This window comes from Pseudorasbora parva, chromosome 10 (assembly GCF_024679245.1).
Source record: "Pseudorasbora parva isolate DD20220531a chromosome 10, ASM2467924v1, whole genome shotgun sequence".
Classification (NCBI taxonomy): Eukaryota; Metazoa; Chordata; class Actinopteri; order Cypriniformes; family Gobionidae; genus Pseudorasbora; species Pseudorasbora parva.
In genome coordinates, this window is record NC_090181.1 from 27,327,318 (window position 1) to 27,399,406 (window position 72,089).

At 40.0% G+C, this 72,089-nt stretch overlaps 1 protein-coding gene across 3 annotated transcripts; it reads right to left on the reverse strand.

Annotated features, from left to right (window-relative positions):
* Positions 1-6,787: 6,787 nt before the first annotated feature.
* bcl11ba (BCL11 transcription factor B a) lies at positions 6,788-58,121 on the reverse strand. 3 transcript variants are annotated; one of them, XM_067455698.1, is made up of 4 exons: positions 57,016-58,116; positions 43,431-43,818; positions 10,002-11,857; positions 6,788-7,990 (listed from the first exon to the last, which is right to left on the reverse strand). In XM_067455698.1, exons 1-4 carry the CDS (start codon positions 57,071-57,073, stop codon positions 7,968-7,970), a joined length of 2,325 nt encoding a protein of 774 aa, XP_067311799.1. In that variant the 5' UTR covers positions 57,074-58,116; the 3' UTR covers positions 6,788-7,967. The 3 variants fall into 3 exon arrangements, with proteins under 3 accessions (XP_067311799.1, XP_067311798.1, XP_067311797.1); XM_067455697.1 differs by lacking the exon at positions 6,788-7,990 and having other exon boundaries at positions 9,770-11,857; positions 57,016-57,506; positions 57,592-58,121; XM_067455696.1 differs by lacking the exon at positions 6,788-7,990 and having other exon boundaries at positions 9,770-11,857; positions 57,016-58,121.
* Between the last annotated feature and the right edge of the window lie 13,968 nt (positions 58,122-72,089).

The window sequence follows — 72,089 nt, forward strand, 5'->3', positions numbered from 1 at the left end:
CATTTACTAAATATCTTCATGGAACATGATCAAATCCTAATGATTTTTGGCATAAAAGAAAAATCTTTTTGACCCATACAGTGTGTTGTTGGCTATACTGCCACAAATATACCCGTGCGACTTATGGCCCAGGGTCACATATGTGCTAATCGCTGCATCAAAGCTTTGACTTTTAGTTTTTTTTTCCTCATGCAGAACTACGGATGCATTTACTGTTTAAATGATGATATGGTTTTTTGTTTGTTTTACTATTTACATCAGATATTTAGTACATGTCAGTCAACATCATTGTTTCATTCATCATCACCAATTACAATAAAATATTCATAACTGATTTTCTTTTCATAGTATTATATCTTTACGTGCTGTTTTCTTGCCAAGCGCCGATGTGAATGCATCTGCTTCAATTCCATACGACTCTGACTTGAAATGCTACATTTGTTAAGCCTCAAATTGATTTAAACATATTTGATTAGTTTCCTTGTCATTTGTCATGCCGATCTGTCTGTCAGAGCGAGAGAAGAGGAGGAGAGAGCGACTGCTTTTGGAAACAGCCATGAAACAGCCATGCCAATCAATTGGACAAGGACAAGTTGGTTGAATAATAATATTAATAATTACAACACAAGTCTTGGGAATCCCTGATTTGCCATGACTCCCTCATTGAGCTATCTTCCACAGAGACTCCTCCGTTCCAATAATTAAGAGCACCATTCCACTTTTCCTTTTCATTTCCTGCAATTCCCCCTGGATCAGGTACAAGTCCAAAAAAAGAGTAAGTGAGAGAAAGAAAAAAGATTCCACACCTCACTCTGAGCTCTATTTAGCAGTTTGAATTTGCCCCCCTCCCCATCCGACAGTAAAATCTCGGGCCGTCACTTGAAGCCCGGTGGGGGATTTTGTGGGAAAGAATAGCCATGTTGATCTTGAAGTCTTAAGTCTCAGCGTACCTGTCAACACTCCGGCTCAGCAGCGAAGACTGTGGCTTAAGTCACTTGAAGTTGCCTTTTAATGAGAGGGGAGGTCTGTGCACGCTGTCAGACTGAGCCGAAATAATTCCATACCTTCTGAATAACCCAAGCGTGTCTTTTAATCCTGCTGCTGTTTATGTAATGGAAATAAGCAGGAACAGGTTAATGAGAGGGTGAGCTCTGGCCTGCGCGCACACACACACACACACACACACACACACACACACACACACACACACACACACACACACACAACACAGACTGGATCTGGTATGAAAGTGATATGTGTATGACAGACTGCTTCTTTCCCTTTAAACATATTCTAATCAAGATAATTATAATATAATGTTTGGCATGTTATTCAAACAGATGATGGCACTTCCTTTTCATGTAACTTACAGAGTAAGTCTTATGTCCAATTCAAACATAAAAAAATACATATTTATTATATATTATTTGGCACTTACACTTTATATTAAGGTGGCATTGTTGTTACAGTGTAATTATATATTTCAGTAATATTTTGTAACTAAATGTACTTACTATAGAGTTAGTGTAGGATTAAGGTTTGCTTGAGGGTTAGTTACAAGTAATTATGCATAATTTACTGTTATGTAACATATGTAACAAGGAAACTGTGTTACCTATTAGGCCTTTATATTATTCAGCATTTTCCCTAAAAAGGCAGATGTAAACTTTGGTGACAGTTACACAGTGTAGGAAGAAAGTAAATTATGGTTTGGGAAGAAAGGAATAGAACCATTAGATCTATTTCATATTTTTTAAATTATTATTATTATAGTATTTATTACTTGTTATTTATATTTATTTCCTAAATGACTACCATACTCAAACTTGCTTCGTCCATGTAAGCATCATATTGCTGATACTTTTCAAAGGGTTGTGTTTGGCTATGGATGACATATTTATTGTTTAAATGCTAAAAAAAAAATTACTTAGTATTTTTGTCTTGATTCCAGTCCAGATATATATATAAAAAAAACTTAAAGCTGTCATGAACTGGCTTTTTTATTTTTTTATGCTGTTGTCTGAGGTCAACTAATGACATTCGTGTGTTTGTACATTCAAAACATCATAACTAATAAGTAATAGGCTATTTTCTACACTGGTTTTTGAGGCTGTCTTCTGAACGCTGGGTTTTGATGGGTGTGCCACACTGGAGACTTGGAAGTAAACGCCCATGGCTAGGATTGGATAAGATTTGCATATTTAATGAGCTTCAGCTCAGCTGTCATATCTAGCCTCTGTCAGTTCACATGAGGGAGAGATTTTGAAAGCCGCAACTGCAAAGTTTCTCTCGACCACAAGGCTCGTAAATGTCTTTATCAAAGCATAATGATTTATTTCTCATCCGCCTGTGATTGATTGGAATATTATTTCTGTATTACCTGGCCTGCACGATTGGTTGATATGCGCGCCCGCATGCACACACACACACACGTGTGCAACCAGATCAAGAAAGAATTTCTGCTGACGGGCGTACGTTTTGATAGCCCGTCTGGAAAATACACAGCCCACGGACTACTACATATAAAAAAGACGTTTCATAAATTTGTTGCACTATTCCTGTCGGATCCAATATAGAAGGCACAACATTGTGTCTGCAAATCCAGCACTTGAGACTTGTTTACAAATGATTCCGCAGTGAAATGAAGCGATTGTGAACACACGTACGGTTTTCCCCACATGAGCTGTAATCACGTTAGTCTCACACATTCCTAATATTATGATCCGAAGGACGCTTATGCAGTGACTGTGTTCTTCCACAATTCTTGCTCTCTTCTTCCACATGTTTACTGCTGCTGGCTAGTGATTCGATCAGCTCCATGAGTCAGTGGGCGGGGCTACTGAATTACACGTTCTGTAGAGGCGGTGTTTCATCGCACGATGACGTAAGGATGAAGCTCACGATCGGTTTCTTGGCCTGGTGTCTATAAAAGCTTTTCTTTGACTAAAAAGGAAGTTTTCAGCTCTGAAACTTACAGGATAATCTTACATTATCATGACCTTTTAAAGCTCAAGGGAACGTTGATTTCACAATTCATCACCCCTTTAAACCAGGATGAATTAACTATAGTAAAATTCCATAATATATTATGTTTTGTTTTTTGCCAATTGGGTAAGAAAAATATCATTGTTTCAGTTTGAAAATAAGAAAAATTGTCTTACCCCATTGACAGATCTTTTTGCTTTTTTAAGCAACAACTCACTTAATTGTTTTATTATATTTCCCAATAAAGCAAGACATAATATCTTGTAATTTTACTCATTTAGTAAATGCATCTTAATTTGAGGTTTATATATATATATATATATATATATATATATATATATATATATATATATATATATATATATATATATATATATATATATATATATATATATATATACTGTAAAAACATTTACTTAATATTTTTGTCTTTTTTCCAAATATATATAAAATATATTTTCATTTATCTAATTATCTAATAATCTAATCTAATATATATATATATTAAATTAAGATGCTTTTACTAAATTAGAAAAATGAAAAGATTTTTATTTTTGGACTGGAAAAAGGAATTAAAAATACTAAGTAAGAATTATTACTATTATTTTTACAGTGAATCAAAATTATTCCACTTTTAAATCATTTTGGAAATTTAAAGGAATATGCAAGAGAAACTGATTTCTTCACAGCCATCCTCACTTCTTCCCTTCCATCTCTCATTCCGTCTGTATTTTTTTTTCTTCCCTGCTTTTTCCTCCCTCACTCCATCTCTTCTTTTCTTTCAGTGGGAATAATCCCCCCTACAGGAGACTTCAAAGAGTAGGCCAGGCAGGGACAGGCTTAATTACCCGCCTGCCTTAAAACTGATGCCAAATCAAAACTTGCTCTGGTCCATCCCTGTCCTGCCTTGGCAGGGCTAATTGTGGCCTTGGAATCTATTTTGGAGAGTTTTTTTTTTTTTTTTTTTTAAGAGAAAAAGTCACAATTAAATCAAAACAAGAAATATGTGGGCAGCACAACACACATCATCATGCAGGCTGCTTTATATATGCTAGTTCTGGAGGTCTTGTCTGATTTATGTGAATCTTATTTCAGGGTATGCTATATATAGCCTACTTGTTAGACTTTTACGTTAGTCATTTTATACAGTAGTATTTGCAGTAGGCCTAAGCCAAATAACACCTCGACACTCAAAGGTTCTGTCTGTGTATGCTATAGCCAAGTGTTATATTTGGTCAATCCAGAAAGTGGGATACTTCTATAATTTTTCCATGTTTTTAATCTTAGACAGGAGTAATTCAACCCCTTTTTAAGCGAGTGAAGTCTTAAACCCCTCCGGGATGTTTTGTTGGCTGGCCGAGGGAGAGAGTGCATTACGTCGGAGTTTTTAACACCGCGGAGAGTTGGATACGAGGGGGCTTAATGATGGCGTAGCAGTCGGGATGATCGCTAATTCACCGCCCAAGGCCCGCGACGGATGGGGCACCTGCAGAGCCAGCCATCAGTCAGCTTACCCACCCTCGACAGGTCCCGGGAGGGGCTCTGCAAGTCTGTATCCCTCCGACTCATGGAGCTCTGCCACTCTCCTCAAAATGGCCTCAAAATGACAGAGAAGTGCGTGAGGTAATCTGCATCTTTGTTTTTTTTCTTATCAATCTAACTGAATGTCACTTGTTAGCCTCTGAAATTTGTTTGCAAGTAAATAAACATCATAAGAGTTTTAAAAACAAATATGTTTATGTGCTCTAAAAAAAGATTTCCCACATGTTAAAAACATGCCCGGGAGCAAATTATGTTGAGATTGCAGTAGTGTCTTGCTTTATCTGTTTATATGGCATCCGAGCAAACAGAAGCGAAAATCAGTGCTGATTCAACATATTTTCAAGGTGGCTTATTCGTACGAATATGTACGACCTCATTTGTACCGTTTTTTTTTTTTTGTAGAATATCGTATGTAGGTAGCTATGTCGTATGCCCAATTCCTATACATCTGTATGACTGACCTGAGACCTCCCCCTAAAAAACGTACGATTTGGTTGTGAGATATCGTTGGAATATGCTACTGCCACCCCCCCCCCCCCCCACCCCACCCCATTGCCCCGCCTACTGGTGTTTTAATTTTAGTTGCATATAAAAGGTTTAAAATTTGATCTCAATGACAAATATAAACATGATGAATCGTGAAGTGTGAAATAAAGAGTAAACAGTGGTAAAAATCTTGTTTTTTTTTTATTCAAGACCTGCATACCAAAGTTGCCTCAGTCCAAACAAAGGGCATCAGCTTCTAATGCTTGGAAGAAACACGGGAGGGAAAAAAGACTAAAATATACACAGAAGGGCAGCTTTCCAAAACAACTAGTATAACACAAGTGAACATAATTGTCATGTTGAGATGAATTTACTGTATAAATGAGTGGATAACAGTCATACAGAGCTCGCTGACCCCCACAAAGTGCCACAGGTTTTTTTTTTTTTTTTTTTTTTAAAATGCAGATACCAGAGGTTAATACATTCTGGGAAAGGATTTGAAAGAATACATGGTGGGTCAGGCTGATTGATTTGTGTCCGTATAAGCGTGGTCAGTTTTAGTAGCTCTTCATGACTTTAATTGTAGCCTTTGGTCGGAGGCAAAATGCTTTGATGTGAATTGCACACATTTGAAGAGAAGATCATATACAACATGGTTTGGCTTGGCTATCCTGTTACCTACACATTTGAAAGTCCCCAGTGTCGATTATTTTAGACATAGACAGTATGAGCGAGCCTGTTTCCTGTGGGTGTGTGTATGTGTGTGTGCAGAAGAAGAGAGAGAGAGAGAGAGAGAGAGAGAGAGAGAGAGAGAGAGAGAGAGAGAGAGAGAGAGAGAGAGAGAGAGAGAGAGAGAGAGAGACCTTCCAAACTTTCCAGAAGTTTTTCTTTACTTCCTGATCAGAAAATGATGACACAATAATGACTGGACAAGTAAAACATTTTGTATTTGTGCTCTATTCTTCTCATGCTAAAAGACCTGAACTTCACAGGCCCCAGAAATCAGGTATTACGCCCCCAAATCAGAGGACAGTAGAGGCTTTGTTTAAATAAAGACAGACTGCTGCCAATGCTAGTCAGAACACACAAATAAAAATAAAAATAAAATGGGGGGGGGGGGGGTCAAGAAACAGAGAGAAAACTAAACAAAATCTGGGCAAGCATATAAAATTATTTACAACCAAGATAAGAGTGAACAAAACATTTACTGTTGTATATGTAGCTACAGTAAAAGGTCAGACAACCTCTTAAACTCATCTGTACATTTTTAATTTCAATTTTCACAATTGTATCCTGCCAAATGTGTGTACATATACAGTATTATATATATATATACACACACACACACACGCGCACACACACACACACACACATAAACACATCATAGTGCCTACACATGTATTTCATTCCAGCCATTAAGAAAATTCATTACTGAAGAAGAAACCAGAAAGATACACATGACAGGAACCTCAGTATTTTTCCTGTGATCATCTTTCCATACTTAAATGTCGCTGGCCCCATTGCAGTTCTCTTTTAATCAATTTAATCTTTATTTTCTTACACCCAAGGCAGAAAAGTTACTAAAACTCAAGACTTTTACAGTTACAGTGACAAAACATTTTAAAGACCCACAATTTAAATTGGACTGTAAAATTAATCTTTTTTTTTTTAAATAAAAAAAAAATAAAAAAGACGGAAAGAAATGATAATTGGGGAAAAAATGTTTTTTTTTTCTTTTCTTTTCTTTCCCTTTTTTTTTTTTTTTTTTTTTTTTGTAAATTGCCCAGGCATTCTCCAATATTACAAATACTGGTATACTTTTACAGTAAACAAGAGAAATGTCATATATATTTATATATATATATATATTTTATATATATATATATACTTAAAATCCCATCACCAAAAACCAATATACACACGCCACTATGGCATTCAGAGAAACGTTTTAAGCAAACTTGGAAAAAAAAGGAAACAAAATTGTCTGTTTAAAACACATACACAGAAATATCATTTTACCCTTGTACTTGTTTCAATACTGTAAACGTATTTTAAGACAGAGTGCACTAAACGTTTTACTTTTTTTTTTCTTTTTCTTTTTTAAAAAAGTTTCTGTAGTTCCTGATTTTTGTCCAGTCTCTTCTTTGACTATTTGTAGCAAAAGAATCATCCATTATTTTCAAGGGACGCAGTCCTGTCCTGAAGTGAAATTTTTTACATATATATATATTTGTCTATTGTGTGTGTTTTTGTGCAGTTATATGTACATATACATACATATATACACACATAGACACACGTTAGTATTGTGCTGGCTACTTCTCATTTTAGTTTAACTTCTTTAAATGGCCTATGTATCTGTTTTTATCATTATTCTTTTAGAAGCAGATTAAAACCACATGGACTTAATTTTTTTTCAATTCTTTGCATCACAAAAGTGTAGCATTTGTCTTATAAGACAATAAATAGGAAGATCAGTATTCAAGGCACACTCATGTCAAATTGAATGGCAGTACAAAAACTGTCCAAATAAATTAATTTCATTTTTATAGTGCCAGCATTGCGAAAGCCAAGCCTATCAACACTGGCACTTCAATCTCAGATGCTTCCTCTAGCAAGGCCTAATAAATCAGGTTTTTTAACATAATTTCTTGCTCAGAAGCCGTTTTCGCCATTGTTTTCAAATATGTAAATCAAAATAATAAAGTGCGGGTCAACTGCGAAGAGCTGTGTATGTTTACTGTTCTTTCTCTCTCTCTTTCTATTTCATTAGTTTGCCTTGCTCTTTTTTTTAAAACCATGATATTCCCTCGCTTCAATCGTTTGCGCTGGTTAGGGCATCTTGTTGAAAGAAGGCTGTTTAACTGCCAATAAATCAGTTGGATAGAAGAGAAAAGAAATGGGAAAATTCAGCTGTGCATTCTGTAAGCGTGTTGCTACTTCTGAGAATGCGTTCAACTACACATCACAGGAAGTCCTGAATGAGAGGAAAGAAAGAAAAAAATTGTCTTACTGTTTTAGCACACGCTCAACAGGTCATGACATACACTCTTTACTGTGCAATTGACTAATCTGCATACCTGCTGATGGCTTTGACACACGGGATATGACCAGATTAACCAGATAAGTTAATGTTTTTAACTATAATCAGATTTACTGTGCAGTATAAATTTGTTTCTCAAAATGATTGATAAATATATATATATATATATTTATATATGTACAAAAATGCATAGGGCTGTTTCAAGTGATTCAAGAAACATTGCAATAGAATGACAACATTGCTGAACGTATAATTGAATGAATTCTAATCTAATCTGGTTAAAGTGGTGACTCCCTCTAGAACCGAAGCCCCTAATACCCAAAAATGAAACAACAGAACTGAACACAAAATAACAATGTTTAGATTTAAATGCTAGTCAATGGAAACAGAACAGAGGTGCTGCCTTGCTTTTGACTAATGTGCTTTTAGGTTTACTAACCCGAATTGGACTGTATAGACCCTTCTCTCTTTCTCTTCCTGCATGTGTGCGTGTGTGTGTGTGTGTGTAACCTCCTAGTGTATAAAAACTGCTTTATCATCTGGCCTAGATGTCTGTCCCTTTAACTTAACAACAATGTAGTATGACAAGCCACTTTTATGTGAAAGATGGAGTTGATTCATGACATTTAGGGGTGGCCGGCAGTGTAATATGAAGTGTGTAGACGAGACTAGACGAGACGAGGGTTGTGAATGAGCTAAACCAGAGGACTGGACTGCTTTATCAGAGAAGACGGTTGAGATCAGATGGCAGACTTGGCAGAAGTAGCTATGCAGCTCACCCTGAGTTGTTTTAAAGCCGTCTACTTTCTATCATTATTGTGCTGTTCAGCAAAATCAAACATATTTGATTAAGTGCAGTGTCTATGGCAAGGGTGCTGGCGAATAAAATTCACTATTGAGACCTATAACACAATCCCATCCACCCTATGACTAGCGTTGTCTGGGTCGGTACTAGGTACCGATAAGCAGCTGCCCTCGCTTATTTTTGTCTGTTTTTATAGTCTCCTCTCCTTGATTTTGAGTACACAGGTTTTCAGCCCCACAGTCCTCTTTAGATTTACTGTTAAAACTGACATTCAGTGCTACATTCCCAATTAGATTGACATGCTTAAAATCAGTTCGTGCTACAAGGTCTAAGGATTGTTGTCCGCTCATTTTGTATGAATAATAAACAAAAAGGAAAACAAAAAGAAAGACATAGCTTTCTCAATTCAGCTTTTGAAATTTGAAGATTGAATGCGGCTTCTCTTCAAGAAATTACACGTGTAGGTTAAATAATCTACATCGTAAGCAGCGGCCTATGGATTTCTCAAACGATACTCTGTTTTCCTATAAACAAACGAACAAAAATCTCAGGATGTCTTTTGGGTTAAGAAAACAACAAAATCTCAGCATTTGAAAAAAAATAATAATAATAATGGAATAAAAAAATTATGAAATAAAAATGAACCTGCACATGCCAAAACATTTGTTAAAAATCCAATAAATACAGAAATTATTGCACAGTTAAAGGCTCCATTTAAAATATTGTCTAATGTATCCACTCATGGTTAGGCGGTTTATACCGGCTCCAAAATAAATTTCCCTCTTTTTTTGCATTTTCCTCTTCTTTAATGTCTTTTATCATTCTCAGATGGCAGTTTCTTAGGACAAACTAACTCAAAACCATTAACTAAAAAAAACAAAAAACAAACAAACAAACAAAAGACCAGACTAAAAAAAAAAGAAAAAAAGAAGAAAAAAAAAACAGAGTATCCAGCTACCCCTTTTATAATCAAGGAATTGTGAGGCAAAATAGGAAATCTGGCTTAGCTTCTCTCTGCTTGTTCAATTTTGACCTCATTTGTCATCAAATGTTCCCCATGCCACTTTTTCATGTGTTTCTCGAGCGTGCTGTAGACGCTGAAGGGCATTTGGCAAATGTCACAGCGGTACACTTCCTTACCGAGCTGGCCGTGTGTCTTCATGTGGCGGGTGAGCTTGCTGCTCTGGGCACAGGCGTAGTTGCAAAGCTCACACTTGTAGGGCCTCTCGCCTGTGTGGCTGCGTCTGTGCACTGTCAGATTGCTACAGTTCTTGAACACCTTCCCACAGTACTCACAGGTGTCACTCCTTCGGCTCTCTTTCGAGCTGGGCCGGCCCGGTCCCGGCCCCCCACCCAAGTGCGGGGTGCTGCCTCCGCTAGCGGTACCACTGCGGCCGGAGAGGCCCCCGTCCAGCAGGTCCCCTGGTGGCGTGGAGAATCGCAAGCTGCCGTTCTCAGAGGAGTGCTCCGAGGAGGTGGCGAATGGAGATTGTCTGGAATCAGTGAAGCCAAGAAAGGGATCTTTGATGAAGTGGCGGGATGTTGCATAGCCCACTAGCCACTGGGAGTAGACGTTTTCAGATGGGATTAGGGGGGCTGGGGGTATGTCCAAATCCTTTTCGATTTTGATCCTCTTGTTAGAGGAGTTGGAGAGGCTGGGACTGGTAATGGGAGTGGGCTTGCGGGGAAACAGGCCTGAGAAAGAGTCGCCCGAGCCACAGTTCCTTCCGTTCACAGTTGCCCGCTCCACTTGGTCAATTTCCCGTACTACTGAATCATCGTCACCCATGTCCCTCTGACCCTCTGAGAGCCTTTTGGAGAATGGAAGCCTTTTCCGATTGTCGACTATTAAGTTATTGTACTGCTGGATAGAGCTGAGCCCTACGTTTTCCACCATCTTCCCAAGGGAGAGGTTCTTCTCATCCGAAGGTGGCTTTGTGCCATTTTCTCTATTCCGACAGAACTCAGAGTCCATGCTGAAGTTTGACTCAGGCCTGCTCTCATTTTCCAACTCCTCCTCTTCTTCCTCTTCCTCCTCCTCTTCGTTGTCAGGGCCCATTCCCTCACCTCTGAAGTCGCCATCCCTATTCTTCATACCCTCCCCAGTGACGTCACTTGTGCCTGGCTCTGGCGAGCTGGTGGTGGACAGGCCATCGTCAGAGCGCCCCGTCATGGAGCCAGACTTGTGCATGTGGGTCTTCATGTGGCGTTTCAGTTTGCTAGCCTGAGAACAGGCATGATCACACAATTGGCACTTGTAGGGTTTCTCGCCTGTGTGGCTTCGCCGATGAACAACCAGATTACTCTGAAACTTGAAGGTCTTGCCACAGAACTCACAGGATTTCGATTTGCCCTGTGTCTGTGGTGGGGTGGTGCTGTTAGGGGGCATGGGAGGCAGTGGAGGAGTGCTCAGAAAGGGCGATTTCGGACTGGGCTGGAAGGGGTTGGGATTAATGAGACGATGCATAGGGTTGGCACGGCTCGGTGACAGCGGTGGAGTCGCATTGTTGTTTCCAGCAAGCTCTCGAAGTCGGCGGGAGAAATCCATGGACTGGGACTCCATTGCCATGGGTGTCATGCGCATCACTCTCTCAAAGGCACTGGGATGCTGGGAGATTAAACCCATTTCCTCTGCGCTAAGGCGTTCCAGGCGATGGGGATCTAAGTGATGGCGTGGAGGAGGGCTGACAAACGGAGGTGTATTGGGGAGGCGGTTTTCCACAAAGCCTGGTGGAGGCTCTCGGAGTAGGGGCCCAGTCATCCGTAGGAGGTGAAAGGGGTTGTTGTCCCCCAAAAAGTTGGTTAATGGGGACTGTGGTATGGATTCAGCACCAATGGGGGGAGGAATAGTGATCCGTGGAGTCAGGGAGGTATTCGAGGGGTGGGTCTCCAAGTAGATGCGGATCCCATGCGTGTTCTGAGCATGCTGCAGAAGGAACCAGGCGTTGGTAAAGGGCTGTTTGCACGTTGTGCATATGTAACTCGAAGGTTCATCTCTACCTGCAACCAAACAGAAAACAACAACAATTTTTATTTATGTCCCTCTGCATGTCATTTCACAACAATTGTGTCATAGTGGTAGACATTTTGTCCAGTTAAATAACCCACTAAAAGCAGCTCTGACTTGATGGAAAATGAGACATGGGGTCAAGAGTGATTACATGTTGCAAAGATCAAACTTTGAGATATCTGCCACCTCTTTAAATTTCCCTTGCACTTTGGGCAATGGGCCTTGTCATGTGGCCATCATGCTGTCACATGAACAGGGCAAACCATTCTTAACAGAGCTTTGACAAGTGCATTTTCATACTGCTCCACGAAGAGCTGGTGCTGTGGGAACATTGCATTCCCCATTTCAGCTTGTCTTTAATCTTCGCTTTTACAAATGGCTGACTCACTTTAGAAGCATAATGCAAGGCAAGAACACTCTAAACTGGGAAACCCTCCAAGCACCAAGACTGTCCTAGGATGCCGGAGTAATATGCCACCAAATTGGAAATGTACAATCTAAACTGTGATTTAGGGGACTCTCATCACTATAAAACAAATAAACTTAAGTTGTCTCCTCAAAGAAACAAAACAAAAAAACAAAAAAATGAGAGAGGAGGGTCTCAGTTGGGGGAGGGGGGAGCGCACATCAAGATAAATGGTTTCAAATAAAGAGTGAAAACACTGCCTGTGATTTAAGAGGCTGTGGGGGGAAAAAAGTGCACCGGTGTGAGCGTTAAAGTCTGTGGCATTTAAAACAGCTCAAGGGTATTATTTACTGTTCCATTAAGAATTTCTCAAGATTGTTTTTCTTACTTCCTCTCACGTTTTTATCTTATTCTATAGTTACACTTCCAGGAAAGCCCCCTTGCCATTAATGACATCATAGTGAATCATTGCTTCTCTGAAAGCAAGTTTGATTACAAAGAAAAAAACTAAATGGCTCACAAGTGGATTAATTGCACAATTTCTCTGATTTTATTCTGCATTCTGCAGTTTTAATTAAATACCAGCAATGTGTGAAGTATGCATACACTCTGGGTTCAGGTAAAGTGAGAACAGTATCAGTTCTCAGATCAGAGGATATGTTAAAAAGTGCGGTTTCTGTGCTTGGTGCGGCTCTGGAGCTTTAACTATACATGACTAATTGATGCTACAACTTCACCGTTACATCGGTTCCGCCATGCAAAGGGGACTCATTACCATGGCAGCACAAACAAGCCCAGTGTACTGAGTATACAGTGAAAAAGGATGCTAAACCATCTCTGCTGTACTCCTGGGGCACTGGTGTAAAAAAAAAAAAAAAAAAAAAAGGATCTACAAAGTCGAAATGGTAATTGTGCACTAGGAAATGAGTTTCATTTATTTATTAAATGAAAGCTTGCTGTTCTGACCTAATGCAGCAATTTAGGATATGCAGGAAAACATATGCTGCCGTAATTGTTCGGGTATTTGATTTCTGGCTGTGCTTTGTGTACCTTTATGAGTGTTTTCATGTATATGTATGTGTGCGACAGTGAGCGACTGGGGAGAGAACAATGGGGCGGCAGTCACACACAGGGCTCGGAGAAGCTGGGACTAGGAAGCCCTCATGGGTGTCTATTTCAATCATGGCCATTGTGAAGGATCAAAAAGAGCAGAGAGAATGAATGGTTAGTATCTGTTCTAGCATTCCTTTACATGCTGCCGAAAAGCAATGCTAAACAGGGGAGTGTGTTTTCATCTGAAAGAAACAGAGACAAGGGATTATATACAGCAATAGCCTGAAGCTTCATCTTATTGGTATACTGAAATGCAATATTTCATCAAGGCATTTGAATAGTAAGCATACAAAAATGTAAATTAGTAAACAAAAAAAAATGTGCTGTGATAATTTAAAAAATGTCAAAACTGCCACATTAACACAAAAAGAAAAAACACCTGTAAATTCTAAAACGTGACGTTTTCTTCTGTAGTAGTACCATAGCATCCTTCTGCACATAAATACCATCATCATTAGTTTAACCTTCATGTTCTGTTTGGGGTCTGAGACCCCAATGCCCTTTAATAAATGAAAATAAAACACATTTAGCATTTAAATATCATGTTGATTCTTAATGACTTTCCTAACCTTATAAAATCTCATTATAAAGACCTATTTTAAACATCTTCCATGAAAAATCTTCTTGATGAGTCTCTTTTAACCACAGGTATAAAATATGTTTAAAAATATATATATTTTCATATGACATCATCACTTTTTACTTTTTACACTCTTATATACTGTACAAATAAATACAAACACAATTTTGGTAAAATTAACAGAAACAAATTTAGTATATTCAATATCAGTGCATATTTACTTTGTGATAAGTTAAATCTGCAATATTATTTGCCTACTGGGCTTTGATTAACTTAACAATAATCATTTTGAGGGGTGGGATTTCAAAACTATTATTAAGGTCCTTACAGTAACCATTTGAGACCTCGAACATAAAGTATGAACAGTCACTCATAACAGAACATGAGGGTTAAAACAAAAAGCCAGATGATATGCGCTAGCTGATATATGACATGGGGAAATACATGTTCAATCAATGCCCTTTATCAATAACCTTTAAAAGAGAAACATTCGTAAGCACTTAAATGTATTTTAAATGTTTGCTTGGGGGTGTCTGTGGAGGGGGGGGGGGGGGTGTTATTATGTGGCTGATGTGCATTCATAAGAACATCTGTTTACCTCTACTCTTGTCCTGTAAAGCCTTTGACTTAATTACAGTGGACAGAGCATAAGCTCCAGCACAATGGCCATCTTCCCCCAGCCTCTCAAGGCCTACATATATGCATACACACATTAAACACACACACAATCCTCCAACCTCCTCTTGTTGTTTTATGGCAGATGCTTTCAAAGACTAATGCTCCATGTAAAAGAGGCCTAGAAAACAAGTAGCGTCTGTGTTTACCAGGCACTGTCCTTTTCCTCTGTGTGTGTGTATGTGTGAGAGAGAAAATAGGAGGGGGGTGAGAGAGAGAGAGAGAGAGAGAGAGAGAGAGAGAGAGAGAGAGAGAGAGAGAGAGAGAGAGAGAGAGAGAGAGAGAGAGAGAGCGAGAGAGAGAGAGAGAGAGCCTTTCTCTATGCTAACAACCGGGGCGTAAAACATAGGCTACTGTACTAGCTGATCCTTTCGCAGACAAACAGAAGTCATCAGGGGGCCGAATGTTCATTTCTGCCCCACAATTAAGACGAATCAATGGCCGCTGCCTGAAATGGTATTTGTGGCCGTGCTGAAGGGACTCGGGCGTGAGTTTATTGAGAAGTGTTCAGCGCCTGCACTCCCGAGGGGATTGGAGTCCGACGCAGATGGCAAATAAAGTATGCAGCCCGAGGCGAGAGCACATTATGCTAATTCTAATGTCAGCTGTACTTTAATATACAGCTCTATTTAATCACCCTATTATTTCACATTTCCATATGAAAAAAGGAAGAGAGAGGCAGAGAGGGGGGAAAGACAGGGAGAGAAAACCTGCAGTACTTCTCTTGCTACTAACACTATGAGCGTGCTCAGGTTTAGGTGGATGTATCCCGGGATTTTGTGTCGGCATGGGGCGCTGTAGCTATTCGCTATCGGGATCTTGTATCAACACACGTTTGCACACATTTATACATAAAATAAACCATAATGAATCATGTACACTTAACGATCACAAAACATTTATACAGGGAATATTTTACAAAATTATAAATGAATGATAAATGTATGTAATACTAGCTAATGCAATAACTAATAGTAAAGCGTTATCTTTGTAAACATGCGCATAAAAACACACCCGTGGATGCATAAAATACATTCATACATACAGAAATATGAATATATAACACGTTAGGCTACGGGATTATTTTGATTTTCATTAATTTAATTTAATTTTTAAAAAAAATATGACCTCAGTTATATCAGCAGAAAAGTATCACATATAATTATAAAAATATAAACACATATAATTAAAAATTAGTTAAAAAAAATAAAATAAAAGATTTCCGAATAGCATGTCATAATAATAAACCTAAAATCATTGAAATTATAGCAAGTTAAAAAAAAAAAAAGTGAAAATAAATAAATAAATCTGGGTGTCTTTAGTTACATGCATCAATATATACACATTTATCTTTACAAATACAAAAAAGCACCACAAAGACACTAGTCATGACCTATAATAAAGACTTTAACTGAAGGTTTTGTATTTTTTTTTTTTTTTTTTTGCATTGTTGCAATGAATTCTGACATCTCAGATTTCTCTGATTTCGAAATGAAAGGACCGAATAGCAGCCTGCCCATTCTCCTGATAAGTTTGGAGTGATTAGTTTCTCATGCTGAGCACTGGCTGATTCTATTTTCAATTAGATATTCCCAATGAAGCCCAGCTGCCGGGCGGGAGAGGAGAACGAGGACGGTATTGTGTGAAAGTGTGTGTCATCGGCAGTATCAGTCGTGCATGCAGACCCCAATTCAATTAAAGAGAAATTATCACTAATAACAATCGTGGCTCTCCGCACACATCGACTTAAATGGCATGCAAATGCCGGGCTTTAAGACACATTAACCGAAAAATAAAAAGATGACAGTTAATAGGTTTCAGCGTTGCACTGAGAGGTACAATGAGCCACTTTAGCTTTCATCCTGAAAATAAGGAGGAAAAAATATTCTTGCATGCATTCTCTGCGATTCCCCCATTTTATTTTAACAGTTCACAGTCAGTGTCACAAATTTACCATGACGATTATTTTGTGTTAGTGGTTAAAAGCAACAAGGCCTACGTTTGTTTCTAAATTTCACCTGAAGATGTGCTCGGTGAACGGATTGTCTTTTGTTGTTTGCACCATTAACGTGATTAAAAATAAAGCCTGAATAATTATATCATGTAATTTCAAATGCATAAAGAACAAGACAAAGATAGAGGGAAAAAAAGATGTTTGCTTCATTTGCCATGTTGTCACATAGTTTGTGTTATTTGCTTTGAAAGCGCAGGGTGAATATGTGTGTGTGTGTGTGTGTGTGTGTGTGTGTGTGTGTGTGTGTGTGTGTGTGTGTGTGTGTGTGTTAGTGAGCGAGACAACCAGATTGTCTTGCGAGGACAAAGAAGCAAAAATCTCCAGGAATTTGAGATTTTTGACACAATAAAGGAAGGTTATAAATTGACAGGGAGGGGAGAGAAAAGGGATATACCATCTTTTAATGAGGTGCTCATTTGCTGACAGTGGTTTTCACTATAGGGACTTCATTTAGGCTGTCATTAAGTTATTATCTAGCGTAAAGAATTTTGCCGTCCTGTAAGTAGCGTGTTGGGTCTGGAAGCTTTTCTCTCTCTATTAGTGGAAGCGTGCCGCGCTGGCCTGGACTGCTGCCTGTGTTTTGTTTGGCTGTGGTTCACACACAGCTTTGGCAGGGGGCTTCTTGGATGGCTTACAGAGGAAAGAGGGAAAAGCGCGCGCAAGAAAGAAAGGGAGAGCGAGAAACTAGCTCACTCGTGCACGGTAGCTTTTCTGGGCCCACGAGGGAGTCCGGTGTCCCATTTTCGGCATTTACAGTTACGCCATCCAAATTTCCAACAGAAACTACTGTCATAGTACAGTAAAGACAGATCCAGAGAGAGTCACGCCGCTAACCGAGACGCCTTTGAGACATAAGTGCTTCATCATTGCGTGTCTGGAAATGTTTTTCAGCTTGAAACCAAAATAAAATGAAGCTGCTGAAAAGTGAAAAATTACTGTAATTGTTAATAAGAACAGGTTAAGGGTACTTGTGTAGAAAAAGCATTTAAGAACACCGTGATGTGCTAAATTTGGCAGTTTGGAATTATGGGTAATTTTTGTGTAGAGTGTAACATTGAAATCACATCCTAGACTAAACAGAACTGTTTCTTCATCTTCCATACATTTCATTTAAAAAAAAAAACAGACTTCACTACATCAGATACAGGCAATTCTGTGGGTGCTCCAAAGCGAGACACCCTGGACTTATTACGGTTGTTTAGAGTAAGGCGCCAGGCTTATGCAGAGGCCCTCCCTCATGCGAACGTCTTCTGTGACCCCTCTAATAAGCTCCACCTTCATTTCTATCCACGGCATGTTCTCCTAGAATTTTTTTCTTTTTAATATTGATTAAGTGTAGTCTGGTCTTTAATGATAATTTAGAGGGACTAAACTCCACAGGCCTCGGGATGACTATTCCGTTGAACGATTATTAGTGTGGACACCCTGCTCGAAAATTAAGTTAGATTCTCCTCGGATAGATATGCAGAGCGACGCATGTCCCATTAATTAGGACTCAAGCTGCTGTTTTGCAGAGCAGAGACGGGTCTCGTGAAACATGGCGGCAGCCTCATTCAACCGCGGTGTCTGGCTGCAAAGCACCGCGCAGCTGAGTGTAAAGAATCGCCACACGTCTCTATTCAAGCAGATGAACGCATCAAACAGAGACGCAATTGTGAGGCAAAATAGTTGTCTATCTGAATCTACGGAGGGAGAGCGAGAGGGGAAAAGGAAGCAAATTGGAGTCCCTTGCGACAACAGGGAAATAATACATGGATACGTAAACGCCACAGCACGTCACCTGACGCTAACCGCTATACGGTAACAAAGCAAGACTCGTGAGATAAAAGAACAAAATGAGACTGTAAACATTGGTAGAACTAAGATGATGTTATGGCTGCAGGATTTCGACACTACGGCTAGCCTCCCTTTGAGGAAGGCGGGTGCGGGATAAGCCTGTAAATGAGGACCGCGCGCATACAGTAACGGCAGTCTCTCGTATGATGAATGCCATTGTACTGTAAGGAAGAGGTGGGTGGTGCAGACAGAGAGGGGAGAAAGAGAGAGAGAGAATGAGAGAGCCGCACGGCATTCTGGGTCTCCCCTGCTGTTCCTCCCTGGAGTACTGTGATGTGTGCTCTTCAAAAGGGCTCCTGTCACTGTCACTGCTTCATTTAAAGTCAGACTCCCCTGAATTTGCATCTTGCAACGTCTTACAGGACGTGCCATATGCCGTCCAAAAAAGACAATGCTCACAAATAAATTGGCAGCACCCCCCCCCCCCCCCCCAACCCCTTTCTCCGGCTCAGAAAAACAACATCTGAGGATGCGAGAGGATGTTGTTTTAAAGATGGCACACAACAAAATCCAGTCGCCGCGTCTGTAACAAACCAAACAACAAAACATCACCTCAGGTTCAGGGAGAAAATTTTAGGGTTTTTATAATGACAGTCTTTATATTTGTATGAGGTGTGAGCGAGAGAAGACGGTTAACACCGTTTTGCGGCACAGATCTGAGAAGAAATATTCGGCAGTGTTAATTTAGCTGGGTTTCCGTGTACCGGAATCCTCTCAGGAGCGTGCGCCGGCCCCGAAGCGGAGACTTCATACCTCACAGCCCAGTCGGAAAGTGCAATAACGAATAAAAATGCTCATTACCGAATGATTTCAGTTTTCTCTATGATTCAATTTGCAGTAATTACTGTGGCCTGCGCTAATAAAAACTGCTACAAAACGCGAAGGTCAACTACCAGTTAGGCGTGTTCATTTTCATCTCAATGTATTCATCCTCTGCGCCTAATGGCCCAATTTTCTCCCCTCGCTCTTCAATAAATATTGCTGGAATTACAGGTTAAATAGCTAAATTAAATCATGGCTATTATGGAAGGCTGCACCATTCGGTGAGGGAAACAGGTTTACCTCTAGATCTACAATTGCTGGGGAAGTGCCAATCACTAGACAGTTTACGATTAATGTCAACTGTGTCAAGGCCATCAAATTACAGTGTTCATTCCCTGCTTGGTGCCCTGTGCGCTGTGAAATAAGAGAAACGCATGCAAATTCCTTATTACGACACATTCAAAAGGTTATTTGTTATGCGCCGGAACAGATTAGGCTTTTAAACAAACTAGATGCAAGGGAACTTAGGTGAAAAGGGCCCAAACATCTGATCTGGTTTTTGAGGAGGATTTGTGTTAAGGTCAAGCTTTTAAATACTTCGCTCTAAGTTATTAGATTACTGGAAAAAAGAGGCCCAGACGATGATGGTTGAGATGCGCAGTGAAAAGTTTAATTGCCAGCCACTGGGTCTTGGAGGTGTTTTTTAATTGCTTGGGATGAATTTTGTTCCATCTGATTACCCAGCATACTCTAATGACCAGGGCTACTTATGACAACTGCAAGAGGTGCAGGCGGATATTGAGGCTGGGAGGTAATTTGTGTAATGACTGCAGAGACCGAGAGTGAAGAGCAACTGATTTGGTACCTTCACTCATTCCGGGCTTCCTGACTGGAGCACTAGGCAGTCTGTTTGTGAAGAGTCCCCTCATTATCCGTCCTCTCGCCCCTTAACGTTTAATTAATATCTTAACCTTTGGAGTTATTTTTGGGAGACTCTGTCTTTTCATGCTGGAGATGAGCGGAGGAAAAAAATTGGTCACATGGGACTGCAAATCCCACTTCAAAACTGGACATCCTGTTAACCAGGACTTACTCAGATAACCTTGGAATTTCCTGAGCGTTAGAAGTCTCCCTTTCTGAGCCAGAGTCGTCTCTCTTTGAACTGCCTGGAGTTTTTCACACACTGGAGTTCTTAAATTATTAAAGTCAAGATTATATTCCTTGTATTTCATGGTACCTGCAGACTAGGCGGATTGAGTTCCTGCTAACAGACTAACTCTCTCTAGCGCTTCGCTGCTTTTACGTCTTCCTGTGAGAGGACTGAAAAACAAGAAACTGAGACAGAAAACACAAAAACAACTACTCCGTGTTGCAGATCGATAGCTCCAAATGCCATGAAGTAGGCGGCGCAGGACGTGAGAGTCCGCCGCGTGAGCTAGAGTGGACCTGGGAGACTAAGCCAGACCTGACAGCCCGCTTCTGGGCCTGGGGTGTCGGAGCGCTCCACATTTGATAGAGTCAATGTCACGACAAACTGATTTGCATTTAGAACAAAGATGACATGAGCCCTAGGCACGGGGTGCCTCCCTCCCGTCCGCCCAGCTTGTGGAAAGTTTCCTGACATTTCTTGCATTATTAAGCCAGGGGCTTCATTACCATGTGTGTGATCTGGGAGTCTCCCAGGCCTCTAATTCCTCACCTTGAATTGCTAATGTCTTGTTTATGACTATCATGGCAAATCGGAGGCAACAATTACATGCAAATCAGTCCCGGCACATTGTGCTGCTGCGAACAATGCTGCGGAGAGCCAGTTCTGCGCCTGCCCCTGGTTTCGCATCGGTCGGAGGAACGATTCACGCTTTTGCGCATGTGACGTAAGCTACACCTGCTCCGAAAGCCTCAGAAAGGAGAGATACTAGCAGCGTAAAGAGCATCGGCGCCCTTATCCACAAAGTTACGCATCTCTGAGAGTGTTCAGTGGGGACAGCAACGTCTGCCACAAAGACAGTGGGCAGATCTGAGGGGGAGAGATAGCATTCAGCAGGGGAGAAGGGAATCATGTGTGATTTACTAAGTGTAAATGAGGCAAAGGAATCTAGAAGCAGCTGTTTTTTACAGTCTGCTTGACATACTAGTGCAGACCTGGACTGGACAGCGCACAGCCATTTCCCACAGCTAACATCTGCTTTACATTCTCTGCCTCCGATCTGCCAAATCCCCAACTGGACAGGTTGAGTTCAAGAGGATAAACACACTTCAGCAGTTTGGACAACACTACTTCAGTACTTTTTGGCCACTTTTCTCCCTGTTTTTCTTTCGTTCAGTCAATTGCATATCACATCTTGTCTTTATTTTATTTTTCCATTATCACCAATTTTATTTATAAGTAGATGTGAGAGACAGAACTGGAAATGATGGGGAGGAAGGGGATCACACGTCTTTTGAATCAGTAGTCATTGACTTGTTTTCAGATATTTGAACTGGAAGAGTACACAAATACATGTCAGGAATAGGTTTTTGTTGCTGCGCACTAGCCAGGTTCAATCTGGCATCTGCCACACAAACAACATTGCTCAAGTTTGTGCGTTACTGTAAGGCTACCTACACTCTTTTGTTGTTGTTGCAAGCACCGGATCTACTTATCAGCAAAAGGAAAATCAAGTTAGAGTTTGTAACTAAGAGAGTTCTCAAATATGTTCACCACAAGTGATTAGCCATTTCGACTTGTGCTTAAGGTGGAGCGTGGAGCCCTTACAAAATGCCAAAACCTCTACTCCCATAAACCAACACAAACGTCCATTATCCTGTCATAATTTCACGCAAAGGAAGTTATTTATATTCATCTCTGACAGGAAAAGTGTGTGACCGTGAGAACTGACATTTATATGACTGTCTGTGTTAAAGCTTTTCCCCTGACTGACAAAGACGTGCTCTCTTCTCCTTCTGCTGCACGGAGCGAAATCCGGGTGCATGTGGCAGCGCCGCGGCCCATCTCCTCACGTGAGATTAGGGGAGGCAGGGATTAGGCAGGTTGGGAGGGGGTACGGAGCTGAAGGGTTACTGGCATTATTTCTTATGAATTTAAACGAACGCTGAGCAGCTTAGTAAAATCAGAATGAATTAAATTCATTAACTCACTCAGTGACAGCAAAGTGGCAAGGCGGAGAGAAGAATTAGCAATTTTTCTCCAATGAGGTCATGTCATTCCAAAACAGGCCAGCGGTAGATAGGCGGGGAGCGTGTGCGAGTGTGGGTCAGAACTTTGAACATCATGTCAGGAAACCGTGGCACGCTGGGTCACTGTCAAGCAGAGGGAGCTAGAGGAGAACAGAAGGTCTCATCTCCCTTCATCCTCTCTGCGGACGGGGGAAAGGTGGATGTCAAACTGTCATTACCAGTCCACTGGATTTACTCCCTCTGGAGAACATCAGCTTTTAAATAAGGCTTTAAAATTACCATAAGTGTGCCCGCGTGGAAGTGCGGCCGTGTGTGTGCGACAGTGTGGAAAAAGGTAGATGCTTTCAGTAGTTTCTGGATGAGGAACCAGAGCTAATGCGGAAGGCCTATGTCAGCAGCTCTGTGTATGAAAGCCTGTGTCATGTTAACAAATTAAAAGGATTAGAGGTGAATGGGACAGACATGGCTTAACACCGGCATCAGGCTGGTCAGCACTGGGAAGAAGGGGGGAAGGAGGAAGTGGGCAGCTTTTAGATGAGATTGGGGGAGGGGGGGCAATCTAAAACCCCTAATCCGGCTACACAGGTCTTAAATAGCACCAGCCTCACCTGCTTGTACCTGCCTTGAAATGCAAGAGAGAACTTCTCAGAATTCCAAATGTTGCGAGTTTAAAACATAAGAATAGAATGACTAGAAATAGGTCATATCTCAAAGAAAATTAATGTAAAGCAGAATTCAGAATCAAAGAATGTCAATAAATGAGGTCAAATTTGATTTGCAGCTGACTGTACTGAATTACAGTTTTTAATAAAACACCCTGGTAAACAAAAAATGTATAAAACAAACACCAAATATATATTTCGGCCAGTCTATATCAAACTTTAAATTTAAAAAGGGGTTTACACTTTTTTTCTAAGCTCAATCAAGCTTTTGTCAAGCCAGCAATCAAACACTGTCTTGACAAAATTTATTTTCTAGTGTAGAAATTACAATTTTGACTGTCCTTCCTTGCTTTCAAATTGTAATTCTGCTTTCTGCTTTCCCCTTCAATTTCAGGAAATTAAATATTCTCAATTCCATTCTGAATGCTGCACAACTCTGGGCACTAAATCAAACAAAAACATCACAAGTGACTGGCAAGGTAATTACGGATAATCTCATCCATTTAATGAGTATTAACAATTTTAATAATTGTTAAATCATGGTCTAAACGTTTAAAGCGAGGATGTTTGTTTTGTTGTCATTCATGTCCTGTGTTTGTCTACCCGGACACGTACCATGTTTTTTTGCATCAGTGCCATGACTGGTGCTTCCACTGTGAACGCAGCATAAGCCTGATTTGCACGGGACTACAAACCAACAGATTTTTGGACAGCCTCTTCAGTCTGCCCCCATGCCAGAGTGAGAGGGTCCAAAGTGTACAGGCCCAAAAGGGAGCATCCCCACATGATATGCCTCTCTTATTGGCTCAACTTGCTCTATGATGTAACAAATCTCCAGTCTTTTGGAGCCCAGGCAGTGCCATTACATCTACACAGTAGCCTGTAAAAATAATCAATACATTTATTAATTAATAAAAGTAACTAATGCTTTTATCAAGTACTCTGTAAATGCAAAATTACGCTCTCGCTGATCAAAATAACTAAAATCAGAGAATGCAATATGACCTCAAACATCCACTTCAATTCTTTCAAAACCAAATGATCTGGCCTATGCAAATCTACTGTACAAGAACTATTGCTTAATTTTTGTTATTTTTCAGTTACTTTCTGACTGAAACTTGCAATTGTCAGAGTAATATATGAGGAACGTGACTCAAACATCTGCCTCACTGATCTGGTCTGTCTAAACACTACACTTGGCCTCTTTAGTGTATGTCTCCCACGGCAGAGCAAAAAATAGGTTTTGGCTTGTGGTTGTGCACCTTTATATAGCCATATAGCCAGCAGTTAGCAGAGATGCCAAATTTGGGGAAACTCAAGAGAGGTTTGAGAGTCATTTTGTGGCAACGATGAAGCCAGGTGATGCTTGCATCCTAAAAAATAAGCAAGATATCTTGTGAGGTATAGAACCAAATTCCTAGCCTGACAAGCCAGACCAACATCAAGATGTTGGGTCTGGGAACTCCCCATTGACAGGGCTCAATCCGAGGGGAGTCTATCAAACACAGTCTGCACACAATTGGATAGCGCTACAACCAACCAGAGGAATGTGACGTGGAGCTATTTGATAATTAAACTTTTGCCGTATCCGGTCTGCAAAACTCTGAACACATCTTCCCTTCTTAACAATGACTTCAGTGCTGTTCTTTGTTCTTTTCTCAAGGAAAAGCGTAGTCTTCCAGAGTCACGGCCATAGACGATTCGAAAGTTTCTTCTTTGTTTACAAGAATCACACAGAACCTCTGCAACTCTGCCGTCATTATGTTAAGCCAGCCCACCAACTCTATACATGATGTGATTGGCCTGACCAGGATTGGTTTTTTCCAGCTTGCAAGTCAATCGAGTTTTGCTAGACGACACTCGCTACAAATTAGATTATCTGCTGCTAGGGTGAATCTAGATTTCTAGGCCACCAAAATATTATTACCTTATACCTTCAAAAATACACAACTTGTTGTAAGCGTTTGTCTCACTACTGTTAATACACTTACTATCTTACTGTAGAAAAAATCTCACTTCATTATGATGATGATGTGTATTAGCAAAAAAGTAACTTAGTAAAAACAAAACAAAAACATAATAAAAGGGATTAAATAATATCTTATCTGAGAATATTAAAAAATGGCAAAAGTTTTAGAATACAAGTAGCTTGTATTAGAGTCAGTCTGGGATATCTAACTAAATACTTGATGTCAGAGATTTGTTTTTCACAGAATGGCGTACAGCAAATGTCCCTCTTATCTGACTGTAACATTTGATAGTCAAATCTTGTATTCAATCAGACAATTCTGAGGAACTTTCTGTCTGTCAATCATAAGTGTTTAATCTGTGGGCCTGATTTTGCACAGTTAGATGCATCCTTGGGTCAACATATTTTGTTGATCCTGGAACAACATTCCTGTATAAAATGTAATCCTAACCATATCCCTAAACTTAACCCTACCCTACCCATACGTTATCCCCTAAAATCAAAGGGAAATTAACACTGATGTAAAAGCACCTAATCCATTTTGTAACCCTAACGCCACATTCACTCGGGGCGTAGGCGTTAACGCTTCCCATTTACTTTGAATGGGTGACATCATCCGTTGCCGAACTGAATTGTGGGTTCCGTCGCGGCGCTTCACTCGCGTTGCAAGCGGCAGAAGTTGAAGAATTCTCAACTTTTCAAGCGCCAGCGCAGGCGTCATCCAATCAGATCGCCGTATGCAAATATCCTACAGCAGACGCTAGCCAATTGCGTTCATTACTGCTCCGTGAACCATCCAGACCATAGACCGTTAAAAATCCAGACGCAGCTCCTGGAACACTACGTGATATTCTTCCCGCTGTCGGCGCTTTTTCAGGATTTAATGTACTTAACAGCTTCGTGCACCTGTGCAGTGCGCTGACAACAACTACACGGGCAATCGCACTCGCACTCGCACATACAACCAAAAAAGGCGCTTTTTTGTGTTGTGTTTTGGTCCAAGCGGCAAGTTAATGTGATTGGCTGTTATCACTATGACGATCGCATCAGCACCCAGCTTCAGCCACGCCCTCCGTCAAGCGTTAACGCCTACGCCCCGTGTGAATGCGGCGTAACCGTGACAAACTGTAAACTTATCCCTCAAATCTGATTGGTTGATTTGAATGTTGTTTTAGAATCAAAAAGATGTTTATCCAGGAAAATGTTGCACTCGGTGAAATCAGGTTCTGCATCCAATTCAGCTAAGTGGTATAAGTACCAGAACGACTAACCTTTAGCAGTCAACGGGCCGCCCTCATAAGTATATGCGAACAAACCCATGAGTGTGTTTATGTGGTTTAGGAGGCAGCGTCCATGCGCTCTGGCCAAGGTCTCTGTGTTTACACTGCTCTTCCAGGACACAGAGAGCAGGTTCTCTCTGTCTTAGCAGATTCAGACCAGACATGGGTTAGAGTGGGAATCCAGAGGCTGGAGAAAGGGGGAGGATGTGTCCCCTCTATCATAAACGGCCCTTATAAGGGCCTGATCACACGCGAGCTGCACCTGATGGACTGCACGGAGACAGGGGCAGCCGAGACTGTTGGACCGCAGTAGTGGTGAAAACGCACACACACAGAAACACACATATGCACGAACACAAGCACATGACCTGTGAGAGAGGTGCTTCCTATCATCAGGCAGTCAGAAGTGTGAAAGGCTTGCTTTAACAAGCACCTGTAAAATGTAATCAGGCGTACCAAATGCACCCAATAATCGCGCCAGCCATTGTGCCCCGGCCCACTCCGTACTTCAGACCAGGGAGGAACGACTTGCAATAACGTACTAATTGCACAAGCACTTGATTTCCGTGGCACTCGGCAGCACTGCAACTGAATGTAAATGTTATTTTAGAGCAACACACACACACACAAAAAGACTGTAACTAAAGCCTTTCTGCAAACTGCATGAAATATTTAAATCGCTGAGCCAGACCAAACACGGAGGATGATGTAGCTGCAATTAGCAAACAAAACAGAGGTTTGTGTACTGACAGACCGGGAGTTTTTAAAACGCATGCTCGAAGGGGGGCAGGTCTGCCTTATCCAGGCAATGTTTGGTATCCCTGTCTGGAGAGCATTCAGCTAGACAAAATAATAAGAGAAATTGGGTGCTCCAGTTAGCATAAACAAAGTACCCCTCCCTGTCAGTACAAAGAAAACATTTTCTCACAGGATGATTATAACGGTGAGTCGAAGTTGCAAAATGGCCCTCATGTCAAAGAGATGATGATAATCACATGACTCTCAGCAGCATGAACACTGGCAGGCCCAGCGTGTCAAACCACGCACTCGAAAATGCTCTTTGTGAGTGTGATTTAACTCTTTGCGACCAATTTTTTTTCCCTGACAACAACAACAAAAAATGTCTCAAAATGGAAAGCGTGATCACAGGAGCCGTGAGCTGGTCTCCTTCTGTTTAATTCCCAAGTGAAAAGGGGGACTGGAAAAAAATGCTTAAAAAAAACTCAAGAAAAGAGCACAGCCGAAAGTAATGCTGGAAAAAACATGTCAGAGACTGTAAATGGAGGAAAGGGTGGTGGTAGTGGGGGGTATGGCATTCACACAGTACGCCTGTCTCCAGTATAACTGAAACCAGGCCCTCTCCCATAACCAGTCCAATCTGTTTTCATTTGCCAGAAACAGAGCTCCTTGAACGCCCCCTTCTCTCCTCCCCAAACCCGGTCTTCAACGAAGGAAGGACTTTAAATATCAAGACCTGGATTCTCACTGATCAACCATTAACACTAGCTCATTATCATTTTTTGAACTTAATTCCAGCGATATCATTTGTTTGGATATACCTGATAAACGTTCTAACAGTACTCTGAGACCTTGAGAAATCTAGTTAATTTGGTCAATCTTAAAGCTGCTGTCCGTAACTTTTTTTGTGTTCAAGATTTACAAAAAATATATAATGAGAATGTACAACATGAATCCATTTTCCAAACCGTGTTTTTGTCTTACCCTGAATCATTATGGTACACTTATAATAAGTATTTATATTGGGACTATTTCAGGCCAGACTGGTAGGTACCGCTGCGGAGGAGCACAGTCCCTGCGTGATCCGCCATAGACATAAACAGAGAGAAGTAGCTCTGGCTGCAATGTTCTTCCACAAGATGCATGCAGTTCTGTTTATTAACCACTAGAGTGCAAAAAGTTACGGACTGCAGCTTTAACTTGCAGCTTGACGTGTCATCATTTATTCGCCCTCGTGTCATTCTAAACCTGTATGACTTACTTTCTTCCGTGGAACACAGAAGAAGATATTTGAAAAATGTAGTATTGTACTTTAACTAACTAGAAAAAAATTATTGCAACATTTTTCACAAAGTCCACAGAAGAAAGAAAGTCATAACGGTATGAATCAACTTGAAAATTCTGTCATTATTTACTCACTCTCATGTTTGGATGAACTACCCCATTAATGATTAGCAAGACAACAATGTTTATTGTAAAATCTAGCTTAAGCTGGCATATGTGTTTTGGAACATGCTGGTAAGTTTGTAGACCAACTTGGACTAACAATAAAACAACCGTATGATGGTCAAGCTGGTTTTTGGAATATGTTTGTTGGTAAACCAGCCAATGGCCAGCTAGCATTTCGCAAAATATTGTTATCAGCCTAAGGATGACTTGTTGTATAGCTTTAACCAATACCCACCACTCTGTGTGCAAGTCAGATTAGCAGAGAAAAAGTAGAGTGTGGATTTAGCAAATGAGAAGGTAAACCCGCTGAAACATTTAACTAGGTTGCCCCAGCCATGCCATCAAGGAGAGCAGGAACAGAGGCAGTCTGACATTAGAAAACTGGAAAATGCTCACTGTCAGAGAGAGCAATGGTTCCTGGCACTGTCTCAACAGAGGGGAAAAATGGACTTCAAAAAACTGCATTAGCTGAGCTATTCATTTCATTTGAGAGAATTTACATCACTGCCTGGGAACAATGTCACAATAAGAGCCAAAATGGACCGTCTTCCCTTGATTCCAGCTCTGGTATGGTTGAGCTTGGTCCTGAAATAATGTCAAAGTGTCTCAAACACCCAAAGAGGGCTGTAAGAAAAGAGAGAGAAAAAAGGCATTGTGCAAACTGAAAGGATAATGATTCATTCTAGTTTAGTCCACATCAACCGGAAATTACTAAAAGCCAAGCGATTTCTGCCAGTGCAACCCTTGGATTTTAGAGGGGAATCCACATGCATGTTATTTCTCTGGCGGGTTATTGATTGTGAGCAGAGACTTGTGCGGTCCGCAGAGGAGTCCTTCAGAGGTGCAGAAGGAGCACAGAACGGAGGCCAGGCGGGTCTTGGGAGCCAAAGCAGCAAGGGAAGATGGGGGCCTGTGTGAGCGAATTAATTACACGTGCATTTTTAGATGGCGTATACCATAATGAGCCCCAGCTGGTCCAGGCATCCAGCTCCCTTTAAATGTAACTATAAAAAGCTGGGCATTCAACAATCCTTTCACAAAGAGAGCAGGGCACTATAAAAGGTCCCTGTGATGTGTGTGCAGAAATGTGCAGGGGGCAGGCAAGGCGTCGTGCCAGCTGGGATGGCCAGGCACACATTTTAGATGGCGAGAGTTGTAATTGCACGGATGACACCGGCTTGACAAGGAAACTCAAAATCATGGGTTAGGTGACGTGAGTTAAGGTGATGATGATCTGTGAATCAACACCAAAAACTGATTAACCAGGATATGTGAAAAAGTTAGCTAGCAGAACCTTCAATAAAAGAGTCGCTTAGTTTTACTGACCGACTTCACACCACTCATTTCGCACCTCAGGTTTAAACAGGGTTGATTGATATCACTACCATCTGAGGATGAGGCCGATTACCTTCCGCTTTATTTCAGCTTTGCTGATTAACTTTAATGATGCTCATTTAGCCTTGCGATTCTTATCTGATTTCTAGGCCCAACTGAGCAGAGAGAGAGAGAGAGAGAGAGAGAGAGAGAGAGAGAGAGAGAGAGAGAGAGAGAGAGAGAGAGAGAGAGAGAGAGAGAGAGAGAGAGAGAGAGAGAGAGAGGATATCGGTAAGTGCCATTAAGGGAAGTGATGTTTGGAATAGTGAAAAGAGAGAGAAAGTTGACTCTCCAGCCCCAATTAAACTGGGCGGATGCACTGGCCTCCGTTTAATTTAATTTCACATGCTACCTCTCACTTTCAAATTAGGCAGATGGCCAAAGTTCCGCCAGAGGCAAAATTCCACATGGCATCCTCTTCCAACAACAGGGGCCACAGACTGCGGACGGAGCGATGCTCCCAGCCGGGGGTCTACAGATCTCTCCCGACCAAGACGTGGCCACCTGGGACACAAGACAATTCTGCACATAAAGACATGGCATAAAGACTTGGAGGTAAATGAACAGGGTGGCCTAACACAACAACTGCCTAACTGCCCATGTGCAAATAATGCTTTTCAAAGAAAACTCTGGCCTAATTAAGAGGCTAGAGAGGGTAACTAAACAAAAGTGGCTCAATTACCTGAAAGATATGCCTTTCATCTTCATGTTTTCCTTCAAGTCGTGCCAGGTGCATTAACACCTTTCTATACAGACAACAGGGGTGCCATCTTAAAATAACAAGACTCTCTTCTCTACTCCACTCAACCGCCACAAGCAATTTAGCTGGATTAACCGGCGGGTTTCTCTGGTGGCTTTGAGTGCTGAAGAAAGTGATTTATTTTCCTGCTTCTAATCAGAAGGACGTGTATTAAGGCACAATAAGTGACTGCCGTTGGCTGAGGTCCAGCATTGTTTACAGCTAAAAGGTCCTTGAGCTAGCAAATGAATTAGCCTGCCAATGGGTGGTTTTGGCCTTCCAACAGGTTGCAACTACCGCGGCTTTTGTCAAAGATATGAAATTATCAGAAAGGCACAGCTATGTGCAGATTATTTTTGTTGTTCGAGTTCAAAAAGTAATCCAATTGATTCTAAGCAAGACAAACGCTACCGTAGTCAGACATATTGTTTTAATGGATTAGGGGGCTACTATTTTCATACCATATTGATGGGAATAATTTGGTGCTTTGTTGAGCTAATTGTGTTTTGATAAAGAGGTTGAATTAAATGCACAAGCCTGAGCCTCTGATGAGTAATCGGGGGGAACGTAGTGCTTTGTGAAACAGACACTTGCTCTAGTTTCACCACGCTGCCACCCAGACAGTCCTGCGTGTAGAGTAAATAGAAAAGTAACACCAAAATTCACCCGCAGAGGCACAAAATAAACTCTAGAAAGCGTCATGTGCCAAACTTAAACAGGATGGAAAGTTTGGAAACGGCTGCAGACACACCAAACGCCAATTGTTTCGTCATGGTGAAAGACGAGGGAAAGGGTTAACATGAGAGCGTCTCATGGGACGATCGAACGATGCCAGCGCGTGATCCCCTACTCCAGCCAGCACTTTGATAGAGCGCTTTCTCTAAACTCCACAGACGAGAGCAATTACTGTAAGAGAAGCATGATTATAGGTCTGCCATATCCACACAGGCCTGGCATTTTGCTGCTTTACATGCCGGGGGTTTCAAAAGAAGAAAGACAGAGGACAGTATAAAGCAAAGGGGAAGAAAGGCAGCAGGGGAAAGAGAGAGACCCTGGGGAACAAATATCAATATTGTAGGATGCATTTCAGCTTAAAGCAGCTAGAGCCATCACTCTGGCAGGGTGGAATGTCTAGGGCTTGCTCTGCGACCGTTAGCATGTGAAATTGGGTAGACTTAAAACCCCCTAAACAAGGGGATCAACACGCATTCGTCAAGCTGTGCCACCCGCCTGCGCACACCAGCGCACGCAATCTCCATAGAGCGCTCCGGTCCTTCCGAACGCACTCCGCCACGCTTCCTACCTTCAATAGCGACAAACAGCCCCTCCATAGACTGTCACCGGGCTTTAATTTCACTCTTAAAAGCTTCTCCCCCACCTCTCCGCATGATCCACAAACTTTGTATTATTCAACCGCTGGCCCCTAATCCTCCTGAGCTAACAGAGGGAAAAATTAGCTTTTGTTAAGTGGTGATTTCTCCTGCTAAATGGCAACACCCTTCTGTGCGAAATATTCCAGGCTTGAGAGGCTTCATTAGACGGTTCGGATTTAAACCGGCGAGATGGACTAATTCCCTCAGACGCGCCGTGTCAAAAAGCCTGAACGGCCCAGGAGAATGTGCAAACGCTGGGAGGAACCTGCGCTAACCTGGTAATCCCATCCTGTCCACTGCTTTCTACACCCACCCCATTGTTTGCGGCGCCAATCCACTTTTGCCAAAGCGGCTTTAGAGGGAGGTATACAGGGACTGCCATCTAGGCCTGCTTAGACCCTGCCTGAGGGGCTTACAATACGCTCTCGTCCCCAGCATCTCCCCCGCTTTACAAATTCAAATCTTCATGGAGACTAGTTCACAAAACAAACACTGTCAGTTTGATGGAGCCTCTGTAACGATATGCAAAAGGCGAGCCGGGAAGGTGCTCAGTTTTCCTGAATAGCGACACAGCTTTCAAACCTGCAGGAGGAGGACAGGGCTAAACAAATTAAGATAAATACGAAATACCACCATATACGTATTTGGTTTGGAGAAGTGGCTTCAACTCTGAAATCTTAAGAGGATTTAAAAGCTGTTAGTTACCTTGAATAATTCTGCATGAGCAATGCAGGAGAAATCTGTGTGGAGTGTACATCTCTGCTGACAATAAAAGAAACAGAAAAATAAATAAAACAAAGGACAGCATGAGGGCGAAAGCCACCAGCGTGTGCACAGCGCTTTGCCAGCGCTCACAGTCCAAATTAGTGACAAGTTTATTCCCTGCCTGTGGTCGGGAGAGACTAAAATCCCGCCATACGACAGCCACAAAGTGGCACAGGGACTGTTTGATGTCTTCATGTGGGATATAGTAACCTCTTAAAGCTTGTACACAGTCCAGAGCACACAAGCTTACACTCTCACAATTACAGTAGGAGGGCATTGTTTACTTCTTTACAGATCGCTGGGAAATCTGTCAGTCCCTTGCTTGTGCCAAAAATGGTAAATTGCAAATTAATTGCAATTAAAATGTACTGAGATTCATATAACTCTAAATTGCAACTAAGCTAACTTTTGTCAAGACAAACTTTGAATGTTGGCTTGACAAAAAAATTGTCCTTAAAGTTTTCAAAAAAGTTTAGAAAGCTTTCATAGATATCTGAATAACACCTATTGAAATTTGTATTTAGTTAATATGCTGCATTATATTTATTTGTTGACATTTGTGTACATATATTTTCCAGTTAAATTTACAATTCAGTTAATTCCTTATCCTCTCATCCTCCTGCAATTCAACTTCCTGTGGGGTGTGTCCAGATCAGTTCAAAATCCAACTGATAAATATGGCCCCACTTTGCTTCGCCAAATGAATAATTTTCGACTTATTTTTAACAATATATCTTTTGTGCAATTTTGTTCTTCTTTTTCAATCAAATCGCTTGCTATGACGTTAAAGGTCTCATTTGATGCGTGTAACACGAGTAGGATGATTGACTGGCTATGATTACGCTGCCCTTGAGGGTTTAGCTTCGTTGTAGGTTTTTCTCGGCCATTATCACAACACTGATGGCACACATGGCAGCATTTAGAAAGCGCCAGGCTTCAGGTATGCCAGAGCCGTCGCACACTCTGTGCTTTGCAGCATAGCACTCATATGCTGAGCGTCTGTTGGCTCAAAAACACATCTCTTTGTTTTGGATCCAGCCCCAGAATCCTCATGCTGGTAAAAGTTGTGTTTAATTCTGTCGCTATATCAAAATGACAAGGAGACCACCAGATTCTGAAAAAGAAAAGGAGAAAAAGAAACACAAATGCACACTTCTCAGTCTTGCAAGCAAAGGGCACACACACACACACACACACACACACACTCACACACACTCACACACACACACACACACACACACACACACACACACACACACACACACACACACACACACACACACACAACCGAACACAAACACATGCATGCGCACACGGTGTCGTGTGATGCCTTTGCCAAACCACAAGCAAGGGGCCAAAATTCCATAGGCAAATGCTTGAACCCAGCAGGGCTCTGACAAAGGGAAAAGAAAAATCAGTGGAAAGGTAACGTTAGTGAAAAGTGTACAAATTGATGTGCTTAAATTAAGGCAAATCCCTAAGGACTGAGTAAATGGAGCTCATTTCAAAGGTAAACGATTATTAAAGTTATTAAAACAACACACAAGTAAAAAGACACCGCATTTAGAAACATTTTATCTATTTCAAAGAGGAAAAGATCACACAAGCCAACGCTAAGTAAACCAAGAGAAGAAAGCGAATTGTAAACATGTTACTTAATTGCTTACTAGCAATAAGACGGATTAAACCAATCAGGTGTGAGACTCAAAGGGGGGAGGAAGAAAAGAGGAAGATCTGGAACCAAATTAAAAATTAAGAAGGTAAACGGTCACATTTTTGTTCCTATTCTCACAACGTCCTCCATTCAGATGGTAAAGACACCGAAGCCCTTTATTGCAGAGAACAGTCGTCTTGTTTAGAAATAAATAGGCCAAACAATAGATTTGAAATGCCTGTCTGCCGTTGAGGGGCTGTTTTCTTCTGCTTGCTTTATGACGTTTCATTACATAGAAAGCCGTTTAAATGACTGCTCTTTTTCTTAGACCAATTACAGGAGATATCTGAGACAACAGCAAGCGAGCGATGCAATAAAGAGGCCCGCACAAACACACAAATGTGCCATCTCCTCTTTCTCTCCGGTACATCCGATGCCATCTCCTTCTGAACCAACCCCCCCACACACAAATACGCAAACACACTCACTCATACACACGCACACACAAATCCCCACATCCACAAGCGCCACCGCCACCAATCACAGCCCTGACGCCAGGACATCAATTCTCGCAAGTCGCAGAAAATTACCATGCATGAATGCAAAAAAGCCTGATCAGGAGTAATTAACACGGCTTCATATGCAAATTTTATTAATGCAGAACTACAAAGTCATTATGCAAATGCAACTTTCGTCAAGCCTCTTGACAAATATTCAGAGCTCCAGCCAAAGAACAGGTTTCTCTCTCTCTCATTCTGTCTCTCTCTCTCTCTCTCTCCAACTCTGTACTTTTTTTCCAAGGCACAGAGAATGTATAACAAGTATGTTAAGTTATTTCGAACTTGGGAAATCTTTTTTTTATATTCTTATGGAAGTTTAAATCTTAGCAGTAAGGCGATGATGGCCAGGCATCCGCAATTAAAAAGCTGGCTCTTGGTAATGACTGTTTGGCTTTGGAGCGAGGTAATGAACCTGTAATTCTGGGGGAAGCGTGGGGGGGGGGGATGCGGATATGAATATGCATGAGGCTCACTGCCTTTGATGATTAAAGAAAATTTTAATATTTAAATGAGTGCATGCAAAGTGATTAACTGAAAAAAGCAACGAGGCAAAAATCTGAAAAGGATTTCAAGATGCTGAGAAGAACATGGATGCAGCTTTCCTTTTTTATGGTCTATTAATGACTAAAACTGTTTTCTCTCGTTCTTTCACTCTCTCTCTCTCTCTCTCTCTCTCTCTCTCTCTCTCTCTCTGTTTTCGGCTTCTCACTCCTCCTGGCTTTTCCTGTTCTTGCTGCTGCTGGACACAACCCAAATGCGAGGATTTGGAAGGCATTTCAAAAGCCAAGTAAAGGTAGCACTTTCCTGAATTTTGAAGTAGTGGATTAAACACACAGGAGGGAAGAAATTAAAGTCTGGTTCACCAAAGGCGATGGCTTTGGCAGCATGTAAGGCCATGTTATAACTACGGAGGATGGTTCGACATGCACCGCAGAGGGCCACGTAATCAACCGCAGATTAACGGAGATGTTGCTAAAACCAGACACTTTTCTTTACATGAAGGCCACAAAAATAATAGCTTTAAACATATCCTTAAATATATTTTTCAAGCTTGATTACATGTAACTCTAATGTAAAAACGCAACTTATTTACAATTTAAAGGCTTAGCATGCCGTTTAAGTCAGTAAACAAACTATTAGTGCACATTTCAAAGGTGCAATCCTAGTCTAAAAAAACCCCGAAAAAATCCATGCATGTTTGGTTGGACATCCCAAAAACCTCAACGCCACATTAAAGTGCCATTAACATGCGTCCAGGCTGCAAGTTTGAAGGGAAATAAAAAAAAAATCACTGCATTGTAAGTCTGAACTTAGCCAATGGCTAGTGTGGCTAATGCAGACATTAAAAAAGAGAGGGGTGAGAAAAAAAGATGGAGAAACTAGACAAAAGTGGGCAATTATCACTTCAAAACGGCCGCTTGGTTTGGCAATTCAGGCTTTATTGAAACAACTAAAAGGGAATAAAACAAGAAGACCAGCAAAAGAGCTGTGTCTGAAGCAGCATATAAAATCAAACACACATCTATCTGTGCACATTGATTCAGGCATAGCCCCTGCACCAGGGCAGGCCGTCCTCCTGCCAAGCTTTTGTGAATCTTAATTGAAAAAATGGCATGTGTGTCATATTATGGAAGCATGTTTTCGATATCTCTGCGCCTGTTGTGTCATTATTTATTGAAGAGCCCTCCCAGTGTATATGTTGATTCTGAGAGAGGGACATGTACTCTCAATTGAGATGTTCTGCGCAGCGAGGGAGGATCTGGATATCTGTTTATTCTGGATTGTGCATGTTCATCTCTGCTGGGCAGAAAATAAGAAAACTATACCATCTTCTGATTTACTCAAAATTCAGTCTGCTTCATAACAACGTTAAACATCATCTAATGGGCAGCGCATGTTCTCTCAATTCCGCTCAGTAAATATTGAATTTAGACATTACATCGGAGAAAATGTGAACTGCACATGCGAGATAGACTAAACCGTGCTAGTCGATGAAACCTGAATGAAGCCAGAACCCTAGTTACACTAATAACTATTAACAAACAAAGATGAAATCTAAATAAATGCTAACATTCAAAACAAAGCACATCATGCACAGTTTACAGAGCTGGCAAACCGTTCTGGCACCACACCACTGCAAGTGAAACTCCGAAACAAATCTTTCTGGGCAAAACCTCAAAAATAGGTAGGAAGTGAGGGCACGTAACAGGAACCGGCTGGCCAGGCTCAGTATCACTAAAGCCAGGACCGGATCGCTCTCTAGAGCATTAAAAGCTCTGTATCACAATCTCACTATTGAGATACAACAACCACATTTTCATTAAAATAAAACTTCAAGTACACCGAAAATAAATTACAGTGCACTCTCAATATAGAACATAATCTGTTTGCATATTTCAAGAATTAAAGATGCATTTTTTGCTGAAAAAATGTCAGTTACCAAAGCAGAAATGTGCAGAGTCAGCCATGATTAATTTATTCTATGAGCAAAGGTGTCCAATAAAATAATCTAATAATGTGACTCCTATTCAACTGCTCATGTGATCTCAACATGGTGGCTCCCATGAGGTGAATGTTAAATAATATTTATATTATACTACACTGTAAAAAAATATTTTTGGTTTAACTTAAAAAAGTAAGTAAAAAAGTAAGTGAGTTTATTGAAATTAAAAATTCGAGTTGATACAATGAAGGAAATTGGTTTAAAAAATAGAAACTTAAAATATTATTGTATCTGAACCACATAAAAAAAGTGATAAATCATGAAAATAGCACAATTTGGTTCACTGCGTCATCACAAATATAACACTCAATTACCGAATATGTTGTTAAAAAATATTTTTAATAATATTTGAATAAAGGTTGTCGATTCTCAAAAATGTTCATTGTATTAACTAATTTTTTTAAATTTCAATTATATAAAAATAATGGCAACCAGGGAACTTATTTTTAAAATATTTTTTACAGTATACTGATAAGACTGGGGTCTTTTTTACACACAATTTAGAATACTATTAATTCCTGTACATTTTGAAATATTTAATTACAGTGGTGGCCAAAATTATTAGAACACTTGGCATCTGGTAGTCGTCCTATTGGGCCTGGATTTATTTTCCAAAAAGACAATGACCCGAAACATTCTTTTATGAAACTACCTGCTGTGACTGAAGAAATATGTTGAGGAAAATATATTGACACTATGCCAGAGAGATGTGCTGCTGTATTTGCTGCAAAAGGTGGACAAACCAAATATTAAAGTTAAAAGTGGATAAAACAGTACGACTTACTTCATCTGATATTTGATGGTCATCTGCATATTTCTTGAACATTATGAAATGAAATCATGTTTTGGAGGCAAAAAAGGTAATATTTTCAGATCTGTGATGTGTTCTAATAATATTGGCCACTACTGTAAGTAAAAATTAAATAAACAAAAAAAATTACACACGCACATTTAATTACCATTCACAATGAATCTTGTATCATCAAATATGCTGATGTTGAGAGTGTAAGGCCCCAAACAAAGCGTTTTTGGCTCCTGATGAATTGATTTGCATAGCACCTACAAACGTTTCTGGCACTAGACTCAAGATGTCTTTAATGGCAGGTACGGGCTCCTAATCGACAGGGGCCTAGCATTGTGATCACTCTCAAGGAGAGGCAGGGTGAGTGAGGAAAGTGTTTGAGGTAAATTTCTTTATAAATATAGCATGTCTCATGAAATATTCACTGCGGCGATCTGGTGAGCCAAGGGTCAGAAATAACTCCCCCTGTCGCAGCACTTGTTAGACGTGTAAAGCTGTGTGAGTGTGCTTGGATGGTGTGAGTGGAAAGAGATCGAGAGAGGGAGAGAGAGTGAAACGCTGACAGAAACAGGGGCCCATCTCGGCAAAAGACATGTCCACCATCTCACCACGTGGTCCGCTGGCGTTCCTATAGTGATAGAATGCGAGCTAACCGATGCAGCCTGCTGTGAGGTTTTAACTGAGCACTAATGCCATTCTATGGCTTTTTTCCCAGTCACTTATAAAAACATATATTTACAGTGCTTGTAGTATTGATATTCCTTCCTCAGTACTGACATGTTTTAGTAGTAATCTTAGTATTAAAGTATTAGTATTATCTTTGCATTAAACTTAATTTAACCCAAATGGTTTAATATACATTAACATTAAATGATCAAATAATTAAATCAAATGATCTAAAATCTTTGCATTCAGAATCGACCGGCGTATTTGCATACTAAATTCCAATTAGCCTTCTTACATACACTTATTTGCATACTTGCGATTAGCCTAAACATACCTAAAAAATGTTTTACTAGTCTTGAATGGCAGTCAATATAATAAGCGCATAAATACACAAACCAAAAATAGTTATTTCCTAATGCTCTAAACTATGACATTAACAACCATTACTGCAACCAACTATATTTGTATTCCTTTTCCTATTTGCTCTTATTTGAATGCTGATATTTAAGCTAACCTCAAATGCGATGTTGGTTTTGAATGGTACATGGCTGCATCACCACACATTCAAACCAACAAGGGCTTGATTACAACCAACGCCAAATACTAAGCCTTTATTTACAAGCTTTATCTACACCCCATCTGAATCGGTTGAAAACCTAAAACACTGTTGAATTCTGTACAACACAAGTATGATAAACAAAGCTTGACAGTCTTTACTTTCACCATCACGTTTTTTATGCATATTTAAAATGTACAAACTTCCCATCTGATCACTTGTAAGTCAGTGACTGAGGATTCAAAAGCTTATTCAGAGAATTAAATATCAGCAGGCTAATAAGAGAGCTAACGTTTCCTAAAGAGTTTAGATTATTAGATTAGATTATTCAGATGTGATAACAGGACCACTTTAGACTGAGTCTACCTTAACCAAAAATACATATTCTAGGAATTTATGCACATCTCATCCCATAATCCTTTTGTTTCAGGTTCATGAGATCATATTATATTATTGCTCTTTAATTAAGGCACGCTCGCGGCGAACGGTTTCAGCACAATGCACTGAGGTTCATAGCACCTCTATCGGAGATCTATAATTAAATAACAAGTACCATTAAATGCCTGACCAGCTTTAGCAGGCTAAGCCATCTAGATGCATTAAGGGGTGGTAAATGTCTTATTTATTTGTTTATTTATGTATGCATTTCGCATTTGGACTGCTTAATGGTGCACAGTGGTAACAGCTAGCTATGTTGGCCATCTCAGAGTCCTATTTTTCAGTGCCACTGAACTGTTTTAACCTTGCTGTGCTACACGAGAGGGGCTCTAGTGGCTCGTGCACGCAAACCAAGCCCTCCCTTTGCCCCCAGCAGCAGTTCCTATTGCCTGAGGGTATGCAGAATGTCATATTTTATTTAATTAGGGCTATTAAATATAATTAAATTCCGCTGAAACTTAAGAAGGCTAAGTGGCAATACAATACAGTGCTGAGCAAGCCTGTGTCCTGCTGATATTTATGCGAGAAATATTGAATTCAACCCTCAAGTGGTTCCTCTTCAATGGCTGTCCCGTATTGTCATAGATAACGTTGATTTTTTTCATTCACACTAATAAAGAAAAAGCCACTGGGAGAATTATCGCTAAAAGCAATTTCAGTAATCAGAATACTTTATCACTAGGTCTTTTTCGACTGATTATAGGGTTTCGGGAGCAAAGCGCACAATGTTTAGTTATCATTACGGAGTCTCTAGAGGACGGTTACGTATGTGACTTAATGAAGTTGCCGTTCAGTATCTTCACTCAACCAAAAACAAAGAAACACTTGGATGATTTTCTTCCTAAAGGCCCATAATATGATGCAAGATATGAGGCGTGATATTGTGAAACGTTAACTTTAGGAAGTAAGGCCTGAAATGACGCTCTTCCCGTTGGACTATTGGTGAATCACATAAGAGAGGGCTGATGTGATGGAGGCTGACATGTGGGAATGAAGCGGTGGAGTTTAAGGCCTGTCACAACAGTGCTCGTGTGTCAAGGTTACACGGACGGAAAAAAAAAAAAGCTGGGAGGGTCTGGAAGTAAAGGGGAACTCTTGCGAAAATAATGTTGGTACGATCAGAGTTGGCTTTTGGAATCTTATTGATGGATCCAGAAGTGGTCTTCCTCATCCACATCTCTCTCTCTCTCTCTCCCACATCTCCCGCATTCTCATGCTCTCTCCCATTTCTCCACTTGAAGCTAGCAGATGGATATATTATAGGAGAAAAAAACAAATTCATGAAAAATGATCTGTGCTTTGCAGAGCAAGAGTGCCACTGCTATTTTCAAGGCGGAGTGGATGAGTGTTTTTTTGCGTGTCATTTTCTGTTTCACGTCGAGAACAAATGGAACGGGAAAGGTTTAGCATAAAAGAATACTTTAACCTGCTGGGAGGCAATTATGAATACAAGGCAGCCTGTGAGTGTTTAGCTGCATGCTCAAGCTGACATTCAAGCGTCTTAATCACTTTCAGAGGATGTTTCATCTGCCGTTATATTCTCCTCTGCGAACTGCCTCCCTCTCCAGCCCTGAATTAATGAAAGGTGTAAAATTTACTCTTGCTGATTTACAAAGGCAAATGTTCATCTTTCATTTTAATATCCCATTTTTCAAATTCTAAAGTTTAAATGAGATTAAAACTACTTTTCAATGTGGATCTTACCACAATGGTGACTCGAAATGAAGAGAGATTTAGTCATTTTGTATGGCTTTGACTGAAAAAAACATGAATTGGGTAATCAAATTTTTTTTTATTCACACTAGAAAATAAATAGCCTAGTGATCGTTTTCTTTGTATCCTTAAAAATACTAGCTAATGTTTTGTTTAACAGTTACAAAATTAGTATTTTGTTGAGAACAAAAATTCAGTATACACAGGAATAAGTCATTTAAAGGTATTTTTTTGTAGGATAAAGACGATACACCTGCCAAGTGTCAAATGTCACCTATAATAATTTACAGTCAAACCATAATAAAAAGTCCCTTTTATTGACGTAAGCAATGTATCATGACTGTCACTTTAATGAATAATTTATCAAAAAAAAAAATATATATATATATATATTTATATATATATATATATATATATATACATATATATATATATATATATATATATATATATATATATATATATATATATTTTTTTTTTTTTTTTTTTTTTTTTTTTTTTTTTTTGGGTGCTTGCATATCTTTTCCTCTAGAATGCCACAACACACACATAAACAAAATTAAGTCAATGTTTATTTAGAGAAAGGGGGAAAAAGTGTTATCCTCACATTTTGTTACTCTACTGTTTGTAGAGTAACCATTGTTTTTGCAAGATAACGGAATATAAAAGGTGACTAATCTCCTTATTTAGCAAATTGTGTGGTTAGCGAAGCACATGTTTACCAGTCAGTCTTTAGAAAGAATAAAAAAAAAAAACAGTGCTGATGAACTGTAGTGGAACAGTTTGCACGTAACTGTGTGGACACTTGCATCATATTTCACAACTGACGCCAACACTCTCTCTGTGCGAGCAGCCAGCCAGTCAGTCAGTCTGGGAGTGAAGTCTGCCTGCATCATGTGAGGTACTGAGTAATTTAGCAGCGGCCTCATTATTACAGACATTTAAATACACGAGGCATTGTGGTGGCACGGAATAAATTGTCTCCGATGCCGCGGGTAACTTTCGCAAATAAGGATTGCGAGGCATTAAAAAACGACGTTATTAAAAACCGAGGCAGTGTCATAAGCCGCTCCCCTGCGTTTCCCCCGGTAACTTTGTCCAACCTAGAATATTATTTTATGAGACCCATTTCCCAAGATCCCTCCGGCTTCTTTGTGAAGGACTTGACTGCGCTGTTTTGTAAGATAACTGGGAGAGTTCTCTCCCTACAGCTGGACTAAACTAAACTGCCTCTTTACCCCTATTCAATAGGAAACTCACTCTTTTAATCCTACTCTATTTCTTTCCTTCTCTCCTCTCCCTCTCTCTCTTTTTTTTGAGCATTTGAATTTTAATGAGCTTTTCACCTTTTAAGCAGATGGCTCAGGCTGGATTTCTCCATGAAAGTAGGGTGAGTTCTCTGTCACGTCTTGCACAATTTGTTTCAACTACCAGAGTCCTTCAGGGGGTTTTAGGGCTTTGAGTCAGTAATGTGATGTTTCACTTTGCACGGCGTAGGCTCCCCTAATGAAATCAGCTGAAGGAAAAACAATCTCTCTTGAGGCTCGCAGATGAGCGGTATCACAATCACTACAGGACGCCCAGAGTCCTACCGAGGTAAATGAGTGCGTGTCTCCCTTTGTCTGCAACTCTGCAGGCTGTAAGTGTACGTTTGCGCACATCAGTATTAGAAAACATGCTGGCGCGAGAGAACGTGCGAGTTCATTAGCGTCAGCTTCTTATGCCTGCTTGAAACTTTTCTGGAGAGAGTTTGACCTACCTGCCAGGCCACTTTCTTGCTTGGGGCAAATTCCTTTTAGGGGCGTCAACAGTCTCTCGTCCTCCTCTTCAGGTGTCACCTGGATTCCAATTTCGACCGGTTCCACCACTTTCCTCAGCTCGGCACGGGGCGGCGAGGGGCTATTGCGGTCCGCCATCTTGTCGTAGCAGCCGTGGCCAGTCGTCAGACCCTGGCATTGCTTTTTCTTGTGCTCGATGAAGAGCAGAATGTCCCCCAGTGGGAAGGTTAGTTGGCACTGGCCACAGGTGAGGAGGTCGTGGTCGCCCAAGCCCGGAGGCAGAGGCCCAGGCATGCTGGGATCCAGCAGAGGGTGAGAGTGGAGATCAGCCACGGCCAGTCCCGCATCCACATGCTCAGCTTCCGCTACGAGGAAGACCAAAAGAAAGATGTTTTGAGACAACATGAAATCTTAATAAAATCTCTGTGCAGTGGTCTAAACAAATAAAAAATGATTTCATCTTAATAACTTAGTCTACTTCGGAAATTACTTTCATTTCTGCTGATGTAACCGAGGCCATGCTGGTGAGGAAAAATATTATCCAATAACACCACGGAATAACACGTTTAATCCAATTTCACGATCCAATCAGATAGTGATAAATAAAATCAAGTTCCGCCCAAGATTATTTCCCACATAATATTCTGTTTCACATCCCTTCATCCAAATTAAATGCATTTACAATTAATCTTTAACTCATAATTTCCCTCTTCCAGATCCTTTAGCCTGCCTTCTTACACTCTTAAAAATAAAGGTTCTTAAATGGTTCTTTGGCAGGGGTATGGTTCCAAAAGAACCTTTAATATCCAAAGAACCTTTCCATTGCACAAAAAGGTTTTTTAGAATATGAAAGGGTTATAAAAAATGGTTCTTTAAAGAACCTTTCACAAAACGGTTCTTCGGGGAACCAAAAAGTGATTCTTCTATGGCGTCACTGTGAAAACTCATTTTTGGTTCTTCCTGGCACCTTTATTTTTAAGGGTGTAATCTAATTCAAAGAAAAAATCCCTGATTTAAATACACCAGTATGGGAATTCAACATAAAATACTGGCCACTTGGATGAGTAAAATTATTAACCAATAATAGTAAAACACATTTCTTGCTTAAAATTCTGTTTCATTCTAAAATGCGCCACTTTATGCTAAATAAATGAATAAATAAATATATTTACAAATGTTAATTGTTAATACTGTATCTATCCGTGCATTTTTCCTCTTCCAGATTCTTTCACCTGCCTTCATACACAAATGTGGGAGGAAAACTGAGATATATATCTATATATCAGAATGGGAAATTGAAATAAAATACTTGCCACTTGGAGGGTGACAAAAATTATTAACCAATAAAATATCATAGGAAAACATGTATGTAAATATGTATGCATGTATGTAAAAAAAATAATATGGCCTCACAATCCAATCAAATCACTCAGAAATGCAAACAAACACCTTTTACTAAACACCTTTTGCTAATTAAAGGAGTTGACAAACGTCAATTCATCTTTAACTCATAATATGCCTCTGAATCTACATCTACCCATACGTTTTCCCTCCAAAACTGCATCCCTAGTCACCTTCATACACTAATTCCTGAAACAAAAACCTGACTTGAACACATCAGTGCAGGAAACTGAAATAAAATACAAATGGTGTGGAACTTGAGACGCAATCACACATTTTCGGAGAGTTCAGGGTCAGGTCATTTAGCATTTTGTTATTTGGCAGCTTGTTAAAATAAAGGAAATGAATGTTGGGGCCCGTTTAAGCATTCACCTATGTCCCGTGACAGTCCCACTAAACTTTGAGAGCAGAAAATAAAGGCAGACTTCAATTTAATCATCCCAGCGGCCACACACGAGGCACCTCGCTCTCGTTTTCGGCGTGTTCTGTCCTGTAACCAGCCAACTCCTGATAAACATCCATATGTGAGGCCGAGACCCAAGAGCAAAGAACTGTTATTAATATACAATACAGTACTTGTGAGGCTGAGAATGAGACCGCCAGACCTGAAACAGAAAGAGAGCGAGTCTGAAGGGAGAAGAGAGAGAGAAAAAAAAGCAAGAAGGAAGGAGGGAGGGCTCCGTTTTTGGCTGTGAGAGATATTTGCACAGCATTGAGAGCAAGAGGCCCTGCAGATCTTCTGGTTGATTCTGTCACCTAGATAAACAGCGAGGAGCGACGGGCGCTGAAACCACAGAATACCCGGACAACCTCAGTCCCTCTGCCTCCATTTTGAAATTTCAGCCTCACCTTTCAGTATGCGGCCACAATCGGCCCTTTGTAGCCCAACGCCGAGTGCAAGAGCAGTTTTATCAAAGACAGTAGAGGCCCTTGACAAAGCCCCCTCGGGACCCCCTGACAGACAGCTCTGTTGATGTTACATTTGACAGCTTATCCTTGCGCCATACTAATCATAAGATCTAGACAAACACCTCTCTGACTGCCACTTTACACTCTTCAGCTTCCTGTCACTGCTTTCATGCTCTCTCTACTCAACACGCTGCATGATTTGGGTGAAAGCAGGAAAAAAGAAGAAAAATACTACCATAGCAACACTTAGAGCCACACAGTGAGCAGGTGCGGATTTTTGAAGTGCACATAAATCTGGAAGGAGAATGAAGGGAGGAATTCTCAAATTGTCAGAGCCAAAATGACAAATGTGAGATGCTTTTTTTAAAGCAACAACTACCTTGTGGAACTACTCACATGTTAGGATCTAATATATTAGATCGCTTTCATTTTTAACTGCGCTTTTCGCCAGCGCAAGGCCTAAAAGCATCTCTGAGGTCAGAGAAGCGAGTGAAACCGCGGAAACGCCACGAGAAGAGACAGGCGCCCAGCGAGACAAAGATGGAGGAACGGACCACTCCGCTCACACAACACAGGTAGCCCTGTTTACATCTCCCAGAGGAACTGCCTAACCACTAATTTTCGATGATAAATTACGAGCAGCCTGCGCATCCATCTGCAATTTGTCCACGGTCCAAATTATGAATGCGGACAGATTTGTAATGTCAAGCTTGGAATGCAGCTTTGAAAACGAAACCGCTAAACCCCCTCTTATCTCTATTTCAGAGGATGCGTACTACATTAGAGCGACTTTAGATCTGCATGCTGTTAAACAACAGCATCTGAACACGTTGCAAACGATATTAAGGAAGCATTTCAGTTAGCATTATGCATTCAAACATAACTTATTTCAGCACACGTATTCACTGGGTTCAGATTTTGCACCATGATGAAGGAAATAACTGAAGATGACTAAGGTACTTCAACCCCCCTCAAATCCAGCCCCCCCCCGACTCAGACATATAGGAGTGGAGCACAGACCTCCTCCGGGCAATATCAGACCATCTGTGCATTAGATTAGTCTGTATGTAAATAAAGAGAAAGGCTGCACAGACACCCATCAACTGATGTAATATACTTTGCACTGAAATTATGATTGACTACAAGCAGTGACATATTTCAAGTAAATTATTTTTTTATTAGTGCTGTCAAACGATTAATCGTGATTAATCACATCCAAAATAAAAGTTTGTGTTTACAATGATATGTGTGTACTGTGTAATTACTTTGTATATATTAATACACACATACACATATATATATATTTAAGATTTTTTTATATTTCTATATAATAAAATTATATTACATTATATATATATATATATATATATATATATATATATATATATATATATATATATATATATATATATATATATATATATGCAGATATTTTTTTAAATATATACATGTGTGTATTGAAATATATACAATAATATATATGTGTACACAGACACACACACAATAACTATAACCAATTATACTCACTGCATATATGGATATTAAGAAAATGTTATATATATATATTTTTTTATTAATTCAAATTAAATTAAATGTATTGTCATAATATAAAGTCTCAGACCTGTAGTAAAGAGGTTTCTATTTTGTATTCTAATGATCTTTTTCACATTAAAAAAAATGTATATTACCATATTATATATATATTTTTTAAAAATTGCATTAAAAATGCTGTATGAACTCCACACGTTTGTATAAATTCATTGTGGGGACTTTTGGACCCCACTGTATATACATTTCTCCATCACTGGGGGAGGTCTCAGAACAAAAACTGTTATACATATATCTGTAACTGTATTTGCACCTGTGAGCACATGCACAAAAAGGCATATGCATTTGAACCAATAAATGAAGATTGCTTGCAGGCATGTACATGAGCAATATGCGTGCATGTGCGCCTGTTTGTGTGTCACGCATTTGTGCATCCTGGGAAGCTGCACCAGCAGAGATGCACACACACACACACACACACACACACACACACACACACACACACACACACACACACACACACACACACACACACACACACACATGTTGGTCTATGTGGTTTACAGGGACTCTCCATAGGCGTAATGGTTTTTATACCGTACAAACCGTATTTTCTATCCCCTTACACTGCCCCTGCCCCTAAACCTACCCATCACAGGAAACATTCAGCATTTTTACTTTCTCAAAAAAACATAATTTAGTATGTTTTTAAGGCCATTTGAATTATGAGGACATTTGATATGTCCTCATAAACCACATTTATAGTGTAATAACAGTGTAATACCCATGTAGTTATACAAATTTGTGTCCTCATAAACCACATAAACAGGCTCACGCGCACGCGCACACACACACACACACACACACACACACACACACACACACACACACACACACACACACACACACACACACACACACACACACACACACACACACACAGGGACGACTAACCCTAACATATACACCACTACAGGAAGAGGTAATTTTCTATGATTTACAAGTTCAAAAAGACAACATGAAACAGTGCATATTTTTGACATTTGTAATAGACTCATATAAACAGCTATAATTCGCCAAACAGGTAATAAGTTGTAAAATAAAATCAAATTAAAACGTAATGAGCAGAGTGAAGTTCTCAGACTGCATAACAGGAGGTGAGAGTGAGATTGTAGCCTCTCTGTACTGTGGGAGAGAATTTAAGGTGCGCTAGTGGAAAGCGTTAGTTTAATGTGTCATAGGTCTAGCACAGACCTGAATCAAAGTGACAGCTGGAGAAAAAAACCAGAGTGGTAAAGAACGAGCGCAGCTGAAATTTTCTCTCTCCCTCTGTCCCCTTCTTTTTCTCAGTCTGTGCCAACCACAGGAAACACGCTGCTTGCAAGCAATGCCGCTAGTACGCACTTCAAAAGAAGGGACCCCCGTACACACAAACACATACATACACACACAGACACACCAGGTGTTGTAATCATGTAAACATACGGTACAGTCTTGGACTTGAATATAGTGGGTAAAACACCATAAATGTCATTAATTCACCCTCATGTCATTCAAAACCTGTATGGCACTTTTAGAATGTTTAAGCAGCTCTTTTCATAAAATATAATTTTAGCTGAAGACTCAGAATATACTATATGAACTATCGTTGTGCTTTTATGGAAAAGAGCAGCTCAGACATTCTTCCAAACATCTCCTTTTGCATTCCACAGAAGAAGAAAAAAAGAAAAGATAGTCATACAGGTTTGGCAAGACAAGCGGTTAAATAAATGACAGAATTTTCATTTTAAGGAGCTCTTGAAGGTAACTCTCTTCACGATACGAGATTGAACTACGCAGGCCTGATCCGACGGTTTGCGTTTCCTGCTCTAGGCAAACAGGTGAGAGTCTGCAATTCCTCACAGTCACACACACACACACTCACACTCTCTCACACACACTCTCATCCACCAGTGATAACAATGCTGTCACCAAGGTAACATTACAGCTCATGATTTTCTCTGATCCCTCAACAAATACTCCATATAATTCTATCAGGGCCACCGAAATGTCAAATGTTATTTGTCTTTATCAAGCACTCTCTGGCAGCCGGAGAGAAAGACAGTGAGGGACAGTGGAAGTAAGACAGTCTGAATAATATTTATAGGTGGCTAAAATAGGATGATATGAAATGTAATCTCGACTATGGATAAAATGCACTTACTATTTCACATCAATTTCTTTTTTGAATGAAAAAAGCACAGTAAATACAGTAGGCGATTTTTTTCATCCACATACGACCTAAATATCCTGCAATTAGTAAAACATGGAAATGTAAAAAACAAAAAGCCTTATTCACCTAAGAAAACGACATTTATATGAGTCAGAATGCACACTAATAGGATTTCTAGAAAACATAAAACTAAAAAAAAAAAAAGAGACAAAAATGAACACATCACAAGGCACGTCTTAACACAGTTCTGGATTTATCCTTTTCCATTCTGGATTTGTGCACCATTGTTCATGGACCCTCTGACTCATACTTACGAAGTCTTTTTGTTTGTGAGGAACCAAATTGCTGTTGACAGGTATTTGGCTGATCACGATACAGTCTGGCTTTCCCTCCAAAGCACACAAAGGTCTGCGTGTTACGTAACAGCGATTTAGCAGCCCAACGTTAGCGTACCTTTCATCCTCGGACTGTCACCCTGCAAACCTCACCATTAACGCTCAGCGCCGTTTGGCTCACGGTTGAGCTGCTGAGATTTTCCGCAGCGATATCAGGAGGAAACTTCTCAGACAAACAGGTTTTGGAAGGGTTTTTTTTGCCATTGCAACTGTTAGGGCCTAATTAGACAACACGCACACCATTTAACGGATTTCATATCGTTTTTTACTGGGTCTATAAATTTTCGTATTTAAATCATGAAAGACTTTATAATGCTGTCCAGATATAAAGATTTACCCTATGCCAATTAAAGCCATTCACAGAACTGTGCGCGCGAAGGGGAGAGCGTGCTGAAAATGAAAGCCAGGGAAAGGGTCTAATCAAACAATAAAAGCTCAGCTTTACTGTTTGTGCGTTATTTTCTTATGTTTCCCATCAGCCCAAGCTGCACAAGAGCAGAAGCAGTGGGTGGGGGCTTCGCTATTTGCGCTGCTATGTACACAAACCTCACCACACCAGCCCACAAAACTAAAATTCTGAAATACCCACTCTGAGCCACCCGCTACCCAAGCACATAACAGAGATGCAGGCTAGCTGAGTAGGACAGGCTGGATTTGGGTTGAGCCTTCCTCTCAGATGGCACGCAAACAAACAAACACACACACACACAAACAGATTGACAAAGAGGTAACGAGTCAACGGCAGCCATCTCTCTAGTCATTTCACGTTTGTCGCGCGTGCAAAAGGCCTGTGTAACACATGCACACGTATCAGCGGCGCTTACAGGAATTTATCAGGAATTAATTAGTCTGTCATTAATCTGTAACCTACAGTCAAGTGCACCAACGCTCAAACCGCAAACCTCCGCCTTGCGCTAGGCCTCTAGTTTTTCCTGTTTTCTCTCGCTTAAAAACTCCTCTGCGACCTGTTTGCTTAGCTAAATTTGTGTCAAAATGGGTTACATAAAACACCCTTCAATAAGTGACACCATCACGTTTTAGCTGTTTTAGGAGACTGTCAGTATGAAGGCCCTTTGCAAATCCTACAAAATAAAACACAAAGGACCACAATTGTTCAGGATTTTTAGCTTGCAGTGCGCTTCTGTGCAGATGCAAAGTGCCTCGGCGAGGTTTTAAAACACTAGTAAATGCGTGCGCGGTGGCGGCGTGCATGTGTGAGCGTAAAGCGTGGTGCATGTGCAAATGAAGCTGTTAACAAGAAGAGAACAGGGATCACCGTGGCACACGGCGGCGGTGGAATTTTAAAAGCGTGATCCTCGGCCGCGGCGGCGGCACTAGTCCATTGTTTAATTAAAAAAGGGGGTGAAAAAAAGAAAATGAGTTGTCTTGCAGGTAAAAAGAGATTAACATGATGATGTCCACTGGGAGCCCGTCTAAGCATCACTAACCCTTTATCTGCAAATCTCATCAGGGAGATATTACCTAATATTTTCACAAGGAAAGAAGATGGGAGGAATTATGAATAGCTAGAACGACTAAATATCACCTGAAGCTTAGCATCTCTCTTTTTTTCCCCTGCAAAGCTTTTGTTTTTTAATGAAATAACACTCAAAAAGACACGTATAGAACTAGTAACACATTCCCACACAACACTCTCATCTGGTGCTCATGAAGCGCAGCGCTTCCATGCTCGGAGCCGGTCAGAACTCAGCCAGCTGTGGGACGTCAAACACTCAAGCCGCTATTACGAGTGTCTGCGTCTCATAAATCAAGCCACGGAAAACTATGCCCACTTTTGATGCCGTCCTAAGGATTCAGCCACCTTGATGCATTTATACTGACGGACAGCCATAGACTTCTGTACATTTCATCAGAGAGGGCTTTCTGTTGCTCTCTCACACTCCCGCTCGTGGCGCAAACAAAAGGCACCTGAAACTGAAAGGAAGAGAGAATATGCAAGCATATTAATCAAACGTGCCAGGCGGACATTTTGCCCATTGTTATGTGGAGAGTGTAAGCTCTGTAGAGGCTACCATTTTTTATATCACAGACTCAAATTTATTTATTTAGATGGCAAGAACAATAGGTCCTCAGTCAGAGGGGCCCACAAGTTCCAGGGACACTTCATCATTCACTTTTAAGCACGCTTGGAAAAACGAGTGAGGTGACGTTCAACCTAAATTTGTTTGTTTTGGTGTCACGCTTGATGTCCTATCTATATTTAAAGCTACACCTATCAAATACTTATTACACATCTAAATGAGCACTGAGACGTGATCCAACTCTCACTGTAAATAATTAAATAAATGCTAGAGCGCTAAAGACAAAGTAAAAAAAAGGGGGGGGGGGGGGGGGGATGACAGGGCCATCATGTTTTAAGACCAGCTGCTGCTGTGAGGCGTTGACAGTTTGCATCTGAGCATGTGTGTTAATGGCAGTATCGTTTGAAACATCTATGCAGAGTCGTCGGAAGCCGCAGCCCCCTATTTCACTCGACTTAACCATTTAAGTACATTTAGGAAATATGTTTTTACACTTTTTGAGAACTGCCTTCCACCCCCTCTGGCAGACTTAGAGCTCCCCCTAGCAGGTCATGGCCAGGAAACTCTGCACTGCAAATGCAAGGTGGCCCATTTCAGCACCCAGAGAAAATGAGATAAAAATAAAAGAAATGAATAAAATGAGCATTTTAAAAAAGGAATCTTGAACATATTTTTGACATGTTTAGTTTAGCTTAAAATATGGCATTTAATAAAATAAATAAATAATAAAACAAAACCCTGCCTATTTCATATATGCTTTTGCAAATGACAAATAAATAAGCAAACATTTTAGTAATAAATAAATCAAACCGCAATTTATTATGAATTTCTGCAGCTGCACACCTCTTGTATTAACACATCTGCCTGCATCTAAATAGCTGGACTTTTTATTAGTTACTATAAACAAACATGTTAGTGTTTTTATCCAAACAGGTAAGAATTAGTTTTTTTATTCAAGCTATTATCATAAAATAAATTCTCTCAGATCTGATGACATGAAGTCATGGCTAAAAGGTATGCCTTAAACGCATTCGAAGCAAAGTTCCAAAAGAGTTTCCTGTGCTGGCAGGTCTAATGTGAAACATGCATCTCAAGCAAGAGCTAAAAATGTAAGTTACAACTTCATAATTCCGCAGCTCGCCGGAGAAAAAATGAATTTCTCTTTGTCATCTGATTTCCTTCATTTAAGATGACATCTGTTAACTCTCTTTTTGATTTTATTTTTAAATCACTACTGTTTAAAAGGAACTACACTGAAATGACAAACTGAACAGGTGTAAAAAAAAAAAAATCTCAAATTCAGCTAATTCAGTGATGACACACTCACATTAATACACTCCATGAATGTAAACATTTAAGAAAATGTATATGGTAACTTACAGAACAAGATGTGATTTTCATGATTACTTCTTATTAGAAAACTATAAAGCTTTTAATTATTTTTAGTTCAGTCAATAAAATAAAAAGTCCAACATATATAAAGAAAATATGTTGCAACCTTTCACGTTTCACGCAGAACTAATAAACCACTGGGTTTATAGAATATTCGTTTGAGTGGCGTAATGTAGCACACAACCACAGGCTGATAAACCATTAAAACTACTGATGTACAGCACTGCAAAGTTTGCAGATCGCTCACTCCGAGAACACATAAATTACCATGTGGACGTAACTACACACACACACACACACACACACACACACACACACACACACACACACACACACACACACACACACACACACACACACACACACTCTCTCTCTCTCTCTCTCTCTCTCTCTCTCTCTCTCTCTTTCTCCTGAACACTTGAGCAGACAAAAATTGCCTCTCACTAACTCGAGGCTAATCCAGCTAAGACACCGTGGTTAACAAAACTAAATACCACAGAAGACATGCTGACAAGCAGACATGCACACACACACCCTTGTTTACAGCTCCAAATATGTCCTCAAAAATTAAACTTTGAGGTTGGGACCACTGTGTTTTTGACCTTGACATTTAAAGCAAAAATTTGACTATTGCAAAGAGGGAGAAAAAACAAACAAACAGATTTATCACCTGTCATCCACATTACCATGCTAATTTTGCTGCTTTACACGAAGCTTTTCACATAATCAGCCACATATCGAAGAGAATAAGAGTGAACAAGCTGGCCTTTGAGCTTGCACATTTGCACACACGCTAGCGTGCACGAAAAATTCATACGGTGCCTAGCACAAACAAAAGCACTCGTTACATCAAAATCATAGCCACAAAACTCGTACACATCAGCATGTGATGAGAATTCTGAACTACGAGGAACGAACGTACCCCTGAGCTCAGATGACTATCTGCTAGCACCTGGCCTACATGCCCTCTGCATAAAAACCACTATGGCATGATACGTTTAAGGAACCTCTCTGAAGCTTATATATTCATTCACCGGTGATGCAATGAACACCTTTCAATCTCTAGTTTCTAAGAAGGAGAAAGTCAAGCACCTTCATTTCTCTCTCTCTCTCTCTCTCTCTCTCTCTCTCTCTCTCTCTCTTACTGCGTGCATGTAAAACGAAAAAAAACAAAACAAAAGCTTGATGTCTAAACTGGCGTCTGCTTTACTCATGTGCACGTCTGCATTTGTGTGTGTGTAAGTGAGAGAGAGAGAGAGAGAGAGAGAGAGAGAGAGAGAGAGAGAGAGAGAGAGAGAGAGAGAGAGAGAGAGAGAGAGCACTCAGGGAAAGTTCCTTGGTGTAACAGGAGCATTCTGAAATTTAAAGCCCAAATTAATAACCACAGCCATTGTACATGCAATGACTGATGGGACATGTGATAACTATAGCGACAGAAATTCAAAAAGGGTCATTTTCCACTAAACCGGAATGATTGTTTTACATGCACATTGAACGGATGCCATTTATGCAGTAAACTAAATCGGTTTGCATACATGCACATGCTGGTGCACATTTAAAAATGAGAAAATATATATTTAAACGACTGTCATAATCGCATATGCGGACGACACACAAAAAGGGCAGCGCATACCCTATGGCGAACCTAGCTTCATGCAATGCAAGCAAAACCATGTGCATTAAGCTTTAAATAACATCTCCATTTACAGTCGGTCATAAGTCACAGTCATATTCATAGTCATATTTGTAAACGCAACAGCAAATTCAAACACACAAAGCACAGGCATGCTAAATGTTTACAGTGCAACCGCGTACAAATGTGTACGTACAGTAACAGATTAAGCCATTAGCAAAAGAATGGTGTGTGTCAGTGCATATATGCACAGCGTGCATGGCCTTAACCCTACAACACAAAACAGATTTGGGTGGCATTACATCACTAGGTTCTGCTATGAATTATCTATGCTCTGTAGACTACACTTAAGAAAGAATATGAAGCTAAATCAGAACAGACTCATTGTCTTTTAAGTTATTTTATATTTTTATACTGCAACAGTTGCGTTCTAGGAAAAATACACACGTTTTAAAATGAGTTGATGTCAGTATATATATATATATATATATATATATATATATATATATATATATATATATATATATATATATATATATATATATATATATATATATATATACATACTACAAATTATTTATGAGTCAGACGAAATCTAAAAAGGAAATTATTAAGCAGTAGAATATAACTGTCGTCTTTGTTTGAAACTTTCTCACGAAAAGTCTCTCTAATTCAGTATCTGCCTCACATTACCTACGCTTTACAGTCACAACCTTGACTCGGGGGCAAAGCTAAGAGTGAGAAACATTATTAGACCTACGCCTCCTTTGTTTCTCTGTACGCTCATATTGATTTTGCAAACTTCTGTTTTCTTCATAAAAGTAAAGGCATTGCTTAAAGGGGTGAGTTGTGTAAGAAGCCTATTCAAAAATGTATTTTCCTATTTAGTTTAAGAGCTTAAAGTACAAGTGAACATACTTGACATTTGTATCGCCTACTTTGACATCAAGTTCAATTTCATTTCAACAATTTACCCTGCTCTGACACCTCTTTTCCTTCAAGTGCACTTCTAAGACTTAAGAGCACAAATGTTGAACAATTATGAACAATTTAGCCTAGTTTAAAAACAACAACACAATCTCTCTGCAATCGTGCAGTGTGTGCACTTCAAAATTAAAACCGTAAACTGTTCATGTGCTCGTGGTTACAGGTAGCTTCACACCTTGAGAACTACTAAAAATATCTTGTAAAAAAAAAAAGTGCTGAGACTTTGGTTTAAAACGACACATGACATATAAAGTTACACTGCATTTGGATTTGAAAAGACAGGCCTACAACTCGAGAAAGCCATTTTTGTGGGCAAAATATATATATATTTTTTTTTAAACTAAAAATGTATTTCATTTTGCAATAAATTATTTTAATAAACATATATAGCCTAATAAAATGTTCAATTCATATATATGGATTAAACTAGAGAAAATAAAAATACAGCATGTTTTATTTTTATAAATACAGCACTCAAAATTTGCATAATTTATTAAATTATGCTTAAATACTAAAATAACATACACCTCACTCAACCTACACTTCAATCTAAACGAACTAAACTTGACTTCACGTAAACTTTGCAAATGCTTCAACAAGCAATGCAATTTAAAGTTTTTAATCTGATTTTATGGCCTGCTAACACTTCTTACATTAATCCAAACTATCTGATATTAAAATTAAACAACAGCAACGAGACTAAATGAAAGATTTATATTTTAAAGGAAGTCCAGAAAATGGTTCTATTTCATTCTTTAAATACAGTTTAAGCAAATCACTTTTTTAATACAAAAATTACACTACGTCTATAAACCTGTCTGTTTGCTTAAAGCTAAGCTCATAAACATCTTAACAATTAACTGAATTAATTTAACTGTTCTAATTCTGTTATTCTATTCTTGAGAAGATTATAATGATTTAACGTATTTTAATATAAGCTAATCAGCTCATCACTAACACCACAAACTCACACACAGATCGTCCCTAGACAGAAATCGATAAACATTCACCTAAACACAATATTAATCAAAAGATCGACTTACGTGTTATAATTTCTCTTTGCGACAAATGCTGAGGGTTTCCCTGCTTGCGACGGGACATTGCCCTGGCATTTACACTGGCATCGCCCAGAGACCCGCACAAGGAATAGTCGGCTCGCGTCTTCTGTCCTCCGTGTCCGTGGCCGTGGCGTGGGCTTGTTTTCCCCTCCTCGGTAAAAAACTTTTCCTGGGACTTCCAAAGAACTGCCACAGCTCCGAGCCGTGGATAGAGATAGGGGTCCCGTGAATGTGAGAGAAGCGAAAGTGTCTTTGCGCTCCGGCTCTCCAGATGACCAGAGACGCGCAGACGCTCAGTGCCTCGGCGACACACACATGCACTTGAGCTGTGTGCCGCGCGCGATCTGTCCGAGGGCGAAAATATCCTTGACGAGTGACAGTTGTGAAGAAACCACTGGAAATGTCTCAGGATGAGATACCCGGTGCGTTTGGATAGGTTGGACCCTGTGGTGGCTCTCTCTTCGTCCGGTCTGCGCCTTGTGGATTTGTCAAAGGCAATTAGATTTGTTTTGTTTTTTTCTCTGAGTCAAAATAATTCTAAAAAAGAAAAATGGTCATTACTTATTAGATTGGATGAAACGAATCCAATTTCTCCTTGAGTTGGCACTTGATTGTGCCAAGCACTGGACAGTTCTTCTTCTCTCCTGGGCTCTAAGTGCATGCGATGCCCGGTTACTTTGCACTCTCTCCAACTCTTTGCACTTGCTCCCCTATTCGGCTTTGCGCACTGGAGACCAGGGACATGGACTTGCCACCTCCTTTCCAAATGAGTGAAGCTTTTTTTTCTCCCTTTTCTGCCTCTATGAAGATGGCGGAGTCCTGCTTCTCCGGGAGCTCTCTGTGTCTCTGTGGCGAGGGCTGCCTCCGTACAATGGGATAAAATTCAAGTTCAAGTGCGGACGTGACGTTAAGTCTACAGTGGGAAAGAAAATTGGAGACTGCAAGAGCACTGGGGGCGACTAGTGGTGGCTTTTCACAACTATCGGATCACCAGAACAGTGGTGGAGAGCGTGGACATCGCGAGCCGCTGTCTTACACACACACACACACACACACACACACACACACACACACACACACACACACACACACACACACACACACACACACACAGACACGCATACACACACACATACACGCGCACAAACACGCAGCACCTGACAGACCGGCGCACTGCTTGTCTGTATCCGCTTTAGAGCAAATAAAACAATGCAATATCGCATGCACTACAACGTTTGTAATGAATTTAAAGGGGAAAAGGATGCAAATAGCTTTTATATTTATGGAAGAAAAAAAAATATATATATATATAGAATTTATATATATTTAAAAATATATATTTTTGTTATATACACACACACACACACACACACACATATATATATATATATATATATATATATATATATATATATATATATATATATATATATATATATATATATATATATATATATATATATATAAAAGTTTGCCTGTACTTATGTTAATTACATTTACATATCTCATGCATGCAAATAAAAAATAAAATTAATAAACAATAGGGAAACTGTGATAGTGATAGTCATGCATTAACAGTAGATATTCAAATTAGAAAATCTCAAATCATTTGATAGAAAGATTAAAGTGTGAATGCACGCACAAAGAACACACTTCAGTGAGACATACGTGTGCTGTTTACCTCACAAGCAATAAATTACATGAGACAAGGCAGGCGTTGATATACTCACATCACATTTCTTCTTTATGTGTTTTATGTCCTACAGAAATGACATTATTAAATTAAACCCACATTTGGAGAAAGGGAACAAATCTGAAGGCAGAACAATTATTGTGAAGTGTTCAATGTACATTTCTTAATCTTTTTTACAGGCAATCTTATTATCATTGAAATCCATATATTAATGTCATTTAAAAAAAAAAATGTTCACATTTGAACAAATGAATGAACACTAGACTAAAACTGTTGCTTGGGTGGAAACGCAAGACTGAATACTGGAGGAAATGAAAATAGGGAGGTGTGTTGTGCAAATACTTGCATGATTTGAGTTTACTGGGTGAAATGCAAGCGGCGTTCCTTTGCTTCTATTTTACACTCAGCGTGCATCAGTAATATGAAAGCTGGTCATGTGGCTCAGATTTTTTGGATCATTTCTCACTGAAATTTGAAAATTGTAAAGAAAAAAGACAAAAATGTGAGACATAAATGAAAATGCAAGTTAAAAATATAGGTTCTGTGGATTTTAGGTTTAGGTTCAGAAAAAAGAAAAAAACTTAACTCTCTTGTAAAAATGTACATTTTTGATTTTTGACTGCACATGAGTTTTTGGGGCCGGTTCTTCTTAGCAGTGTATTGGTACCTAGATTCTTTAAAAAAAATTCTAATTAGAACCAACCTTTATTTTTTTTTTAAATGTTGGTTCTACAAATGTTCCACTGTGATATCACTACAGATTAAATTCCCATTTCTGGGTAATTATTTTCAAATGCACAGAGTTTGCACCTGTTTTAAAGTTAAATATTTAAACTGTCCTTCTCAGAAATGTCACTCTATATAATCAGCTAGTTTGCTCAAAATGACACTTTAATTAAAAAAAATTAGAGGTCACACTTTAGTGTTCATACATGTGTTAACACTGACGAAAAATAATGAACAACAAGCACTAAATATGTAATTATTTTCTAGAACTGCGTGTAATTAGGCATTCTTTTTGTTATTGCTATAGCGCTTAATTATAGTAACATGTAATATGTGAACACGTTTTGTGTAAATTGAAACCAATTAGATAGGCATTTCGAAACATGCTGTGGAAAAGTAAGCTAATGGTATGGGATTGAGGGGAACAGGACAAGTTATTACCAGTTTAATTCATATGGAGTCTGTACCTTCAACAGTTGATTGACTTAAGAGCCTTGGCGCTACCAAAGGGTCTGGCTTGTGCCAGTTCAGAGGCAGGTAAATGAGAGAGCGTGTCTGCATTGATCCATCTGCTCATTATCCATCATGGGATGTGGCGCTGGGTGGCACAGCCTCGCCAACAATGCTGTATATCCTGCCACTGTCTCTGATATATCCTCCGCCCCTGAACTCTGTTAAACGACACCAACACTTTCAGATAGATAGATAGATAGATAGATAGAAAGATAGATAGATAGATAGATAGATAGATAGATAGATAGATAGATAGATAGATAGATAGATAGATAGATAGATAGATAGATAGATAGATAGATAGATAGATAGATAGATAGATAGATAGATAGATAGATAGATAGATAGATAGATAGATAGATAGATAGATAGATAGTGAACTACAGTTGAAATTCCAGGTGTTGCCAAAAAAATGACATTTTTATGATTTACAAGAATGTTCAAATCTAGACACATCATCTTCCTGGAAATCAAGATTGGAGAAGGTTGTTGCTGATATGGGCTCTGCTACTGCCGGATTATTCTCCCTATAAAAAATAAAATAAAATGTTCTCTGAAAATAAGTGGCTACCCACAGCTGAGAATCCTATTTTATTGCATGAATTCATTGGACACATCCTGTACTTTGCTGAGTTTTTTTTACCACTGTATTCCAATGCATTTGTCTCTATAACAATATTTTTGACTGAAATCACAGGTAGGTAAAAAAAAAAAAAAAAAAAAAACTCTGAGAACAAACTTTCTCCTCCATACATTGGCAGTGAGAGTAATAGTTTCTTTCATTATTGTTCACTTCAGCAACATTGACAGCATCTAAAACGATTATTTAAAAATTATATGAATCAATTTTGTTTCAGTGTTAATAAAGTTACCTATATATTGGGCTATTTTCTTAGATTCTTATCATGGAATTTGGACGCATCTTCATTTATGGCTAGTTCTATGAAAGACAACCTATGGAAGAAGGCAATGCCACAATGATATACAACTCATTTTGTGCATCTCAATAAAGTTCTAAATGCGGTTCTTCAAAAACAAAGTTCTAACAGAATAAAATGCAGACAAGCCTACAGCCTTGCTGAGGTGAATCACAAATCAAATACTGGAAGCACAAACTCTAAATTTAGTTCACTTCACCAGAATTTAGATACAGTGCACCGTATTTTATATTGCAATGCTCGTGCAATAAATATCTTCATATGTGATGTCAAACCCAGGACATTAAATTCTTAAAATTTGTGTTCAGTTATAAGGACTAAGTGTGTCCACCACTCTTGACAAGATATATGTATTTGCAATCTCGCTCTTCTAAGTGCTGAACTTGCAATGCAACAGTACCCTCTATTGGCCAGTTACTGCCATAAAAATTCACAAGCTTGGATCTCAAACACCCATTTGCTTCAATTTCACACATCATAATTCCTTTTTTCCCCATGCCAAAATAAAACAACCAACCTCATTTGGAACAGCTAACATGTATTGTGTTGGAATTAGTTTATCTACATATGTTTTTTCTGAAAATACAAAATGACCCCATTTTGTACAGAGTTCTTGTTTGCCCTTAATCTACGTTGTGTTTAAATTAAGAGACAAGAATATAAAACGGTGGCCGAGTTGCTTTAATTAAAAACGAGTTTAATTATAATTCCAAAAAAAAAGAAAGAAAAGAAAGTTGTTTCTTCAATATTTTATAATAAAGAGTGAGTGTGATGCAGAGTGAACTCTATATTCAGAGCTAGATGTTTAATGAGCATTTAGACGCCTTGGTTTTACTTCACTTCTTGTCATCTCTCAAACACCACTTGGAAAACGTCTCACAAAACATAAGCCAATCACAAACATCTTGGATGTGTGTTTGCTTGAAGATAGTAATGTAGCAAAAAGTTAATAAAACTAACGTGCTGATAAAAACTGAAAAGACTGGTAAATCTACATGTTGTTAAATCTACAGAACATTTTTTACAGAGGGGACGAAATCTTTCTAATTTTCAAATGTTTTTGAAATTCAGGAACAAAATCTAAAATCCACTAAAAATCGCAATGAATATGAACACACACCCAGCATATCCTCATCACAGAGCTTAGGATCAGTCTATGAAGATTTATTTTATTTTATCTGTCCCCAACTCTCTCTCACCCCTGCTATGTCACCATCAAGAGAGAAACATTAATCTAGTAAATCTGAAGGAATGTCAGCCTTAATTGCTGTTCATTGGGGGGAAAAAAAGAGATAAAATGGAAAGACATGGCTTTGTCAAGCAATAAAAGATTTGAGCGATAAGACCGTCTGATAAATCACATCTCAGCCTCCTGTCATCACTCAGCTCAAGGCCTGGTGGCCATCTTGTGGGCGACTCTCACCTCGGGCCTGCAAATGAAACCAAACAGTTTTGTTTCTGCCCAGGGGCTTTCAGGACGTCTCCGATCACCGATCCCTACTGGGACGACGCATCCCCTGCACTTTCCGGGACCCGGTGAGTGGGTCCGGGGGGTAAAAACACGACTGTTTGAAAAGAAAAATGGCAACAGAGTGTGACTAAATCGGTTTGCTTGGCAGCTGGACAAAGGCTTGATTCCACCGCTCCCGAGAGAGAACGCGGGGCCCGCAAATCCTGGCATCAGATCGGAAAGTTGAACGTTGCCAAAGGCGCACATTCACAACAATTAGCTACCTTTTCAGTCCCAGCCCCATGGTTATCCATCCCCTAGGTGGTTATCTAATCGCCTGCTTTTGTTTAGAGGAACAGCTCTCTTTCACTCTGGGCTGACATCATTTACGGCTGCCGGCTGGCGCTTCTCTAAATCTGCAGAGGAGTGCGGGAGTGACGGCCCATCAAGGAGTCTAAGTAGATAAACAGGGACATACCCAACCTCTTAATGCAACTTCATAAGCCTCTAGTGCTCAAAGAGCACCGCAAATGGGGCGATCGTCTAGTTTCTAACGCACATGCACGACAAGCTTTTCGGGGGAAACTTTCAGAAGAGGTGTAAGAGTGCCGGCCTGTCGACTTAAAACCACCACGGGAAGGGAGATCTGGCGTTTGAGGAGACCACAGGGATTAAACCGAAGAAATGTGAAGAAGATCTCGCCTTTATCCTTCAGCTTCTTGGCTGATGTCAGGCTGACTACAGAGTTTTGCTCAGCTGTCCCTTTTTCCGGTTTCCCCTGGCAGCACATTTCATCACTGTGGTATTTGTGGCATAAAGCTGTCCATCATTAAATCTGCTATAATCTAATGGCCCATATCCTCTCTGTACTCAGCGCTGGTCAGATGGCCGTGTGTGCTAAGGTTACCGTGAGGTGTGAATCTTCACAGTGATGAATAGTACGGTCGCCATCTCCTGCCGTCCTTACACAGAAGCCACTCCCGGTTCACACCGATAACGCCGCTCCAGCCGTAAATACGGGGCTCATTTACATCAAGAGATGACAAATGTGTGTGTGGGATTGCGTACGCGCGTGTCCTCCCACCGAGAGCTCGCGGGATGGTTCGGGGCTGTACCATATCAAAAGGCCTGACACGCTTTCAACAAGAAGACCAGGCGCAACTGCTGCAAAGTACAAAAATGATGACACAAATTAGTTCTCATTGTTTTCTTGTGGGCATGTTGCAGTGATGCAATCATGAGCAATGCTCACACTGCCATTTTTGAAGTGTCAGGGTACAAGAGAGCGATCGCAATCCAGTTACCTTGCTATCGTCCCTTCAGGAATAACTAAGAAACAGCTTTGCCACAACCATCCTTATATCTGCCAGATGAATTAATAAAGCAGGAAGTGACAAGACGTCATGCATGGCAATGATTTTACCAAAGTTAAGCACAACATAAATCTTAAATGTGCCCTAAAATGCATAGTATATCCAAAAATGATTTAAACACCCTCAAGCCATCCTAGGTGTATAAGACATTGTCCTGGCTCTTCCCAGTTTTATAATGGAAGTGAATGGCAGGCCAAAATTTGAAAACCAAAAAAGTGCATCCATCCATTATAAAAGTAATCCACACGCATCTGGGGGGTTAATAAAGCCCTTCTGAAGCTTAAAGGGTTAGTTCACCCAAAAATGAAATTTATGTCCTTAATGACTCACCCTAATGCCGTTCCGCACCCGTAAGACTTTCGTTCATCTTCGGAACACAGTTTAGGATATTTTATATTTTATTCCCAGAGCATATGCAGTCAATGCCCACTTTACTGTCCATGTCCAGAAAGGGAATAAAAACATCATCAAAGTAGTCCATATGTGACATCAGTTGGTTGATTAGAATCTCTTGAAGCATCAAAAATCCATTTTGGTCCAAAAATATCAAAAACTACGACTTACGCCAGCATTGTCTTCTCTTCCGTGTTCCTCAAATAAAGAGTCAAATGGTCATGAATCAGTGAATCGATCAATGATTCGGATCGCCAATTTCACGTGATTTTTAGCAGTTTGGCAGTTTGACATGCGATGCAAACTGCTGAAATCACGTGACATTGGTGATCCGACTCATTGATCTATAAGTAGTTGTAAGAAAAATATCAATATTCAACACTTTATAAAGTAACATGGTATAATCTAGCTTCCTTCCATAAAATGGAGGCAACAATCGTGAATACAGATCCCAACTTGCATCACTAACATCAAACTGAATTGGAAAAACAATGACCATTACCACACTGAAGTCAAAACAAATTATTAAAATATTATCTGGAGAATACTTAATTTTGAATGTTGACAGTCCATCTTTTTTCTACCCACTAATCGAGTAATATGAGAAATATGTATAAATAATATAATTTTTTTAAAAATAAATTCATAAATTTGTGTTATAAATTTGTATTTCATGCTCAAAAAAGTAAATCAATATTAATTTATACATCATTTCCAGTAGGAAAGAAACAAAGAAACAAAGAAAGAGATTTTGACCTGAACCGAACGCATTATAAAACAGTACTAATATCAAATTAAAAAGATCAGGTAATGTTAAATAAAAAAATTCTGTTCTAAATAAACATATTTAATTCATATCTTAAGTTAACATGTTAACTTTGACAGACCTAAAAAAAAATATTTTGTCCCTCAAATTATCTGCAGACCCCCAAGCAAACCCTTAAAGCTACACTGTGTGATATTTTCCCCCATCTAGTGGTGAAAAGGTATATGACCATCCAGTGAATAATAGTTTCTGCTCTTCTCAATTTCGATTTCGTTTCAACTCCTACGGTGGCCGATTTAGTCATGGCTTTCAGTTCGACCTCTTCGGTGAGTGTTGCTTCAACTGAAGTGATGAGGTAATTTTTGAAAACTATTATAATTTGCAGTTATTTAATTTACCAAATGATCTATGATCAAATTAATCTATGTAAAATGAATAATAGTTTTACGTTTTCGTTATTTTTAACCAGTTCATTAATTCAATCAATTGCTAACATCAGCTATCAGGTTCCCATCCCAAACGAATGCAAGCTTTTAGTAAAGTAACTTTTATCAGTGCTATTGTTATTCTGTATATTGTACAACACCACTAGCGTAAGGCAAACAAATTATAATGCAATTAAAATATTAATCTCATGTTATCCGCCATAGAACACGGATTTATGTTATAAGGTAAACAATACTTTTTCATCATTGACGCGAGGAAAACTATCCTAGACGTCGTTCTAGTGTTATGCACAGCACACCATGATATAATTAGCCAAGCAACAATAAAACTTTCATACACAAATAGGCTGAATTAATATTACCTGTCGAGAAGAAAGCAGGCAACGTCGGCGTTCTTTTTAAAATCGTTGCTCCTCATGAGCTCTTTCCATCTTGGAAAGGCCACTCCAATATTTACTTTTGTCTTGTTGATTTGCCTGTCGCGTTGCCGTCTTAATTCTCTTTTCCGCTTCCTTGGCGACTCTGATACATATCCCGCAATGTTACTAGGTCCCCGACCCGGGTCGAATTCGGTAATCAATTCCGGGACGTGGTTGCTTTCACACAGAAGGCGACCCGGCAATGTTCCGGGAATATTGCGGGTCCGACGTGCAGTTTGAAAGGGGCTTAAGAGTGATCCTCCATCATCATATAGCAGCCTCAAGCAATCCTCCTCTTCACATTCGACACGGTGCCATCGAGAGTAAAAACGTGAAAAGCGAAGCTTGAATTTACGGGTATGTCCCTCTTTGGCAAATGTACTTTCAAGATGGAGGAGCAACATGGCGACCGCCATCCGAACCCTCAACACGTATGCATTTTCAATGGTATATTATAAAATTACGAGAATGCATTATTACTTGAAAGAAGTAAATATACCTTAATGAGCACATATATTTTTGAAAGAACTAAGTGATTTTAGCTAAGAATAAACTAAAAAAGTTACACAGTGTAGCTTTAAGATTTGCTACATTAACATAGAGTTCAATTAAAGGGATATTCACCCAAAAAAGAAAATTCTGTCATCATTTACTCACCCTCATGCCATTCCAAACCCGCTAGACTTTTTTTCATCTTCAGAACACAAATTAACATCTTTCTGTCCCTATTTTGTTAAAATATCTTCATATGTTTTTCAAAGATGAGCAAAAGTCTTACGGGAGAGGGTGAGTAAATGATGACAGTATTAAAATTTTTGGGTGAACACCCTTTAATCTGTGGTGAAAGGTGTGCGTGCGTATATCAGGCAGCTTTGAATGTTGCTCATCCAATCAGATTGCAACTTTAACTTTAAAAACGTAAATCATGTTTTTATCATAATGTTAAGACTGCCATTTGAGCAGAGATGCAGATTCTTTCATTTCAGACTGTAAGCGGTGGACAGAGTTAATCAACATGTCTCTCTCTCTCTCTCTCTCTCTCTCTCTCTCTCTCTCTCACACACACACACACACACACACACACACACACACACACACATACAGTGACCCCACAGGCTGAACCTGCTGTATTTGTTTGTCGCCGTGACTTGTTATCAGGAATCAGCGTTTCGAGGGACACCATACATACTTTACACAAATAGGCCTTTGCACACACACTATCTCTTGGACGCACACACAGGCGTACAATCTTCGCGGGCCCTGCACTCTGATGGTGAATAATGGCGTCCTTTTTTGAAAGCGGCAGTTCCAGTCGTAGTCTTCTCCATCCAGCACCATCAGCACTTTAGAAGATTAAGTCCTACCTTCCCTTATCACACTACACTCCCTCCTGCAGGCTCGACACGGGGTCCTCGCAGGCCGGCCATGTCCCCCCTCTGCCAGCCCCGCATCGCCGTCTCGACAGGGCCTTAATTTTGGCCTCTCCGCCGACTATCTTCTTGTTTCACATTTCTCTCCTCCACGCTCCGAGCTCATCTCTCTCCGGTCGTGCGATTCATCACCCCAGGATCAGCAGCAAACGGCCTCTCCGTCATTGAGCGTTATCTACCATCTCAATGTCGGCCCCTTCTGCCAGACTGAGCCACATAGCACTGGGAGGAACGAGAATAAGAGAAAAGACATACAAGATTAGGAAGTTTTCGGCTAGATCTAGAATAAAAACGTATATTTATGGCGCTGGATGCTGATTGGTAAATACAATGTTCCAGCCATGCAGCTAAGTAAGATGTTAAAAACATGAGCGTCTGCCTCAAAACCCAGAAAGTGTCAAATGAAACAATCTTTCTGGAATGGATAAATCAACCTTTTTAGCCTAATAATCTCTGATAGCGTGCGTCTTGTCTGATGCGTTCGTTAGAGGAAATGTACTGCCTTGTATCCGAGTGCGCTTTAATCCCTTATCAATACAGTGCTTGCCCTTAATTATGCAGAGGTGACTGATAAATTAGTTTAGACAGAATTGTGATTATCAGTTCAATCTGCCTCTATCTGGAATTAAAATCGATGGCTCATCAGCACACTACATGCTACACTAGCCCAAAAGGTGGAATACACAATACAGTGCACAGCGCTCGCAGCAACCGTGATATCTTTTCACACTCCAGTTCATACACCTTTCTCCCCCCGCAAATAGATTTTCCTTGTGATTATTCATGTAATCGGTTAAATGGATGTCACTTTGTTTTACAATGTAGTGGGGAGTAAGAAAATAATGACTTGTTGGTCAAGAGGAAAGCATTGTGTTTGGAGCACGAGGAAACCAGTGGCCGGTCCCCGTAGCTGCGAAAGACTCTGTCTGAGAACTAGTCTGACCAATAAGGAATTAGAAATGAGTTAATTTCTTATTTTCTGATTCAAATTAGACCAAGCTATCTTATTTATGTAACCAATGAGCATAGCTGTTGTATCATTTGAAAGAAGACTGTGGCGAGCAGCGAGGCAGAAGGACCGTGAGAATGTGACGAGTGTATCACGGAGGAGCTCGGAGGCATAAAAGAAGGAGCGATGACAGCGAAGGATGACAGAGGACCAGGCCTGGAGTTTACAATGTGTTTTGTTTACATTTATTATGTGTGTGAGCGGCAGCCGTCCGCGAGGGGCTGCCTGCGTTTTACTTTCAGTTTGTTTATTTATTTTATTAATGATCCCGTTCTTCGCATGTTTTCGAAGCTTTGATTATGTTTACAGTGTGCAATATAACACGAGTTCATGTTTCACGTGTAAAAAAACAGTATTTTTCACACAATTTACTTATCTGTACAGCACTGTTTTCTCTGTCCTAAAAACGGCCTGATGATTTCCTTATTCTATGAAGTCCCTCCTTCAGAAATACGTAACGAGTTCTGATTGGGCCAGCGCTTCCCGTATCGTGATTGGACAGCAGCTTAGCGCACTTTGCCCGGAAAGGTCCCGCCTCTTACCATAACGGGGAGATGCAAGTTGAATGCGCGCTCTTCTCCACGTGAGAGAGCAACAAGACCACGCCCCCTTTTTCGCGTGTTCTTGTGGGCGGAGGGTTAGTCAACAAACGGTTCTAGTGACGTCATTCATGAAGGAAGTGCAGGGGTGTAGTCCAAACCGGCCGTTCGCTGTAGGCTTTGAAAGGGAACTTCTGTTAAATAAAATATCTTGCTTGGCATTGAACTTTGAGCTTTATAATTTTACAGGTATTATTTATGCTCTAACAGCAACATTTCACACTAACTAAAATTTGAAAGATGGAATCGCGAAGAACAGGACCTTTAAATCTTGTTTAAACGTCTGCCGGTTCCCGCTTTCTTCTTCCCTGAACAAAGAATGGTATTACATTGGTGCCAAAACCCGGGAGGAAGGGAGGACATGCTGTCGAAGAGCCCTCGTTGCTGAGGGGGATCGCGGTGCCGAGGAAGTCGGACAGCGCGGAAAAAAGAAACCGTGAGGGGCTGCCAGAGGCGGTGGTGCTGGTGCACTAGTGGGAAGGAGCCTCCACCCCCTGGCGGCCGGCGGTGGCTCCCGGCAGCGAGACCTGCGCTCCCTGCTCCACCCCGTCATGGCGGATTGTGTGTGTTTGTGTGTGTGTGTGTGTGTGTGTGGTGGTGGTGGTGGTGTTTTGGTTGGGGGGGGGGGGGGGGGGGGGGGGGGGTTAGAGCGCAATCTTGGGAGTACCCCCCTGGCCTGCGATGTATATGGCAGCGAGGCAGAGGGGGCGTGAGAACTCGTGTCTCACGGAGGAGCTCGGGGGCATTAAAGGAGGAGCAAATGAAGCGGCGACAGTGAAGGACGGGAGGACTAGGCCTGCAGTTTACGTTGTGTTTTGTTTACTTTTTTTTTTTGTGTACGGCAGCCGTCCATGAGAGGCTGCCTGTGTTTTACTTTCAGTTTATTTATATATTAAAGTCTTGTTTAAACGTCCGCCGGTTCCCGCCTCCTTCTTCCCTGAACAAAGAACTATATTACAAAGACAAATGGTGCTTTTTTTCTCCAATACAGGGAATTATTTGATCTTTTATTATGAAAAAATAATGATAATAAAGATGCCCGAAGGTGTGCTGTGGTATCTGGAACCATGATGTTAGCAGCAGATCTTTTAAGTCCTGTAAGTTGCGAGGTGAGGCCTCCATTGATCGTACTTTTTGGTTCAGCACATCCCTATGCATCCCCATACGCAACAAACTGCAATGCACTGTGTATTCTGACAATTTGTTAGACTAGTCTAAGCCGTTTATGCAAACGGGGCAGGGGCAGCGCTAGGGCAGGGGCAGCATAGGGGGATAGAAAATACGTTTTGTATGGTATAAAAATCATTACGTCTATGGAGAGTCCCCACAAAGATAGTTAACCAGACGTGTATGTGTGTGTGTGTGCGTGTGTGTGTGTGCGTACGTGCATGCGTGCGTGTGTGTGTGTTTTACAATGTTTTTGACAGAATATATGAAGTTGTGTTTGGAGTGATGATGAATCACAATGAAACACGAGTTGAATGGTGATGTTCTAGAGTGGTGTCTTTCAAAATCGGGTGAGAAATATAATAATAATGCATCTCTACTACAGTAAAGCTTAAACGAAGAAGTGTCATTGTGTGTGGAGCCGTTTTAGTAATCAAATGCTTTGTTTAAAAAAAAGAAGAAGGAATGATCAGATGTTATTTTTCAACAAGAAATGCCTCTGCCCAAATTGCAAATACAACCAAGAAGTGGCTTTAGAATAAGTCCAGTGCTAACAAAGAGAAGGATGTGCAAAACAGTTGATAGTGGCTTTGATTTCCCTCAAAATACATGCGTTATTTCTTTCAATTTTTTCAGCCTTTGAATCAGAATTTAGCTGGACAACTAATTACAGGATTTGTCTCATTAACTACCCGCTACTGCCCTCCTCTGGTTGTATGCTTCACAGTGGTGAAAATGTCAAGCCATTCTACAGTACTCTACTGAAAGAATGAGAAATAAGTAAGAAGTCGAAGAGGAATAATCATCTTTTAACTCAAACATACACTCCCGTATTATATCATTTAGGTATTATAGAGCTATTTGCAAAGGCAACAAGCAATCAGTCCTGTACGGAGCCTTAACAAGGCCATTGTATGATTGCTCCAGCCCATCTAATGCCAGTTCTGTTCATAACTCCTGCTGGTGCGTGTGCTTAGCACCACTCACTTTAATTAACAACAGTCGAGGTAGCACAGTCACATTTAAAAGGTTGCCATTCCACCAATATGAAAGCACAATTAAATATTAATTGCCTACTGAATAATAGATGAAGAGTATCTGTGTACAGTTCAGGAGCCTAATTCCTGTTAAAGTACAAGTCTTTAATCAAGCAGTAATGAGCACTGCTATGTCAACAGGCGTTGTGCCCTATCAGCAAAGAATAGAGAGAATTACCATCGAAGGCTCATGCTGCCGAGAGCCTGTATCAATTTTAATGTAATTATGCTTTACTAATAACAATTCAACTCATTATAGCAAGCGCTCGCAGAAATTGATTCTGTAAACAGCAGACACGCACAATTCTATTGTGATTATTCTCTAGAGGTTTTTTTCCTGCTGTGTGGTACTTCACAGTGAGGACTATATGCAAGTTCAGACACAACGCAAACTGGCGGTCAGTTTTGTTGTTGTTTTTTTTTCCGTTTTATGAGCTATGATTGACCTGTCAGCTATCATTACCCATTATTATAATTACATGTGGATAGTTCACCCAAAGAAAGTAGCCTTTAAACTTATTCTATACCTATTAAAGTAGTCCATATGACTTGAGTCTGCTTCCAATCTGGAGGAGAGAGTCTCAGTCAGACAGAAAAAGTGATGCAATGTAACACAATTTGTGGTACTTTTAATGAGTAACACTCATGAAAAAATAAAAAATAAAACTTCATTCTTCTCGTTCCTAACACAAACCTATTGTATTAGGGAGGAACGCATGATATATTGAAATTTCACTACCGTTTAAAAGTTTGGGGTCGGTAAGATTTTTTAAATGTTTTTGAAATAAGTATTTTATGCTCACCCAGGCTGCATATTTGACCAAAAATACAGTAAAAAAATAAATATTGTGAAATATTATTACAATAACAGTTTTCTATTTTAATATATTTTGTATGGTTAATATATTTAATATATTAATGTTAATTATTCCTGTAGGCCTAATGGTAAAAGCAGAAACCATACTGATTTGGTTCTCAAGAAATATGTATTATTATTATCAATGCTGAAAACAGGTGTTTTGCTTAAAGTCCATAAGTCTTTAGTTTATATTCAATCATTTTATTCCATAAAACTCATCTTTGGTCACCAAAATTACATT

What these genes read in the sequence shown, in the direction of transcription:
- bcl11ba (XM_067455697.1), bottom strand. Translation starts at nt 57,073, where the DNA reads ATGTCCCGTCGCAAGCAGGGAAACCCTCAGCATTTGTCGCAAAGAGAA. An exon ending in GCAAAGAGAAATTATAACAC is followed by an intron (nt 43,819 to 57,015) that starts GTAAGTCGATCT and finishes TCTTCCTCGTAG; the next exon opens with CGGAAGCTGAGCATGTGGAT. An exon ending in GAAAGTGGCCTGGCAGGTAG is followed by an intron (nt 11,858 to 43,430) that starts GTCAAACTCTCT and finishes GGTTGCAGGTAG; the next exon opens with AGATGAACCTTCGAGTTACA.